This window comes from Protopterus annectens, chromosome 3.part0 (genome assembly GCF_019279795.1).
Source record: "Protopterus annectens isolate FY-2018-M chromosome 3.part0, PAN1.0, whole genome shotgun sequence".
Classification (NCBI taxonomy): Eukaryota; Metazoa; Chordata; order Ceratodontiformes; family Protopteridae; genus Protopterus; species Protopterus annectens.
Window position 1 is genome coordinate 1,811,311,098 of NC_056731.1, and position 72,089 is coordinate 1,811,383,186.

Sequence of the window (72,089 nt, forward strand, 5' to 3'; positions counted from 1 at the left end):
ACTCTTGTATTGCACCGACAAGGCTGGCCACCTGTGAGGGTGGCAGACATCCTATCAGCATGATGTTTCAGGCAGGTATGATACCTCATGCTGCCATATGTGTCAGTGCATTCATTGCGGCCTATTTGGCTATAATATCACATACATGGGCATTGTTAAGGCACATAGACCACTTCCGACCATGTATAGATTTCAGGCATATGGATATTCCAGACCCATCTGTACAGAGGACTGTACAATGGTTTAACCTACTGCATGTGAGGCAGATACTGTTACCACACTATATAAAGTAATGGCAGCAAGAGGTGGTCACCAGCCGTGTATGGTATACCCATCAAAATGGTATAAGCCACACAAGATATGATCCTCAAACACATACAAACAGTTGCCAGCATTAGAAGTCCTGCATATCTAGGAATTCCTACTATAGGGCTACACAGTTATCAGACACACCACAGAGCTTATACATTTCCACCTCTTCCAAAGGTACTTCTAAGGTGGATGACATCAACAAGTCTATGAAATTGGAGTGAAGGGAAGTGTAAAGGGTAGTACACAGGTCAGAAATGGTATGAGCTAGACAGTATATGATTCATACACACATACACACTTGTCAGTATTGGGATTAGAACTCCTGCCTATCTAGGTATTCCTACTCAAGTGCTATGCAATTATCTGACGTGCTACAGAACGTATACATGTGCACCTCTTCCAAAGGTACTTCTAAGGTGGATGACATCAACAAGTCTATGAAATTGGAGTGCATGGAAGTGTATAGGGTAGTACACAGGTCAAACACTGTATGAGCCAGACAGCACATGAGTCACACACACACACACACACACACACACACACACACACACACACACACACACACACACACACACACACTCACACTTACCAGTGTTGGAATTAGAACTCCTGCCTATCTAGGTATTTCTACTATAGTGCTACGCCATTAGGGGACGGGGCACAGAGCTTATAAATTTCCACCTCTTCCAAAGGTACTTCTAAGGTGGATGACATCAACAGGTCTATGAAATTGGAGTGAAGGGAAGTGTAAAGGGTAGTATGCAGGTCAAAATGACAGTACATGAGTCACACACACACACATACACACACTTGCCAGCATTGGGATTAGAACTCCTGCCTATCTAGGTATTCCTGTTATAGTGCTATGCAGTTATCAGATGCGTCACAGAGCTTATACATTTCCACCTCTTCCAAAGGTACTTCTAAGGTGGGTGACATCAACAGTTCTACTAAACTGGAGTGAAGGGAAGTGTAACGGGGAGTAGACTGGTCAAAAATGGTATGAGCCAGACAGTACATGATTCACATGCATGCACACATGCACACACTTACACACACACACACACACACACACACACACACACACACACACACACACACACACACACACACACACACACACACACTTGCTAGTATTGGGATGAGAACTCCTGCTGATCTAGGTATGTCTACTATAGTGTTACGCAGTTACCGCATGTGTTACAGAGCTTACTGACCTGTCACATGGCCAAAGCTGCTGATAATTGCACAGCTGTGGTAAAGTATTACAGGTGGCACCTGTACATCATGCTAGTTCATTTTGTTGTGCAGTTCAACTAGCATTATGGCTTGGCACTTCACCAGGTTATTGTATCAAGAAGTGTGGCACACCTGTGAGTCATTAGCAGTGCTCGTTCATCACAGATGTAGCCCCAATACTTACTAATTATGTCCACCCCTCCTGGTATGTTTGAAGTGAGGTTATCTGTACTTTCAACCATTAACCTGGTGCATGTGTCCATTATGGGGCACTGTTGCAACTGCCTCATGTACACAAACAACTCTCCGCTCTACACTGCAAACACTCAGTTCTGTAAGGGTTACCCATATATTACCCAATGTGGAAATATGCACTCTCCAGCAAAGACTGGACTAGCAGATCAGAAGGATAAGATCAACACCTGCACCATACCATGTGGAACATGTAGCTCACCATGATGCCCACTTTGACAGCCATGACATACAGTGAAAAGCCATACACCCACCTTCCCAGAGGCACTCAATGGACATTTACCCAAACAGCACAGACTAGCAAGGCAGCCACCCACTCAGGCACCATGACAGAACACATATTTAACCTACACAGTGTGCTTCCAACCTAAGCTCCCAAGGTTAAACACCTTGCACAATACCATGATCATGGGTAACTCAATACTGAGGCACACACATCCCACTCACTAAGTTGACTATGGAGCAGGTAACAGCCAAATAACTATCACATGCCAGCATCTAACACATGACACAGCCAGTCATGTCACTCCACAACAACTAGGAGTATCACTCCGTATCCATGTGGGTGTGAATGACTTGGGACACACATCCCTGGACTACATGACAGAAGACATGGTTGAACTCTCTGATTATGCGGTCCAGGCAGGTGTGACAGTAGCCCTGGGCAGTGCACCACTGTCACCCAGGATGTTGCTGTGGTACTATAAACAGATGATTTACTGCAACATTGGCTTAAGTGTTATGTGTCATTCTCAGGGGATCCAGAACCTCTTTGCTTGAGATGACGTGATTGACAGAACCAAATGACTTGCCATGGATGTCCTACATCTGTCACCACTGGGTTGCCAGGTACTGGCTATGTGTCTTGACACACCTATGGTGCCTTATTAGGCAGTGTTCCTAATGTTATTACCACCATAACAGCTACACATGTATGCAATCTGAGGGTAATGCTGCTCAACAGTGGACATCTAACTGTCAGGATGCAGTCACTCATAGCAGTCGTTGGAGAGGAGGATGCATGTCTGCTGTAATGGATAGGTGGTTCACAGCAGTGGACAGCAGACCTGCAGTATCAGGTTATAATGCATTCCGCAGCTGTCAGCCTCCAAACATGGACCACACCACACCTCCACAGGTGGTGTTATCTTCATATTCATTATGGGTAGGAACAACTCCAGATGAGTATCCCATCATAATGCATTGAAGATACTTCCAATACAACTGCCTTGGGGTAATAGTGCAATCCAGACCATAGCCTGCTATGGGTCCACATCTATGTCCCTAGACTGACAATGCACATTCCTCAACAACCTGCCATCTATGATGTCCAATGCAACCCTGACATAGTACGAGTCATCAACCACCCCTCCATCACCCGTTGAATGTAGTCAAGTGCCAGTACAGTGGCCCAACACTTCTGGGATTCATCATTTCCATTGCACTAGACCAGCTCATACTGACCCCTGGTAGAGGATGCAACAGCCTTGATCTGTGTTGACCACTTAAACATGGGACTGTTGTTCATCCACATATGTCAATCTCTTCATGGTGAGATTCACACAGGCTGTAATCAACATGGAACTCAACATGTCATCCATACCCCCCACAAAGATAACCACCTAGCAGAACCTCTCCAAAGCTGACTTTGCAGCCATGAAAACAGGGGTGGATGTCTTCACTGTACCCATGGCAATGGGAAATAGCTGCATGACTGTGGAATCATAAACATAGGCACTGTACAAACAGGTAGATGAATGCATGGTACTAGCCAGAGCCATCAGAACCCAGGCACTGTCCTCCAAACACTGGGAGACAATGTGATGATCCCCTGCAATTACTAAAGTGTACATCAGAAAGAGGACACTGTTGCAGGGAAAGGTGGTGTCCCATGACTATTGAACTCCCTTATTAGCCTCAAACACAACTTTGGATCCCTCATGGAATCCCCAACAGGCATCTATGGCAGCAGAGATGCAGCAGACTGTGACGACAATCACAACAGCCTTTGATAGTTACATCAACAACCTCCACAGCATGAAACACAAGTGCTGTGAGTTACTGCACAATGCTAATACATATCCTGAGACAACAGATACTGGCCACAGTCTTGGCAACACATCCAGTGCCAGCTTAACCCATCTCTCCCTCCACTAGTGAAGTGTTGAGTGAATGTGTTCTCACATGCTGTATCCCATTTCCATTCTAGACATATGTGTGCCACCAGGATGTGGCCCGGCAGCAAGGCCATGGGATATGGCAGTGTAGTAACACATCCACTATGTCATAGACAGGTTACAGTATGTGCACGGTAATCCCCGGTTTGTAACACAGTGATTGCATATGCCTCATAGATTATAGGGCTGAGGTTTGTACATAGGTATATGTTGATTTGCAACATGTGTTGTAGAATGGAGAATCGTACATGTTCTGGTTGGACACACCTCCGATTGCTAATAATCATAGCCACAGGGGATATTCATCAACTAAACACACTGGGATTACTATTCCCACAAACAAACACACACACACACACACACACACACACACACACACACACACACACACACACACACACACACACACACACTTGCCAGTGCTGAGATCCATAGGTTCATTATTTCATAGGTGTGTAGTAGGTGAATGGGCCTGAAGGATCTACAAGACTAGGCCACGGGAATACCCTGACATCAGGCCACATGAAAATAGTCCACAGTGTGGCTCAGGAGTATAGTCACTGGAATGGTCCCAAGGGGTGGGCATTGTATTCCCCATCCACTTATCCAGAATTATCTTGTGGGTGGCCAGTGATGTGCACTGCTTCCCATGTATGTGATTTATATTCCATAACATGGACAGTGTCTGGGCTGTGCACATGTCCCACATGCATGTTCTTTGAAATGTGGCAGTGTACTTGAGGTCTCTGGGGCATGTTGTGTGGACAGTTTGGTATACTCTGATGTAGCACACCTGACCTCATTTGGTGAGACCTGGCTATGTAACTGAGGTAGTGATTGCACCTACATTGAGTATGATATAGGTATTCATTGGAGTTATTGGCATCTGTCCATACAGGTCATGTGTATAAGTCATGGTATTCCCTTTGTGGGGTACATTTGCAGACTCTACAGTTATTGCAGGTGTCCAGTGGGGAACATGGCAAACGGGCCACTGTACACATTGATTGGGCTATTGAGGGGATGGAACATGGTGCCATGTCCTTTTACTTGCTGGATAACATACACTCAGTCAGGTGATGTAACACATCAAAGTACATTCTGATGACACTGTTATGGTCAACAGGCATGTAGTCCACTGCAATCACACTGTGGGTACTATCTGTGAGTCAATATGCAGGGGAACTACAGATATAGTGGTTGTTGCCTTTCCAAGTGTATTTGTGTATTATTCGTGGGTGGAGAGTTGTCTCTGAGTATTAGAAGGGTTGCCTATATTGTTCACTAATCCATACTGTCAACTAGTCATTGCACATGGTACTAGACATTTAGGGCTGTGGATTGTCTACACCTCCCTCTACAGTGTTTGACAACTGTTGGCCTTGTAATGTGGACATTGTGACATATACTAACATAATAATTTAGCAAAACCAACCTCCCAATGGATCCTGTTATTACACAAACACACCCACCCCCACACAGGGCACTAATGACAGACACACACTTGTCAGTACTAAGTTTTGAACCCATACCTAGTTATGTATTGCTACTACAGTATAACATATGTATCACACATGTCATGGAGATTATAGGAGGGGTGCTGTCCCAAGGTACTTCTAAGGTGAGGAACATCACCAGCTCTTGCAAATACTGGGATTGGGTGATGTAGTGGGTGAGAGATTCCAAAAAATATTTTACCCTACACATACATTTACCAGGAGTGAAGTTCAAACCTCTATCTATCTTTTCAGACCATTATGGCTGCACATTTACCACATGTACCACTGACCTTACATGGCTTAGGGTTGCCAAAAAGTAATTCTAAGGTGAATGATATCTGCAGGACTGCTAAAGGCATGCACTGAGATGTGTACTGGGTGTAAATGGGGCCAAAACCTTTGAGGTACAGACATATGTACACACACACACACACACACACACACACACACACACACACACACACACACACACACTTGCCAGGAATGAGATTCAAACCCCTGCCTTTGTTGTTACTGCTACAACATTGTTCCACATTTATCACATGTACCACAGAGCTTACATGCTGAAGAGCTGTGCAATGGTATCTTTGAAGGTGAGTGACATCAGCAGCAGTGCTAAAGGGGAGGGGGGGTAAGGGAAGTGTTTTAAGTGTGAATGACCAGAAAATCAGGTCTCTACAAGGATACACACACTCACTCAGACAAACACTCACATTTACACAGCTGCAGGATCAGAATTGGAACTCCTTCCTAACTACACTATAGTATCACACAGTTATCACAAGAGCCACAGAGCTTATATGTTGGAGAGCTGTTCAAAGGTGTCTTTGAAGGTGAGTGACATCAGCAGCAGTGCTGAAGGAGAGGTAAGGGAAGTTTAGGGCGTGTGAATACCCTCAACCACATTCATCTAGAAACACACACACACACACACACACACACACACACACACACACACACACACACACACACACACACACACACACACACACTCACACACAACTTAACATTTGACAGGACTAAGATTACAACTGCTACATTGATACCTATTTGTACTGTAGTGTTACACAGTTATCACAAGCACCACTGAGACTATAGGGCTGAGGGCTAACCAAAGGCATTTCTACAGTGAATGACCTCAGCACATCATGTGCTATAGGCCAATGGGGTATGTAGTGGATGGCAGAGGCCTCATAATGGGATTCTCTCTGTTGCTGTCTGTCTTTCTCTTCCCCATGTCTGTGTGTGTGTATGTTTGACATATATTATATTGGCCTTAGATATGTGTGAGTATTCCTATCCAATGTGTGTGTGAAGTATCAATGGTGCACAATTTGGTGTGTGTGCACAGACATCTGCGAATAACCAATATGTGTAGTCCACTGTGTTGGGAGACAATGGGCTTCATTTGGAGCATGCCCAGAATTACCTTCTATATTGAGTGTGTGCATCCATTCCAGGGAGGGTTAGACTCCAGTTCAGGGTTTTGTGTGCTACAGCTACACCTAGCAAACTGTTTCTGCAGGATATCTGTAGATATGTTGTCAATACGGAGACACAATGGGCTTAACATATGGGGAATACTGCAACTATTGCTGTCTCTGCTGCTTGTGTGACATGTTTGGTTGTAGCATAGATTTTCTGGCATATATACTGTTTTACACTGTGATGTATCATGTCATCAGCTACTGACAGTTATCATTCTTTGCTCACAGTTATTTACCAGGAAATACAAGATGAATGAAGCTGAGACCAATATTCTGAGGCATATAGATTACACATTCTGCCACACACCTGCCATTGTGGAGGGGTAGCTACAGATAGACCGATGGTTCTGTGTAAATGGTCCAGTACCTTGTTAGTATGCTGGCTGGGGATCCCCTCCTTGTGCTTTTCTCAACTTCAAGGAATGGCTATATGCTGCTAGGGCCATACCTCTAAGCTGTACAGATACATCCAGGTTATCCTGAGGCAGGACTCATATATCTGGTCAGTATGCCTTCATATTGTGGTTTACAAATGGCTTTGTGGCTATTCATTCATGCGTTTGCAGTTGGGAGTAGTATGGGTGGACATTAGAGTTTCAGATTTCACACACACCATGACATCCATGCGTCTAACCCCCCCCCACGTTATTCTTTCCTCCACCTAAAATTATGTAAGCAATATCTCAGAGGTATCCCTATTGTTGGCCCTTTATCTCAGTAGTATTTATGGCCTGATCCACAGTTCCTGCAGTAGGACATGGGGAGGCATGCTACTGGCATTTGTCAACTTGGCCTTGCATTTGTTTTCTGTTTACTGTGTTAGGTTGTTAGTTGGGACCCCCAGACATTCCGTACATTGACACTATGGGTGAGACATGGGTCTTTGCCAGAGGACTTTAGGCCATTTGAGAGTGCTGCAGGCCATCTGTTACTGCATTTCTACATGGGATTGGGGGGTGCACACCGGCAGACTTTTACATTTGAAATGACTGTACTGTTTTTTCATTTACTCTGTTGGCTTCTATTTCATATTGTATTGTGACCTATCATGCAGACAGGAGGCATATCAGTAGAGTACACATGTTAGATCTTAATGGGATATATTTCAGTTTCAGACTTCTTACCCTTCAGAACTAGAATGCAACTGCCAGACCTGTTGTAGTATGTCTGTGTAGGTCTGGTGGGGGGCTGTTCACCATTGCCATCATGTGGGGGCCTTAGCCTGGCCTTTCTTCATGGTCATCTACAGCTGTCCTGCTAGGTGAGGCTGGTGGTGGGCATGTGACCCTCATTGACATCCATGTTGGTGACCTAATGACACCCATAGTTATTTGGGCCATCACATGTACTGTGGTGGGGGATGTCACCTTGTGTAGTGCTGCCTAGTATGTTGACACCAGTATTTGTTATGAATTTCCTGCTGTCCCATATAGTTGTCTGCTGCTATCCCATTCAGCCACCCAATTACCTTGCATGCGTCCATCCATATCATACATACAAGTATGAGAACATACTGAATTGATCAGAGAAGTCCAAGACAAGAGAGCTGGAGGTTTCTATAAACCAATTTTGTGCATTAAGGTTACAATGGTAGGTGATATTGAATGGGATGGAAATATGGAACCAAAGATGAGAGAGTATAGTACCACAACACTCATTACCAGATATAGTATAAATGCTCCAGCTTTGTATTCCCTCATCAATAAAAAATAGTTATTGATAATGAATGGCAGTGCACTTAGGCAAAAATTTTAGGAAACACTAAAAATAGTTTTTCAACGTGGACAGAATTTGAAAAACATATTACAACATAAAGTAAAAGGTCCCTGCATACGAACAGGTATGTTCAAATGCAGTATGTGTAATTACTGTAAACACATGGGTGTAGGCCAATGCTTCACTTTGAGGAGGCAAAAATATGTGACCCAATTTAAGTTCAACTGTCAGAGTAAAGCAGTAGTATATATGGCACAGTGTCAGCAATGCCCAGCTTTCTATATTGGGAAAACGGACCGAAAGCTAAGAGAAAGAGTATATGAACATTTGTATTATATTAGTAAATCAAAAAAAGAAATTGCCTTAGCTAGACATGCGGAGACATACCCCAATCACATTTTTAAATTGAGGGCCTTTGATTGTGTTAACTTGAATGGCAGGGGTGGCCCAGAATCATTATTATTAGAGAGACTTGAACTGAGGTGGCAATTGCATATGAACGCTTGCCACTTCCCAGGAATGAATGAAGTTTTTTCCATTTTGTGCATTTTAAAATTGAAAAATTTAGAAAGCTAGGAATAGGGGTGATTTAAGCTAGTTAACAGCCTCACACACTGGGTACCAACATGTTTATTAAATAGAATAAGCCAAAACAATTTAAATAAAAGCTAGGAAGCAAGTAATAATAAAAAAATGTATATAATTGTAAAGGAGCTTGTTGAACTGTTTAGTGTTCGGTTTTATTTTATTTTTGGTAATCATCAATTTTGAATTATTGCTCTGGTTTAGTAGTTAAAATCACATTTTAGTGCAATAATTTTTTATGGATTTATAATTAATAATTTAGTTATTGTTTGATGTTACTTGATTTAAAAAAAAACATAGTGAATTCATGTGTGTTAACATTTTATGTGAAAGGGATGTTTTAAATGGAGGTGGGTTTTTGTATCACCTGACTGATGACATATTTATATAAACTGTGTATTAATTTATTTTTATCTGAGGAAGTCTCCCTATTTGGAGAGACGAAAAGCGCTTAATAAAACAGTTTTTGATTGAGAGCAAAGTGGTTTCCCAGCATATTTACTTAGTTTACAAGTATGAGAACATACTACTCCATTCAATAATTGATAGGAAGAGTGACTTACCTTGTTGCTATTTTGATAAGGTTCATTATTTGCAATGATGATGCAGAGGTGCATACCTACCAACCAGGAAAACACCAACTGATGCACACAATATCAGAATGACTCTAGGCACAAATCACTGTAACCAGAAACATTCTTGACCTAGACAAAATACTGCAGGAATGGACAAAGGGCTACAGAAAGGGCACATGTAAAGAGAAAAAGCAGAGTCAGGACTGCTACTCCACTAATGCACCCAAGATAAGCAGGACAAACATGGAGATTCAGTGGGACTGGCAGCATGCACCTAGTGACAAAGGATGGAAAACAGCCATGACCAAGTAGAACCACTATAGTAAGGAAAACTATTAAATTTTATGAAAACCTCATTCCTATTTACAACTCAGTAAAAAACCTGTAATTGTATGCTGTATTCATATGTACAGATATGTCTAGATATTACATGTTATGACTCAGGTTATGAAATTTATGATAATTTTCATATTTTGGTGAATTAGTCTGCTAGGGAACTTGTCAATGTGCTGAGTAAAACCTCATTATAAAATGGTAAAAACAGTGTATCTGTATGCTCTACACATGTACAGAAGTCACAGTTTGTTTATGACTTGGGTTAAGAAAATTATGATTTTTTTCATATGCTGGTAAATAACTTTGCAAGGGAACATGTCAACATGCTAAGTAAGACCTTATTTTCAAGACAGTATAAGTACTTACAAGATGGTTTAAGAAATGTAGCTGCATGCTGTACACATGTACAGATATCACAGTTTGTTTTTTTAAAGTGGACCGGTGTGTTGAGAGACAGCCTTACAAGACTATCTGCAAATATATAGAGCTGAGTATATTTTTCTGTATTATTCTGTATTATAGAGCTAAATTGTTGTTTAGATATCTGTTGTCTTAGTGTTCTGCAAATATACAGAGATCAGTATACATTTTTTTGGTTTTATAATTTGCAGTCTGATTCCTCACATCTCTGTTGAAACTTTTTCCCACTCCCCCCTCCCTGTCCTAGGTTGTAGTTTAAATTTGGTGGCTTTTGCAGTGCCCGCCCCACTGTAGATTTGATCTAGGACACTCCCCCAGTCCCATCTCTTTACCGCATTCTACCTAATAAACCCTTTCTGCACTTGCTTTTAGTCCTTTTTAATTTAATTACATATTTTCAAAATGTGTGTGGACTAATACTGCTACACACTCAAGTGTGCCAGCTTGCACTGCATGTGAATTGGTTTTACTCGTTTTTGCTACTTTTCTGAAAAAAAAAATTGTAATCCTGTTTCCTACCTTTCCTGTAATTAGTGTTCCATATACAGATTTGCTGTATCCAGGACTATTTGTAAGCTTCTGAGCCCCCAAGCCTTTCTGTGTTGGAGGGAAGCCTTCTAGCTTATCAGTGGGAGTGGTAAGCACTAGGTAACCTGTCTACCATATAAGGAGTGGTTCTGGCCCAGAATTTGTAGTTATTGGCCATTTGGGCTGTCTTCCACATCTCTCAACTTTCTGATTTGAAGGCCTACATTTGCACTTGTTTCTGTCCAGTAACTCCTGGGCCCATCTCATTTGCTCACTCAAAAAAAAAATCTGCTTTTACTGTATTTGTGTTTCTTCCTACTTTATTTTGCTTTTGCGTCATCTTAAAAGTACTCAATTGTATTTATTACTGCTTGGTGTAACTCATTCTAAGCCTTTTAGTTTAAGCACTTGGGCTTCAGACCAGTTGTTTTACATTACGAAGGTTTGTGGTCTGCACTATAGTGGCAGGACAGGTAGCTTACATCCTTCTAAGTTGGGAACTGCTGATTGAGGGCTCAGTGTCTGTTATTCTAAAAGTGTATTAATTCTGTTTTAAGCACTTGGGCTTCAGGCCAGTTATTTTACATTAAAAGGGTTCGTGGTCTGCACTCTTGTAAGAGGAGAGGCTGGACTCTGCCCTTCTAGCTGGGAATTTCTGGTTAAAGGCTTATATTGCCTGCATATTTAAACTGCTTCTTACTGAAATTGGTACACCTTGTTTACTATAGCATAGACTAGATCCAGGCCTGCTGAATCTTGCTTTGTTTGTATAACTTGAGCACTTATCCAGGCATTCTTTAAAGTATTCAATTGTATTTATTACTGCTTGGTAGTAACTTGATTAAAGTGTAGCTATCATTCTAAGTCTTTTGGATTAAGCACTTGGGCTTCAGACCAGTTGTTTTACATTAGGAAGGTTTGTTGTCTGCGCTGTGTTGGCAGGACAGGTAGCTTACATCCTTCTAAGTTGGGAACTGCTGACTGAGGGCTCAGTGTCTGTTATTCTAAAAGTGTATTAATTCTGGATTAAGCACTTGGGCTTCAGGCCATTTGTTTTACATTAAGAAGGTTTGTGGTCTGCACTGTAGTGGCAGAACAGGTAGCTTACATCCTTCTAAGTTGGGAACTGCTGATTGAGGGCTCAGTGTCTGTTATTCTAAAAGTGTATTAATTCTGGTTTAAGCACTTGGGCTTCAGGCCAGTTATTTTACATTAAAAGCGTTCGTGATCTGCACTCTTGTGGGAGGAGAGTCTGGACTCTGCCCTTTTGAGCTGGGAATTTCTGGTATAAGGCTTATAGTGCCTGCATATTTGAAATGCTTCTTACTGAAATTGGTACACCTTGTTTGCTGTAGCATAGACTAGATCCAGGCCTGCTGAATTTAGCTTTGTTTGTATAACTTGAGCACTAATCCAGGCATTCTTTAAAGTATTCAATTGTATCTGTTACTGCTTGGTAGTAACTTGATTAAAGTGTAGCTATCTTTCTAAGTCTTTTGGATTAAGCACTTGGGCTTCAGACCAGTTGTTTTACATTAGGAAGGTTTGTGGCCTGCACTGTGGTGGCAGGACAGGTAGCTTACATCCTTCTAAGTTGTGAACTGCTGATTGAGGGCTCAGTGTCTGTTATTCTAAAAGTGTATTAGTTCTGGTTTAAGCACTTGGGCTTCAGGCCAGTTATTTTACATTAAGAAGGTTTGTGGTCTGCACTCTTGTGGGAGGAGAGGCTGGACTCTGCCCTTCTCAGCTGGGAATTTCTGGTTAAAGGCTTATAGTGCCTGCATATTTGAACTGTTTCTTACTGAAATTGGTACACCTTGTTTGCTGTAGCATAGACTAGATCCAGGCCTGCTGAATCTAGCTTTATTTGTATGTTTGTTGTTTGTTTGCTTGTTATTTCCCTGAAATGCTAATTCCACCTAAAACACGGCTTTTCAGTGCTTCTGTGGATCCCTAGTGATATCTGCATTGCTTACTGTACTTATTTCCTTGTTTCACTTGAAAGAAAGTTACTGTTTGTCGTTTTTGCATTTAAATTACCTGTAACACATTGCATTTAAGTTACCTGGCACTTGCTCACTAAAGCAATTACATAAGTCAGCACTAAAAAATTAAAAGCACTACACCCTCACAAACTCCTCTTGAGTACCTTGTTCCCCATTAGCCCTTTTTTCAATTATAAAGGAATTCCCAATACTATTCTAGCATGTCCAAAGGTCAGTTGTCAATCTCCTCTCCGGTCCAGCTGGTGAATCTGGGAATCTTGAGGCAATGTTACAACTGCCTCATGTACACAGACAACCCTCTCCTCCTCCCAACAAATTCCAACACATGTGAGAGATGCAACCGTATAGCCATACTGGAGGCTAAGCTCTCTCAACTCAGTACTGGGAAAACCAGTCAGGAGGAGAAGGAAACCACACTCACTACAATTGCAGTCTCACATAGACCTACCACGACAGCAAACCAAACACATAAACACACAAAAACACACTCAGAGGCTCTAAATAAAAATCTGCCTAAGCAGCAGAGACCTCCAAAGCAGACACCCAAGCAACCGCTACCCCAAAACAAAACACGTGCAACACATAGCTCACAAAGCCAGTGTGCCGAACAGTCACAGCCCTTAAGGCTAAGCAACACACCTGATACACTTGTAATAGGTGACTCTATCATCAGGAACACTGACGTCCCGCTCACCAGGTTGAACAAGGAGAAGGTCACGGTGAGCTGCCTGTTGGGTGCTGGGATCCGCCACATAACACAAGCACTCAGGTCACAACAAGGCAAGTACAAATATGACTCAGTCATTGTCCATGCTGGTGTGAATGACCTGAGACGTACCTCCCTGGACTACATGAAAAGAGACATAGAGGAGCTCTCTGAGCATATAGCCCAGGCCGGTATGACCCTGACCTTGAGTAGCATCTTACCCTCACCAAGAATGATGCCACAATATAAAGACAAGATGATCAGTTTCAACAATTGGCTTAAGTATTGGTGTCATTCAAAGGGGATCCGATGCCTGTCTGCCTGGGATGACATGCTCGACAAGCCACGATGCTTCACTAGGGATGGCTTGCACCTGTCACCCCTGGGCTTTTGGATATTGGCAAAGGCTCTTGCTACCCCCATAGTGCCTTTTTTAGGCAAGGCTCAAAAGACAAACCCATCTTCATAGGTATCACAAGGGATAAGAAAGTAAGAGTAATGCTACTCAACGTCAGAAGTCTAAACCTCAAGATGCATGCACTCGAAACTCTCCTTAGCATGGAGAACATCGATATCTGTGCAGTAACAGAAACCTGGTTCAAGGCTCCCAAGAGCACCCTAGCACTACCAGGTTATACCTCATACCATGCTTTTCGGCCCCAAAACTTGGACTGAACCACAAAAGGAGGGGGAGTATCAATATTCATCAAAGATACCCACACCTCCAGGTTGGTGGCACAGCACGAAGCATCAGAGACTATCCATGTGCAACTAACAGTGGGAAAAAACTGCCTTCCAGTCTATAGCCTGCTACAGACCACCCTCCCGAACCCAGGAACCCCACTCAGCCTTCCTGAGAACACTGGAAAATATGAAGGTCTCTCCAAACACCATTATACTGGGTGACTTCAACTACCCAAACATAGACTGGGAGCATTACTCTAGCTCCAACACCCTAGCCCAAAGGTTCCTAGAATTTATAAACTCAAATGCTATGGAACAACTTGTTACCACTCCCACAAGAGGGGAAAACATACTGAACCTGATCATCACCAACATGGGGATTCTATGCTCCAGACCAGAAGTGTATCCCTCTTTGGTAAGATCAGACCATAAACTAATCTCACTGGATATTCACATCCCGACTCCACCCCCTGCCCTGAAAACCACAGTGAAAAACTTCTCTAAAGCAAATTTTACACTTCTCAAAACTGAGGTGGAATCCTTCAAAGCCCCTGGGCCTGTGGAAAATACAGCCCAGACCACAGAATCCTTTATAAACGCATTCTATGAACACCTTCAGGAATGCATGGATCATGCAATCCCAAATAAAACCAAGACCCAATCCTCCAAAGGCAGACGTCCTGTCTGGTGGACCCCAGCCATAAACAAACTATACAATAGAAGGAGAAAGCTACTACATGATAGAGCAAAATCCCAAAAAGGGAAGGCATCTCTGATCAGTATTAGCAAAAAACTACAGGCACTCATAAAATCGTCTAAGGCCAGCTTTGAGAGAAAAATTGCACAGGACACTAAGGACAATCACAAGGCTTTCTTTAGTTATGTTAGGAATCTGGGTGGGAATTCCCAGATATGCTCAGAATTAGTCCAAAATGACAAAAAATACACCAAACCCACAGACATTGCCAACATCCTAGCTGACAGGTTCACCGCAACCCCCCCCCATCAAAAGGGCAAATATCTATCCCAGCAGAGTGCTACCCCCCTGAAATCTCAGATGCTCAGGTAAGAGCTGCCCTCTCCAAAGCAAAAAACACAGCATCAATGGGACCAGACGGTGTCCCGGGCTGCATCCTACGTGTACTCCAAGAAGACCTAAACCCAAACATAAAACTACTGTTCAATCTCAGCCTTACTACAGGATATGTACCCAAAGAGTGGCGTACAGCAACAGTGGTCCCTCTCCACAAAAGTGGTGCCTCAACGGATCCTGGAAACTATCGCCCCATAAGCCTGACTAGCTTGGTCTGCAAAGCTATCGAAAGGATCATCATGGACCTCATAAATAAAGATATTGGGGACCTACAGACACTGGATCCTACCCAGTTTGGCTTTGTTAAGGGCAGATCCTGCCTCTTAAAACTGGTTGATTTCTTTGAAACAGTCACCAAGGCCATTGACGAGGGGAAGGTGGTCCACACAGCCTACCTGGACCTCACAAAAGCCTTCGATACAATACCCCACTCGGGCATTATAGATAAGCTCACCAGCTTAAATATAAACCCCTATGTCACTAGATGGCTTGCAAACTGGCTCAAGGACAGAACCCACATAGTTAGAATTGCTGGAGCTAAACCAGTTACAAGTGGCGTCCCACAAGGCTCAGTCCTGAGACCTCTCTTGTTCGGTATATATTTCTCAGAGGTACAGGCCAACACGGAAGGACTGTGGCTGACCAAGTTTGCAGATGACTGCAAACTGGATGCCATAATCGACTCTCCAGCCAACACAAGCATCCTCCAAAAGGGCCTCATAGAAACAGACAACTGGTGCCAGAACCATGGCCTCAAGCTAAACACCAAAAAGTGTATAGTCATCCCCTTTGGCAAAAACAAAGTGCCCACAAATTACCACATAGGTGGTAATCCATTAAGTACAGAAGAAGTAATTAGGGACCTGGGGAGCCAAGTTGATAGCAATCTCTCATTTGACAACCACGTGGCCAAAGTGGTTAGAAAAACATTTTCTATATCCCACCTAGTCATGAAGGAATTCACATCTAGATCAGGGGAGGTCATCGTGCCTCTTTACTCATCCCTCACCAGGCCCATAATTGAGTACAATGCCCCTTTTGGGATGTACCTTACCAGACACCTGCAGCAACTGGAAAGACCCTAAAAGTACCTCATCAAGAGGATCAAAGGGCTCAAACAGATGCCATATGCTGCCCGGTTAAAGAAACTCCAGCTCTACTCAGTGGCATACCACCTGCTCAGAGGCGATCTGTACCTGACGTACAAAGCCATGTCCAACCTGGAATTAATGGACATGCTGCACCTCAGAAAATCCAAATCCCATCGAGCTACGCGCTCGAGATACTTGAACCTCAGTACTGAAATAAATAGGACATGCTGGAGGGACAGATTCATAATCTAGAGGCTCCCTTCACTCTGGAATAAAATCACAGTCCAGGTTAGGCAGAGTCCCTCATTGACTCTCTTCAAGAGGAATCTTGATAAGCAGATGGGAGATCGTAGGTTTACCCCGGGTATCACTTCTGTGTCACTGTTAGACAGAGGCACAGTATACTAACCTCGAAAAAGGGCATAGCAAAATTAATTTAAAATGGGTGGCGAAAGCCAAACACACTCTGACTAGGCTTATAAATGCCCTAGGGCAGATAGCCTAGTATGAACCTATGAACCTATGAACCTATGAACTTAGGTTATGAAAATTATGATTTTTTGATAGTTTGGTAAATAACTCTGATGGTAAGATGGCAATGTGATGAGTGAGGTATCCTTTTGAAGCCACTATCAAAATATACAACTTCATGTAATAATTTGAATTTGTAGTATCATACATGGACGTATATCACAGTCTATTTGCTTGTAGGACTATGCAAATTAATATTATTGCCATATTTCTGTGAATATCTGTGCAAGGAAGTATGGTAAGGTGAGGGGTGAAGTGTGATATTAACAACAGAACAAACATCAGTTTCTGCAAAAACTTACTGCTCATCTATGACAAGACCATGAATCAAATGCTCGACTTATTTGTAGCATTATAGAAGTTAGGATTTTTCTCATAATTATGCCCACATCTTTGTGAGGGAGCATGGTAATGACACACGTGATGGATCATTTTGAAAATGACACTGAGCCATACAATTTGTATGTTGATATGTATTCTCTGTCTGTTACAGGTGATGAGATATTATGCTTTGTTTAATTGTCAGATTATGAGAAATATAATATTAATCATATTTCTGTAAATATCTCAGTAAAGAAGCATCACACATTAATGGCTAAGGTATCACTTTAAAGCTGACATTCAATTAATTACAAGTTTTATGGCTATACATGGTACGTTCAGCAAGACATTGTGATTTGTTTTACCAAAAATGTAAAAATATGCATAACATCATCCTTCCTCAGCAAATATTTAATAATGACTTAGAAACACACTATCATAATTTACACCATTGAAAGATCAGTGTCTACTGAACAACTTTTGCATTTACATTTTTAATCTAACTCTTATGGTTAAAGAGTTATGAACATTTGTTTTCTGTATGGTATTACAAATGGATTTTCTGAAAATGAGCTCAGGCTGCACTGCTATTCCAATGGTGGAAATAAGCAGGCAGCATTGTCTGAGCTGCTCCTGAATGAATGAGTTAATGACATGGCTTTTAACCCTTGCAGTTTGTAAGGAGAAAGATAAATTGTAACATATTATGATTTGGGGCTAACACAATATTAAAATATTATTATAATAGCTGGGCATTGATTCCATGGCATAAAGCAAGCAAAAATTGAAACTCAGCTTATTAAGTCATATTGCCACAGGAGAACTACCTTTTCAGCAAGGAAAAAAGACGTATACTAATTTCTGAATGATGTAGACACACTTCACACAGGTCAGTATGTGTGTGTGGTTTTAATTACTTCTGGGAATGCATTCTTATGTAAAAGTCAATATTTCTCTTGGTAAATATATTTCAGATGGATGCAGGTGAATGTGCTGATTAATAGAGGCCGGTTTATGTTACATATATACTTCACAAGACATAACTAAACACATTGTTGGGTTATGTGATGAGAAATGATGATTATAACAAACTGATAGTGTCCATCATACAATTGCAAGTGAATTTTATATTAAATATCATCATTGTCATGAATAGGAAATTGGACACACTCTAGATTGAGGTTATATGTGAAACATTAATGATGTATGCTAAATAGAAAAGTTTAATTATGCAAGGATTACTGATAAATTGCTGGAAGGAAACAGATGTATCATCATTATTCATCCTTATAAAAGTATCTTGTAGATGGATTTAAATCCTTAATCAACTGTGTTCTTTATCTAAAGTCATTGCACTTACGCCTTGTGCCACTGCGATAGGTATATGGCAGGTTGACTTTCAGTTCTATCCAGACAGGCGAAGAAAGTGTACCATTGCCAGGCATGTTTGTACTATCTAAGGCAGCCTTTTCACTTTTTTCTTTAGGTAGTGAACCATGTTTGCATGCTGCCAAGTGGAGGGCAAATGTAAATTAAAATGACAAAAGAGAGAAAGAGAGGTATGTATTTTGCAGAACTGCAACATGATCGCTAACAGGATTTGAATAATGCTTCATGTGCCTTATTTCTCTCAATTCACATCAGATACACCTTTTACCACAGAGATAGGTATGTGACAGGTGGAATTTCTATACTCAGTACTGTCTAGAGTATTGGGAAATGCACGCCATTGCCAAGCATGTTTGCTCTACATGAGGCAGCCTATACTAAATTTGTCACTTTTTCCTTAGGCAGTGAATCATGTTTTCATGCTGTTAAGCAAAAAGCAAATGGAAAAGGCTTTAAAAATATATATGAAAAGAAAAAAGCTGACAGTAAATTAAATGCAATCAATGGGTATATGTAGCAATGAGCAGAACTAGAACTGCATTCAAGTGACACATTCATCCTTCTCACTTGTCATTGCAACATCAGAAATGTACTTTTTGGAAGATATTATCAGACTTGTAGTTAATAAATAATGTGAAAGTGGACAGACAAAAGCTCACATGTTGGCCGTTTGACAGCAGTTGCTTTTCAAACAGCAATAGAATGGTAGCACAACATGTGATTAAATATGCATTCAGACCACCCTTTGTAAAATTTTCACTTAAGTTAATTTGAGCCATGCCTCAGATGTCCTTTCTTTTTAAGTACACTGCACTTACATCTCGTGCCACAGAGAAAGTTACCTGGCAAGTGTATTTTCCTCACTGAGTACTATTCAGAGTGTTGACAGATGCACAATACTGCCAGGCTGGTTTGCACTATATAAGGCAGCCTAAACAATTTTTTTTTTTTTTTCCTTAAGACATGAAAGTTAATTTCCCACTGCAAAGCGGTGCTTAAATGCAGAAGGCAATATTTATCTGAAGCACTCAAACAACTTTATTGGGAATATCAAACTGAAGGCACATGAAATGAATCACAGTGCACATGTAGGAATGTGCAGAGCTAATACTGCATCACACTGATACCTTCAGGGGTCTCACATCTCCTTGCCACATCAGTACTATCATGTATGTGTCACAATATCAGAACTTTAGTTAATGTCATGGGAATGGAGAAGGGCACTGAGAACAGCAGAAATGCTTTCATTGTTCACGCAGCACATACAGTTAATACATCACTTCAAATGACTTATCTGTCTGTCACATTTAGTCAGCACTGACCTTTCTTGAGTTTCCCACATCAGCACATTCATACAACAGAATGAATGCCGATATTTATTAAGAATTCTATCAGTAAATTGATATTGATATGGGAACAGGTTTTGATCTCTTGCATCATCTGTATTTTTTCTCTGAAACTCAATACCTTTGCACTGTATGTCACAGAGACAGGAGTGTGACAACATAGGTTCATATGTTCATAGGTTTATACTAGGCTATCTGCCCTAAGGCATTTATAAGCCTAGCCCAGAGTTTTGTGGCTTACGCCACCCCTTATGTTAAAAAATACTGTGCCCATTAGTTTGTTGTGCCTCTGTCCAGCAGTGACACAGAGATGATTCCCAGGGTAAACCTACGACCTCCCATCCACCAGTCAAGACTTCTCTTGAGCAGAGCCAGCGAGGTGCTCTGCCTCACATGGACCGGGATTTTATTCCACAACATAGGGAGTCTCTGGGTGACAAATCTATCCCTCCAGCATGTCCTATTTATATCCGTGCTAAGGTTTAAGTCGCTTGCTCTAGTGGATCTGGTAGATTTGGATTTTTTGAGGTGGAGCATGTCCATTAATTCCGGGTTGGACATGGCCTTGTATGTCAGGCACAGGTCACCTCTGAGCAGACAGTATGCGACTGAATAGAGCTGGAGTTTCTTCAGTCTGGCAGCATATGACAGATTTTGGAGTCCCTTTATCCTTTTGGTGAGGAACTTTTGGGGTCTCTCCAATTGCTGCAGATGTCAGGTGAGATACATCCCGAATGGGGCATTGTACTCGATCATTGGTCTGATAAGTGAAGAGTACAGGGGAACAATGACCTCACTTGATCTGGATGTGAATCCCTTCATGATCAGGTGGGCAATGTAGAAGGTTTTGCTAACCACTTTGGCAATGTGTGTGTCAAAAGAAAGGCCACTGTCAACCTGGGTCCCCAGGTCCCTGATAACCTCTTCTGTGCTTAGTGGATTGCCACCTATATGGTAGCTTGGGGTTACCTTGTTTTTCCCGAAGGGTATGACTATACATTTTTTGGCATTTAACTTCAGGCCATGGCTCTGGCACCAGCTATCAGTTTCCGTGAGACCCCTCTGAAGGATATCTGTGTATGATGTACTTTCCACTATGGCTCCCAGTTTGCAGTCATCTGCAAACTTTGTCAGCCATAGTCCTCCTATGTTTGCCTGTACTACTGAGAAGTAGATGCCGAACAACAGGGGGCCAAGGACTGAGCCCTGTGGGACACCACTTGTGACTGGCTTGGAATCGGACATGGTGCCAGCTACTCTAACCCTGTGGGTTCTGTCCTTTAGCCAGTTTGCAACCCATCTTGTGACATGTGGGTTTACATTTAAGCTGGTAAGTTTCTCTATAATACCCGAGTGGGGTATTGTGTCGAAAGCTTTTGCAAGGTCAAGGTAGGCTGTATGGACTGCCTTTCCCTCATCAATGGCCTTGGTGACTGTTTTGAAGAAGTCGACCAAGTTCAAAAGGCATGATCTGCCCTTGACAAAGCCAAACTGGGTCGGGTCCAATGTCTGCAAGTCCCCTATGTCTTTGTTTATGAGTTCCATTATGATCCTCTCCATAGCTTTGCAGACCAGGCTTGTTAAGCTTACGGGGCAGTAATTACCAGGGTCCGTAGTGGCACCGCCTTTGTGGAGTGAGACCACAGTTGCTGTATGCCACTCCTTGGGCATGTATCCTGTGGTAAGGCTAAGATTAAATAGCTGCCTTATGTGCGGGTTTAGTTCCTCATTGAGTTTGTGTAGCACACAGCTGGGGACACCATCCGGTCCCATTGATGCTGTGTTTTTAGCTTTAGAGAGAGCAGCTTTCACTTGCGCATTGGAGATATCTGGGAGGCTGCAATCCACTGGGATAGTTATCTCTCCTTTTCGGGGGTGAGGGGGGTGAAGTTTGCACTGAACCTGTCTGCCAGTATGTTGGCAATGTCTGTGGGTTCAGTGATTTTTGTATCATTTTGGACTAATTCTGAGCATATCTGGGAGTTTCCACCCAGGTTTCTAACATAGCTGAAGAAGGCCTTATGATTGTCTTTTGAGTCTATGGCAATTTTTCTCTCAAAGTTGGCCTTGGATGATTTTATGAGTGCTCGTATTTTTTTACTAATAATGATCAAAGGTGTCTTCTCTTTTATGGATTTTGCTCTATCATGTAACAGCTTTCTCCTCTTATTGTAAAGTTTGTTTATGGCTGGGGTCCACCAGACTGGACGTTTGCCCTTGGTGGAAAGAGTCTTGGTTTTATTAGGGATTGCCTGATCCATGCAGTCCTGGAGGTGTTCATAGAAGGCATTTGTAAGGGCTTCCGCAGCTTGGGTTGTGGTTTCCACTGGCTCGGGGGCCTTGAAGGATACCACACTAGTCTTGAGTAGTGTGAAGTTTGCTTTAGAGAAGTTCATCACTGTGATCTTTTTTGTTTGGGGTGGGGGCGGGATGTGGATATCCAGTGAGATTAGTTTATGATCTGATCTCACCAATGAGGGATATTCTTCCGGTGTGGAGCACTTTGTCCCCATGTTTGTGATGATGAGATCTAGTATATTTTCTCCTCTTGTGGGAACGGTGACTAGTTGTTCCATGGCATTTGAATTTATGAACTCCAGGAACCTTTGGGCTAGAAGGTTTGGGCTTGAGTAATGTTCCCAGTCTATATTTGGGTAGTTGAAGTCACCCAATATAATGGTATTTGGAGATACATTTATACCCTCCAGTGTCTTCAGGAAGGCTGTGTGGGGTTCCTGAGTTTGAGAGGGTGGCCTGTAGCATGCTACAAATTGTAGAGCAGTTGTGCCTATGGTTAATTGCACCTGGATGGTTTCTGATGCTTCGTGCATTGCCACCAACCTGGAAGTGTGGGTATTCTTGATGAATATGGATACACCCCCTCCTTTTGTGGTGTGATCCGGGTTTTGGGGCCAGAACGCATGATATGAGGTAAAACCTGATAGTGCCGGGGTGCTCTCAGGAGCCTTGAACCAGGTTTCAGTCACAGCACAGACATCAATGTTCTCCATACTGAGAAGGGCCTCGAGTGCGTGCATTTTGAGATTTGGACTTCTGGCATTGAGCAGCATTACCCTTAGTTTCTTCCCATTTTTGTTTTCTAGGGTGGTAGGTTTAGAATTCGAGCCTTGCCTAAAAAAGGCACTATGGGGGTGGCAAGAGCCTTAGCCAATATCCGGAATCCCAGGGGTGACAGGTGCAAGCTGTCCCTTGGCAGCGTGGCTTGTCAAGCATGTCATCCCAGGCAAACAGACACTGGATCCCCTTTGAATGACACCAGAAATTAAGCCAATTGTTAAAGCTGATCCATCTTGTCTCTATGTTGTGGCATCATTCTTGGTGAAGGAAGGATGCTGCTCAGGGTCAGGGTCATACCTGCCTGGGCTACATAATCAGAGAGCTCCTCTATGTCTCTTTTCATGTAGTCCAGGGAGGTACATCTCAGGTCGTTCACACCAGCATGGACAATGACTGTGTCATATTTGTACTTGCTGTGGAGTGACCCGAGTGCTTGTGTTATGTGGCGGATTCTAGCGCCTGATAGGCAGCTTACTGTGACCCTCTCCTTGTTCAGCCTGGTGAGTGGGACGTCAGTGTGTCTGACTATGGAGTCACCTATGACAAGTATGTTTGGTGTTGTATTTGGCCTTAAGGGCTGTGACTGCTTTGCACACTGATTTTGTGGTTTATGTGTTGCCTGTGGTGTGTCATGAGGTGGCGGTTGCTTGGGTGTCTGCTTTTCAGGCCTCTGCTGTTTAGGTAAATTTTTGCTCAGAGCCTCCGAGTATGTCTTTGTGTGTTTATGTGTTTGATTCATTGTTGTGATAGCTTTATGTGAGACTGGTTTTGTGGTGTGTGTAGTTGCCTTCTCCTCCTGTCTGGTCTTGCCAGTCCTGAGTTGAGAGAGCTCAGCCTCCAGTTTGGCTAAATAGCTGCATCTCTCGCAAGTATTTGTGTTATGTGGGAGGAGGAGAGGGTTGTCTGTGTACATGAGGCAATTGTAACATTGCCTCAATATTCCCAGATTCACCAACTGGACAGGAGAGGACGCCAGCATCTGGCCCTTCGACATGCTAGAAAATTAAGAAGTTAGGGGTGTAACTGAATAAGAGAGGCCTTAGTAAGGAAGTGGGTACTCCTGGGGGTGGGTTTCGCTAGTGAGGGACTTTGTATAATACAGAAGTGCTAAGCCTGAAAAGAAGATGCTTTTAAGACAAGTGCTGAGCTTTTTTTTTTTTTTTGGAGGAAAAAAAAAAAAAAGCTTTTTAGGAACAAGTGCTGCGCTTTTTAGTTAAGGGATATACTGTTTAGATTACTAGTAGAGCAGTTCTAAGAGAAAAAAATGAAGAACAGACTTTATGGAGCCAGAAAAAGTTTAACCATGTTAAACCGGCGCTGCCCGATGCTGCTCTAGTGGCAACTCCGCTCTAAATCGCGCTAAAGCATGCTAAAGCGTGCTTGATAGCAGGGGCTGGAAAGAGCCAGGAATTGACCCAATACGGCCAATAAAACTACAGTTTCAAGTCAGTAACCACTCCAACGGGGGGCAGGGAAGCTGCTCAATGTTTTTCACTGCCACTGATCAACAAAGAGACTTTCCTTTAGCCCAAGCAAAAATGGCCTCACAGAAACTTACAAACAGTTCGAGAACAGCAAGCCTGTAACTGAACTTTTTTAAATCTCAGAAAAGTGGGAAAAAAGCAAGATTTTTTTTTGTTTTTGTTTTTTCAGAGATAGCAGAGGTTCACAAGTAATATCAAATTATAACAGTGCAGTAAATGACCCCACACAAGAGTGCTAGGTCAAAGACAGAAAATATGCAAGTTTTGAGAAAAAACGATTTTAAAATTAAGTGCAAACAGGAAATTCAGCAAACAGCTTTTGGTTGTGCTCTAAATACAGCTACTAATGCAGAAATCAAGGTTAGCAAGCCAGAAAATGCTCAAACTAGGCAACTATGCAGAAAAACTTAGCAAATAAACAGAGAAAAAATACTTAAAATCTCAAAAGTGGCTCCCTTCTTCTCTCAGCGTTTTCTCCTCTTGGTGGGTGCTTCACCAACAGCCAACAAGCCTGAAAAGATGCCAAACCCATGAGGCAACTAGGTTTTAAGAGAGGAAGAGGAAGGAGTTTTGGAAATGACCCCTACTGGTCAATAAACCTACAGTTTCAAGACAGTAACCACTCCCACGGGGGGGGGGGGCAGGGAAGCTGCTCAATGTTTTTTACTGCTACTGATCAACAGAGAGACTTTCCTTTAGCCCAAGCAAAAATGGCCTCACAGAAACTTACAAACAGTTCAAGAACAGCAAGCCTGTAACTGAACTTTTTTAAATCTCAGAAAAGTGGGAAAAAAGCAAGATTTTTTTTTTTTTTGTTTTGTTTTTTCAGAGATAGCAGAGGTTCACAAGTAATATCAAGTTATAACAGTGCAGTAAATGACCCCACACAAGAGTGCTAGGTCAAAGACAGAAAATATGCAAGTTTTGAGAAAAAACGATTTTAAAATTAAGTGCAAACAGGAAATTCAGTAAACAGCTTTTGGTTGTGCTCTAAATACAGCTACTAATGCAGAAATCAAGTTTAACAAGCCAGAAAATGCTCAAACTAGGCAACTATGCAGAAAAACTTAGCAAATAAACAGAGAAAAATACTTAAAATCTCAAAAGTGACTCCCTTCTTCTCTCAGCATTTTCTCCTCTTGGTGGGTGCTTCACCAACAGCCAACAAGCCTGAAAAGATGCCAAACCCACGATGCAACTAGGTTTTAAGAGAGGAAGATGAAGGAGTTTTGGAAATGACCCCTACTGGTCAATAAAACTACAGTTTCAAGTCAGTAACCACTCCCACAGGGGGCAGGGAAGCTGCTCAATGTTTTTCACTGCCACTGATCAACAGAGAGACTTTCCTTTAGCCCAAGCAAAAATGGCCTCACAGAAACTTACAAACAGTTCAAGAACAGCAAGCCTGTAACTGAACTTTTTTAAATCTCAGAAAAGTGGGAAAAAAGCAAGATTTTTTTTGTTTTTGTTTTTTCAGAGATAGCAGAGGTTCACAAGTAATATCAAGTTATAACAGTGCAGTAAATGACCCCACACAAGAGTGCTTGGTCAAAGACAGAAAATATGCAAGTTTTGAGAAAAACAATTTTAAAATTAAGTGCAAACAGGAAATTCAGTAAACAGCTTTTGGTTGTGCTCTAAATACAGCTACTAATGCAGAAATCAAGTTTAACAAGCCAGAAAATGCTCAAACTAGGCAACTATGCAGAAAAACTTAGCAAATAAACAGAGAAAAAATACTTAAAATCTCAAAAGTGGCTCCCTTCTTCTCTCAGCGTTTTCTCCTCTTGGGGGGTGCTTCACCAACAGCCAACAAGCCTTTAACCAGTACTGTTCAGACTGCTGAGGAATGCACAATAATGCCAGTCTTTATTGTGCTGTTGATGGTAGTCCAAATAAAAATTGTCAGTTTTCACCTTGGCCAGTGAAATTCTGTCCACTGGTATTGACCACTGACAGTCAATGGAGTGCAATTCCAAATGGCGCACAAATGACACAAGGAGAAAATGTTGATGAAATACTTTAAATGTACATTTCACATGTTTAAACAAATTTCTTATCTTGCAATAGGGACCTAAATGGATTTGAATGCTCAAACAAAGGTACATAGAAGAATTATTTAAGAGTATTTCCCATAGTTGCCATGGATGAAGACATATATTAGCAAGTAGAAACAGTGTTTAAATGTAACAGTAATGTGACATTGTACACGTTCTATTGAAAATACAACAAAAACAAGTTATGAAAGTTGTTCTTCCTCATTTGACAGTAAATGTCTGGATGATTGGGATACTGCAAACAGAATACTCATGTACTCACATAATATTAAACAAAGACTGCAAACACTGTAGGTGTATTCCTTTCTTTCTGTATGGTGCCTCATTCCCTTATTTGTGTTTTCTTAGCAATTATATCTCTGTTTTATTGCTTATGTTATCTTTATCAAAGCTTAGAATACTCCCTTGAATATAAACAATATTTCTTACTAAGGGAGAATTATCTATTTTCTACACAGCTGTATTTACAGGGTGTGTTGTTATTTCTTACACAATGTTTTTAGTTTAACATTAAAAGGTCATCTGCACTGACCAACTGAAAAACATTTTTTTCTTGACTGTTTCTTCTTTATCCCTTTCTTTTGGTATAGCCATGTCTGCATTAGAAAATATATGCTACAGAATGCTGCAAGACCTATTTTTTAGTTAGTATTTAATTTGATGTTGGCACAGTTTATGTAGATGACTGTACTGTAACTTTGAGGAAGGTCTGGCATTTGTTTCTGTGTTATTAGAAAAAGAAATGTGATCTGTTTGCAGATTTCTATCAGACTGTCCTCCACAGTAGTGAATATGGCAGTTATAGAATTTTTGTCTTACTTTTCTTAGGCAATTAAACCCATGTTATCTGTATTACAGAACGGTTATAGATCATTGTTGATATTTGGATTTTGAAAAAAAGGGGAGGGGTTTGTCTTAATCTGTGTGTAGTCAAAAAGAGCGTTACAATGTAAATTACTGTGTCCATGTTGCATATATGCAGTCATGCATAACGTAGCTCACAACGATCTTCTCAGCGTATTATATATGTAATTATATGTGTTTGTTTTCTGTTTCATGTCATACAAGACTGTGGCACCCAAGAAGAAATCTGTACCTTGCAAACCACCATACACTGATGCAGAAAATTAGTTCATTACCTAGGGCTTATGTTGCCATGGAGCTTTTCTGTTAGGAAGAGGTAGATGTGACCAATCTGCCTGAGACAAGATATGGCAGCAGATTATAAATGATAGTAATGCTGTTGGAATGCGTGGGAGAACTTATTCCCAGCGCACCAGGCAAGTGATATGATAACCTCTACCCACCATAGAGTATCTGCAATTGCCCAGGTACAGGGTGCTACGGGGGAGGAATGGTCCTGCTACTGACCACTACTAAGTGAAATCAAGTAGCTGCTGTCTACTGTCAGAGATCTAGGCAGTTTATCAGAGGGTTCCCACAGAATCCTTGACATTGGTGCAGATGTGGTTGACAGACCCAGAGTATCACAAGGAGACATACTCGGTATACAAAATAAAAGTTCATTGTCATATCTTTATATGCCTATATATTAGATAGCTAGTACACACACACACATATATATATATATATATATATATATATATATATATATATATATCTACAGAGAGAGAGAGAGAATTAGACAGCAATAACTGTGAATCAGACTACAGTCATATAGAAATAGTGGACCATGTTTTGGGTTAGGGAATCCAACTGCTCACTACATTTTTTTGTATGAGAACATTTTTAATCAGCACTTGTGAAGGCAGTTGTTCTCTTTTATTTGTTTCATTTGCATTGTGATACTTATTAGACTTCCCTCCTTTCCATTCCTCACATACAGGAACTTCTGGATTGTAAGCTGCCAGCCCACCTGCACATAGTAAACACACATTTGGTTATTGTCACTACTTTATATAAGGTAGATTCAGGTGTATATGAGAGTAAAGTTTGTACTGCTTTAACATCTATTAATCTTAGAATACCTTTCATATAAGGCAAAAATGTGGATCAATTTTATTCTCTTTTTTTCTGTTTATTGTGTTTATTGATTGTTATCATAGGTGATTCTGAGAGTGGCACTGTGGAACTCCTACCACCTGGTAGAGTATCAGTAGCATCTGATAATGATCTTGGCAAAGAAGAGGCAAAGTCTGGGGTGCAGAGAGTCAGTCTGACACTGAGGCTGTGGCTCCACCATCACCTGCTCATATGATGGACAGAATCAGTATGCCTATGCATACCCATGAGACAGAGACCTCTGATGTAGGACAGCTTAGGTGTGACACAGTTGATTAGGCTAGTTGGTTGGTTGCAGATCCAGTTGTCTCTCCTGGTAGCCATCGTGAGGGTGTGGTGTCACACAAGAGAGTTGGTAGGGGTGTCCAGAGGAGGCCTGCTGTCCACTCTCCACCTGATGCTGGTGTGTGCCATTAGGTGCCACCAGACATGTGTAGGACCATAGTGCTGGCACAAGTACATTACACCAGGGTGTCAGAAGACATACAACTAAACTTCATGCATTCCGATGTGAGTGACTCACTGAACCATGTGGACAACTCCTTGAACAAGATGAATGCCAAACACTTTAACTTATGTATAACTGCATCTCTGTATACTTCACACTGGATCAGGCAATATCTGTGATGGAGCTTCTGTTGGGGGATGGTGGGCATCCATGTGACTGGAGAGTTGCTTCATCTTCTAGTGTTAGCAGACATGGCCATGCAAGATCCAGCTTCCATAGTCACACTACATCCACTGGTCTATCAGTGATTGTGGTGTTCACACCCATACATAATAGGCTATGGGCTTGAGGTCCTGGATGTAGTCATAAGGAGAGCTCATCCAGCAGACATTGCTCACATTCTGGTAGTACCATGACTTCTAGTCAGAGCCATGAAACTACCAGTGCAACTCCTGGCAGAGGTGGTTCTTATGGTCAGAGGTGATGACGCTGAACTGACTACTCTACCATGCATGGCTCACACCTGCCTGAGATGGCAGGACATAGTGCTAGCACAGTGTTTTATTGTGTTCATGCAGAAACATACACACACACACACACACACACACACACAGACACACCCACACACACAGACACACACACACACATATATATATGCATTGAAAAAAAACATCATTGCCCATGCAAACTGTCTAAACACTACTACTAACTGCTCTATACTTGTTGTTACTGACTCTGAGCACTGTATACTCTGACAGATAGATGTGATTCTTACTGTCACACACTCATTTCTTTGGTGTCAGCTCTGCCCTCCTACCACCCCCACCAATACTACCCTGTGCAAATAATGCTGACTGTGCCCTGCCCTTTGCACATGTCTTTGTGACTTACGGTTGCATATATGTCTGATGCACACATTGGATAGTTGATGCTTGCTTATTCATGATCTTGCATTTATCAATATGCATTGCAAAAGAAAAATTGTCGATTTGCTTGTTCCTACACACTTGTGAATGATTGCTTCTATAATTGTTGAACATCAGTGTATTTCAGTTAGTATTGTCATTACAGCATTGGAAGCATTAGGTAATTTTGTCTTGCTTCTTGGTATAGTTGTACAAGTGAGGGTACACTTAACCTGTCCCGTATTTTATAAATGGCAGTCAATTTATATACTTGATGGACAGTATTATTGATAATACATAAGTGAATATAGCACAACGCCTACATAGGAGATACAGTATTACTGACATAACTGCACACCTCAGACAAAATGCTCTGTTTGGGGGATATACATATTTCCATATGGCAGTAATCAGTTGTTTGACTTAAGTTTTTTCTTTACATGTTCCACATTTACCTTGTTATTAGTGCAGGAGGAAATAATGCTCTTGGGGGCCATCCCTGTCTGATACAAACAGAACAAAGCCATTACATGCTTAATCAAAGATCGTGTTGTTTGAAAGGCATCAGTTTTCCTATTTGTATGTGGGGGGATCTCAGGCTTTGAGCTAGGTAGTGAGTTTTTATGCTGTCCTTTGCTTTTTAGTGAGATCCAGGGCATACTGTACAGTTGTCCATCTGACAGCAGCATCTGCAGCTGCTGGTTCTCCCTCATTACATGGACTTGCTGCTGCTGACCCTGCCTGTGATCTTGAAACTGGGGGCATCCTATTGCTGTCCTTGTTAAGCTGTTGCCTGAATATTATATTGTGTAACATGGCACAGACTGTAAGTATTTTGGCGGTACCATGGTCGTACTGCAGTGCATCTCCTGATGTGTCTAGACAATAGAATCTTGATGTCAGCATTCCAAAGACATGTTCTATAATATTCCTAGTTTGAGCATCCGCGTTGTTGTATCCTTGCTCATTGGGGTTGTGTGGGTTTCTCATGGGAGTTGTGAGCCAGGGCTTCAGTGCATAACCTGCATCCCTCACTAAATGACCTTGAGGAATGTCTCTCCCTAGCAAACGTGGTGTATAATACACAAGTGTGCAATATGTGTCAGTCATGGAAACTGCCTGAGTTACCTACACAGATATTGTAGATGATCCCTTGGGCATTACAGACAACCTGACAGTTTATAGTATGGAAACATTTTCTGTTGATGTAACCCTTCACTGCTCACAAGGTGGGGCTTTTATTTCTATGGGTGTGCAATCTGCAGCCCTCAACACTTCATGGAAGTGTTCTACTGCATAGAATTCCTGCATGGTTCTTGTTCTCTCTTGTGGTGTTTGTGGGAAAAAATATGCACCCTTGCATGTAGTAGCATTGCATTTAGAAACTGATATAATATTCTAGAGGCTGATGCCTGTGACACTTCTAGTATACTCTCTGTGGGTCTCTGGAATGTACCAGTAGCTAGTATACATAATGCAACACATACCTTTGTTTCCACTGGGGTGGGTTCTCCACTTTTTCCCTGGGTTTCAGGTGGAGGCAACAGAGGTTACATACTTCCTTCAGTGTTTCCTTGTCCACCCTGTATCTTGCCACAGTTTCTGTGTCATGCAGTCCAGGATAAGTCACATGGGGTCTAAATGCCCTTCTTCTTCTTTTTCGTGCCCGAGGTCTGGCAGTAGCAGCAGCAACCTGAATTAAAGTCTATTGCACAGACAGCATAATAATCACAGAAACAACCCACAACATGCTTTTTTAGGTGTAACTGTACTGTATTTCAAACAATTTTGGTGCACTAGGCAAAAGCCTACATTGAGTGTACATGGATGCTTTATAGCTTCCTGAATAGATCTGCCATGTTGGATTGATTAATTAGCATGTACTTCAGCTCTTTGTAATTTCATTGGCATATTCTGCCATTTCCCTTTGTTGTGCAGTCCTACACATCATGTAAAGCTGTTAAATGAACACAAAATAGCAAGTCTTCTTGAAGGTGTTAATGAATTCATCCATGTGTGTTGTATGTGCTGAGACTTCCTGCTCTGCGCATGCATAGTAGTGTGTCAGCATTTGCAAAGTTGACCTTTTGTGGTCAACTTTATGAACACTGAATCTGATTCATTTACTGTTTATCAGTAGGCGTATATACATTTTTCAATAACATGCCTCCTCACCACTAGCTCTGAAAAGACCCCTCAGATGTCATACATGGATAAATCTGTAAAAAAATATATAACATATTTCACTCTATTGCTGTCAGATATATATAAGCAGAATGTTTATTTTTTTCCTCAATCCCAAAATATAACTACCTGCATATGCACCTGATATTTGATTGTGAGTAAAGTATAAAAAACAATGAACACAGTAATATGTACTACTTGTCTCCTAGGCAGTACACTGTTCCTTATACAAGATATAGTGGCCTCCTGAGTACATTCTTGAGGTTTGTGAGGGAATTTAAAGACAAAATGACCAGGCTATCCATAACCCAACACAAGATGCAGTGACCTATACACACCTCTGAATTTTGCAAGGAAAAATTAAAGAAATAATGAGACTATCCCAAATCCATTGCCCCCACCACCACACAAGCTACAGTGACCTTCTGTGCACAACTCTGATAGGATTGGCTTTAGATTAGGTAGGGTTCCAGACAGATGCCCGTGCGTCTTTATGACAATGTAGTTATACAGTCTAGGGGTGTGGGGACCATCAGGCCCACAAAAGATATGAAGGTCTAGATGTTCTCTGACATATTGCTTGTTTTATTTCTTGAGAGATGACTGTTTCAACTGTGCAGTTGACAATGTGGTTGGCTATTTTTTGCAGACAACCCCCACTAAGCAGTCATTTCATTTATTTATTTATCATTTTTGATCAGGTTAATCCCAACAGGCTAGTAGCATCTTTTCAGGGAAGACTTGAGGTGTTATTTATATTCTATTCTACTACAAGGGATAATTTGACAAGGGAATTAGGGACTTTCCGTACTCTTTTCCATAAGTGCCATGGGATCTTTTACATCGACATGAGCTACCACCAACAGAAGCAAATGGGACCATAGTTTAATGTCTCACCCATGCTGTGTGCAATTCAGATGTCTGATTAAGATAAGAGAAGTTGGCCATATAATGTATTATACTTTTGCTCCACAGAAACAGTTGCCACACATTAAAGTACACCAAGTTGTTTGACACAAATCACATTAGTGCTGCAGAGCCAGAATAATGAGCAAACAACAGCAGACAGATAGTCGCTTCCTCTACAGACAGCCCCAGCAATTATACATACTTTTTCAGTGCACGTCAGATGTCAAGTTAAGTAGTCCATCTTACTTCACAGAAATACACATTAGACCTGCAAAGCTAAGATACTGACCGTTTAAACTGAGACAGTGACAAGAATACCAGTTATTTTCATGTCAACAACTGCCCACCCCCACTCACACAAAAAAGTTAAAGCCACTTCTGCATACACCTCAAACATCTGATTGTGATAAAACAGGATGACCATTTAATGTATTTTACCTCCACTTCACACAAATATTAGACACACAGTAAAGTATTCCAAGCTGTTTCATACAAATCAGAGAGCAAGAATAGTGAGCAAACAACTGTGGTTAATCATTTCCTCCACAGACAAACCTAGCAAATTATAAATACTTTGTGCATATCTCAGATAATTAGCCAGAATAATCAGCAAACAACAGCAGTTAGTCATCTTCCTCTCACAGAGAGCCCCAGCAACCTTATCTACTTTAAAAATATCTCAACTGTCCAATATGTACAGCTGTATGCTACAGAATCCTGAAAGCCCCAAATCCTGAAGAACAAAATCTTGAGACCAAAATCTCGAAAGTTCAAAATACTGAAACTCAAAATACTGGAAACTCACAGGATACCAACAATTACTATATTCCAGCACAAGTACATACAGAAACAAATAAAACACAAACAACATTACTGTTCTCCAAGTATAAGCAGGGTGGCAAGCCTCCCTGCACCCTATACACCCCCTGCTACATAAATATATCAACTCCAATATTGCATTTTGTGCAGTGAAGTGCAATCTTGAAGTTGATATATTTAAGTAGTAGGGGGTGTGGGGCCCTGCATATAGTTGAAGGGTAATATGTTTCTGTATGTACCTGTGTTGGAATATAGTAAGTGTTGGTATCCTGTGCGTTTTCAGTATTTCGAGTTTTCAATATTTTGAAATTTCAGGATTTTGGTCTCAGGATTTTGGTCTTCAGGATTTTGGGCTTTCAGGATTCTGTAGCACTCCTATATATATATATATATATATATATAGAGAGAGAGAGAGAGAGAGAGAGAGAGAGAGAGAAAGCTTGATATAGATATAATCTCTCTCTCTCTCTCTATATATATATATATATGTATATATATATATATATATATATATATGTGTATATATATATATATATATATATATATATATATATATATATATATATGTGTGTGTGTGTGTGTGTGTGTATGTATATAAAGCTGTCCATCATATCTCTTATCGCCTTTTGTTTTTTTTGTTTTGCCTTGACCATTATAAAATTTTTAAATCACTGAATATTACAGACAGTCAGTAATTTAAGGCATTAGAGCTTCTTATTACTTATTGTTCTGAAAATGCACACAGATTTACAAAACCTGTTGTTTTATTAACTTTTAAGTTAAATTATATTAATATTGAACATTTGTCTCATAACTTTTGGGCCTTTGCTCTCCCACCTAATTAGTTTTTGCTGTGTTCTTATCCTTATACAATAAAGCTGATCGCTATGCTACCTAAAATATCTGATTGATCACTGCCAGAATCAAAAATGAATAAATACATAATAATAATAATAAAGTTCCTTTTCATTGAAAAGGAACTTATAGTTTTTCTGGAGGTTACAGAGAGGTATTTGCATCGCTGGGAACATTGTTACTACTGGTTGCATAATAATAATAATACTTACCTCACACTGCCACCAACAGAAACCTCATCTTCCCTCTTCACTGTACATCTGCTCCAAGCTTCATTCACATTGCACTAGAATGACATGTTTTTTTCTGCAACGGTCAAGTATAACTTAATTTGAAGAGTTGCTTCAACTGTAGCACATGCCCCTAGGATGACCTCCATGTTGTGGGAGTGTGAAACATGTTTTTTCATCACTCTAAAACAAATAAAAAAAGAATATGAGAACATGGCAATGGAAGCATGGCACCCAGGGAGGCTGTGCATTTGGCTTATGTGCAAGGCTAGCTCTGGCTGTACATTGTTATGCCCTTTCCCCACATAATTACCACTTGTCAACTACTTCAAATCTTCTTTCCTTAAATTCCTCAATAGCTTATTTCTAATGAGTTCAGATTTATCTCGTCTCTGTCATGTCTTCTGATTTCTATGAAAATAGAGCATTGTGTGTGGCCTAATCTACGTCCAAGAAGAATTTACAGGAAGCATTACCCTGCAGCAGCTGTCCATGGCTGCCACCTTAAAAGGAACAACATGCAGTGACATTAGACATGCAATAAGCAGGCATCTGCACATAATGCACTGAATGTTTTGTCGTGCCTTATACTTAAACTACTCTTGTACCTTGTGGAACATCTATCTCCCAGAAGGGATCACGTAAGCAGCAGACAGGCGTATACTGTCTCCATGTGGTTTGAGATCTAGCTAATGGCTGCTCCTTATCCCTTGGCTGGCCATTACAGTGACTTAGTGTTTCATTTCCAAATCTTGCTTATCTATTGTACAGGCAGATGTTTTGTGTCTACTTCAGAGGGTGGATGTTGTTGATGGTTCTTCATGGAAAAGAAAAAGAAAAAAAAAACAATAATTTCTCCAAGACAGCAATAGGTAAAGTGGTGCTGCAGTAGCATTGTCGCCTCACAGTAAGATGTCGTCCTGTTCGATTCTCAGCTAGAGCGTCTTCTGTGTGGAGACATGCGTGAATGGGCGTACCTTCGTTGAAGGTTGTGCGTCAGAGCTGGCAACTCGGCATGTAAAAATCTACTGCCAATCATTAGCGGACTGGAGTTCCACTGTGGTGACCCCTAACCGGGAAAAGCCGAAAGACACAACAACAAAACTCGTTGCTTATTCTTACAGTGATAATGATAACAGATATTTAAACAGATTGTGGTAACTCAGCTTCTAAATTCAAGGGAAAATGGCCATATAGCAAGGCACATGGAAGGTGATAAGGAGATTTTGTTTAAAAGCTTAGCAAATATAAAGTGGGGAGCCACAAGGCTCTGACCAAGGCCTGTGACTTTTCTTATCTCTTATTTTGACATGAAACTAACTTGCACAGAAATGTTGCCAAGGGAAGACTAGAACACTTAGTGCTGAATGGTAATGCTGGAACATAACTGCAAGTAGTATTCATTGCAATGATAGGAAAAACTCATGAGAAGTAATTCAAGATTGGCAACAGAGGTAAAAAATGAGTGAACAGAAGTACATAGAGATGCAGGTATACATAAGGTAAAGTGTTTGGCATAATGTGAAGAAGCAAATAAACTGTAAATGATGATAACACTGCCAGAAAATAAATTTGAGGAATATGGAAGCTGTCTTTATTAGTTTGGCTCTCCACTGTGGCTTAGCTCTCAGTACAGAGCCCTGCTAAGGGCAACTGCACGTCAAGCCATCAGACAAATGGATGGTTTTCAGAGGAGTCACAAAGGTTATGAAAGGGATTGAAAATTTATCTTATGAGTGCAGTCTGGTATTACCGGATATACTTGCAGTGAATAAAAGGAGAGATTAAAGAAAATTTTAGATACAGACAAGATCATTAGAGAAATAAATGAGCCAGAAAAAGTGAAAAATAAAAGAAACAAACAGAGGGCACAACTCAGGACACTTAAGGCAGACTGAGAAAAAAAACCTACCCAAAAAGACTCATTTTTTCTGGTGAATATATCATTGTCATAGAGGGTGTTACTTGACTAGGAGGTAAAATACTAAATTTTTACCACTGACAGAATCAAGACCCCCTACCCCATATCATGCCGGTCATTGAAAGGCAGGGAAGGTCAGGTTAATGGACTCTTATTCCACTCTCTTTAAGACTAAATTATTCTACTATTTCTTACCTAATGTTTCTTTCTGAAAGTTCACTTGGAGAAATTGTAGGTCACGTTCCTTGGTTTCGCAGAGACAAGGTGTCACTAATACTGTGTTCAAATGGATGTCTTCAAGGAGATCATGATTACATTTCTTCTACTTCTATACAGATAATACAGTAAAAATTGATAGTTGGGGGCAAATCATGACTCAGGGATTTTGGTTTCCATCTTCACGACTGGTTTCTGAGATACCACCTCCTTCTCTTAGTTGGTGCCCTCAAAAGAAGTGAAAGATATTCTGTTAGCTGTTAGAAAACCCCACAACATGATCCTCTAAGCCACTAAATGAAGAAACATACATTCTCCTGGGTAACCATTTCATATTCTGAGATTTGTTGGTGCAAGTCACAGAACAGTGAGACTCAATATGCATAAATGTGGACTCCTATATACAAGATTGTTATTTCTCTAAGTATTCCTTTTTATCCAAGGCATAGTGATCTTTAAGTTGGCTCCTATATGTTTGTGGGTGTGGGGGGTTGACCTCATGTTGAGAAGTGCTGGGGAGTCCTGCCCCCATGCAAAATAAATCCTTTAAACGAGTATAGCAAAGTTCAACATCCACTGCTGTGTGTTTTCCTTGTCATTTTTTCATAATTCAGTGATTTGCACTGAACATCTTAGAATTACAATAGGGTGACATTTTTCTGAGTTGGCATATATCTAACTCTAGTCTGAGCACAACTTTAGATAAGATATTATGTCAGCCACCTTTACTTAAAAGCCTTTGCATAAATGATGCACCAGAGTTATTCACTTTCTTGTTAGACACTATGTTCTTTCACAAAATTTGATTTTTGTATTGGGGAATTTGCAGCTCGTCCACTGGCATCTGGAGCAATGCTCCTTTTGGCCGACAACCTCATTTGCTTTCCCTCTTTCATTCTGTGGAAAACTTGGCATATACCATTGCTGGCTGAGTCTTCTTCCTCTATGCAGGAAAGCATTTGGTAACTTGGGGTATCAACACTTCTCACACAGGGATGCAAAGCTCAATAATAAGGTGGGTGAGATGCTGTTTTTATGACATTTATTATTTATTTATTTATAGTTTGTTAATTGGGAGAGTCCATTGGGCCATAGTGAGCCCTTTTTCAATGGAGGCCCGGGTTGAAAAGCTCCAAGTACATACATAAAAAAAAAATAAATAAATATATATATATATATATATATATATATATATATATATATATATTTGTGGTAAGAAACGTTAATACAAGAAATTGTTGTGATTACGTTCACTGGGATTCTACACATTTTTACACAGAATAACATAGCTATTATGCAATTTAAAACAATATAAAGATATCAAGACTGAGGGGTTAATTACATTCTTGAGGAGATGAGAGGTAGAGAGTTATAAAGAGAGTTTAGAGGAGACAAAGTGGGAGAAGTACAGTAGGGGGAAAGCTAGTGCTTTTAAGTAGTGATGTTTGATTGCAAGATGGATGTAGAGCAGGTTTAGGAGGGGTAGGAGCAGGAGTATTCCCAGGTTGAGGAGAGATAAGAGTGGAGTAGGATCTTGATTTTGGGTAGTCCAAATATGGGGGGAAGAGAGTTCCATTTTCATGCAAGAGAGAAGGTTAAAAGAGATTGGCCAGGAGTATGTAAATGTTTATGCAGTTCAAGCATGTTCTGATTATTGGATCTGAGAGAACGGGCAGGAAGGTGCATGGTAAGGATGGAGGAAAGGGAAGGGCAGAGGGATTGAAAATAAGTTTATGGGCAGTGGAAAGTTGAATAAAAGAGAGATGGTTGGAAAGCTGCAGCCAATTAGGAGAGTGTAAGGAGATGCAATGGTGAGAGGAAGATTTGGAGTTTGTAGCAACAGATTTTGTTGTAGCAGGATGCCAGTTTAGCTGTGAAAGTGGTTTGAAGGTTGGTGAGAATAGGTGCTCCGTACAGGAGAGAGGGGAGGAGGTAAGTGGCGGAGAGGGTAAGCCTAGTTGAGGAGGTTAGATAGCGATTATAGCAGTAGAGCATGCCGAGTTTCTGGTGGGTTTTCCCGATGTTGGTTTAAAGGTGAATGTTGAACTTTAGATCTTCATCAATAAAGACACCGAGAAGCTTCTTGTGGGGGACTATTTCAATAGGGGCCATGCTTTCACTTTTTATAGAGAAAGACTTTTTAGCTATTGTGAAGTTCTTAGATGGGGTAAAGACCATAAGTTTGTTTTTTATTGCATTAAGGGCTAGATTGTTATTTAGCATCCAGCTCTCAGTAATACTAAAGGCTGCCTGAGTTATTTGCATAAGTTTAGGGACAGATTTAGCAGAGCAGATGATAGTAGAGTCATTTGCGTATTGGATGAGTTTAGCATTAGGGATACACTGATGGAAGTTGTTAATGAAGTTATTGAATAGTGTAGGGCCTAGGATAGACCCTTGGAGTACTCCTGTGAGGGTGTCAAGGAAGGAAGAGGTACAGTTGTTCCATTTAAAAGCCTGTTGCCTATTTGAAAGGTAACTGGAGAACCAATTGATAGTTGGGGGAGAGAGGTTAAGGTGTGAGAGCTTTGACAATAGTAAGTTGTGGGAAATGGTATGGAAGGCTTTACATAAGTCTAGGAACAGAAAGGATACAACATTACTGGAGTCTCAGGCGTTGTTGATAATGTCCAGGAAATATAAGAGAACTGTTAAGGTACTGTGGTGGGGTCTGAAACCATGTTGTGTAGGGAGTCAGGAGGTTATTGTCTAGGAGGAAGGATAGAAGTTGTTGGTGGATACATTTTTCTAGTATTTTAGAGATGGGGGAGACTATGGCTATGGGGTGGAAGTTGGGGATGTTAGTATTGTTGCCTCCTTTGTGCAGGGTGATGATGAATGCTTTTTTCCAGAGGAAGAGTACATAAGATTCTTGGATGGAATGGGTAATGAGAATCCAGATGGGGAGGGGTATGCCATCAGCAGCTAATTTTAGAAAGTTTGATAGTAGGTTATCAGGGGTATTAGTGCAAGGTTTTAGTTTATTGAGAAGTTTTTTTAACAGTGTTGACAGGGACAGGTTTGAGGGAGAAGAGAGGATGGAATTGGTGGCAGAGGGAGAGGGGTTGAGGGAGAGAGGAGCAGAAAAAGTTATAGAATTCACAGTGAAAGATGTAAGTTTGGTTACAGAGTCAATGAAGAAGGAGTTACAGTTGATGGCTATGGCATGGTCAGGAGCACTAGGGCCAGGACAGGGGTTGTCTTTTCTGCCAGGTTTGAAGAGGGCAGTGATACTACTCCAGAATTTCTTGGAGTTAGTTTTTGTAATTGTTTTGGAGCTTTGAGTAGTAGAATTTACAATCAGAGCCAATATGTTTTTTACCATGTTGCGCAGTTGTTTATATTGATTCATAGACTGTGGTGTTTTAAGTTTGTGGTGGGTTTTCCAGAGTTTATCCCAGGTATGCAGAAGTGTTACGGTACCTTTGGAGAGCCAAGGGGCAGTTTTGGATTTCACTCTTTTAGTTCTAATAGGGGAAAAACTATTTAATGTATTGGTGAATAGAGAGTTAAGGTAATTGATAGCATCATCAAGGGGAAGAGTTTTCATAGGCCTCCAGTTCATTTGTTTTTAAGCAGTTAGAGAAGGCTTGAAGATTAAAATTAGTGAGGGTGCGGGTTGTGATATATTTGTGCTGTAAGTCTAGGGGAGATGGAGAGTGGATTGCAAATGCAGGTAGGTGGTCACTAAGAGAGTCAGGCATGATGCCACTTTCAGAGATGTTGTTGGGATGGGAGACTAATATCCAGTCCAGAATAGTGCCAGAGGAGTTGTCTTTAGTGGGTCGGGTAGGGGAGTTAATTGAGAGAAACCATATAGGTTTAAATTAAGAGTGTATAGAGTCCCGCAGTGGTGGTGCTGCGGTAGCGTTGTCGCCTCACAGTTAAATGTTGCCCGTTCGATTCTCAGTTAGAGCGTCTTCTGTGTGTTGACATGTGTGAATGGGCATTCCTTCATTGAAGGTTGTGCGTTAGGCCCAGCAAGCCAGCACGTGAAAATCTACTGCCAATCATTAGCGGACCGGAGTTCCGCTGTGGCGACCCTTAACTGGGAAAAGCCGAAAGACACAAAAGTGATAGAGTGTATAGAAGACCAGTTGATGTTAACATCCCCTAGAATAATTGTTTCATTAGAAATGGATGAGAACCAGGAAAGTATGTCTTCTAAAATGGGGATATTGTTTCCAGGTGGTATGTAAAGTGCAGCTATGACTATAATTTTATGATTATTAATTTTTAGTAGTGCAATAGTTATCTCAACTGTGGAGAATTGAGGTATAGGGTTACTGTTAGAGAGGAGGCAAATAGAATAGCTACTCCACCACCTTTCTTCTTGGTTCTGTCCATAGACCATTCATCCCAACACACCTGAATGACCTAGTGGATTGTAGGTAACTAGTCAATCCTAGGACAATGGCAGCATAGGTAGTTACTCTTTGCATGCATATGCAGGCTGGCTTGGAATATGAATGGTATTATGCAGAACCTACTTTTGTGACTATTTGAACTAACTACCTACTTGATTTCCTCTACATCATCATAAATTTGGCAAATGCCTCATATGTGCTCTTCAGAGTCATTTGACTAGTTGTGGAATTATGTTCTGGCAGTTGAATGAGCAGAAGGGAAACAAATTAGCTGAACTGCCATCACATGGCTTTTTGACTCTTGTTTAGAAATCTCATTCAAAGATAGAGTAGACTTTGATGAGAAATCCTGCAAGGACTGTGAGAATAGTGTCTCTCAGGGATCATGATGGTTTCACACTCTGGAAAACCAGTCTTGTATGTGATGATCTGCAGCAAAATCCTGAATGAAGCACAGATATACAGTATAGGTGTTTTCACTCACAACAGGTCTTCAGAAAAAAATCCTTTTACCAGTTTATACTAGTCACGTGTGTGCTTCCAATAGCAGATATTCAGAAAGATTGTCTGGACAAGTCACAATACCATCACATATATACCTACAATAAAAGCAGAGGCAGAAAGAAAAGAAAAGAAAAAAGATTCCTTTACCAGGTAAATTGCAGTCACATTTTTCTTTCTTTTTTAGGATAGGTGAATAGAAAAATGACAAGGATTTACAAATCTTTCCGTCTTTTTCCTCTACTTCATTCATGCGGCTCCCTGATATGAGAGCACAGATGTGTGCCTAGATGTCCATCCTGAAAGCTACTTTAGAAAATATTTCTTTGTGATATGACAGATCAGCAAGCATTCAGAAGCAGAACTATAGCGGCATAACAGGAATGATTGTTTAGAACAGAAATATTAACTAACTATATATATATAATCTCTCCAGGGCACAGCACTGTTCATTCATAGGTTCATAGGTTGGTACTAGGCTATTGTCCCTAGGGCCTATATAAGCCTAGCCATAACAATTTCCTGGCTATTTCTTCCCACAATATTTACTTCCCTGGACCCCTGTCTAGCAGGGCAACTGATATGATCCCTGGGGTGAATTTCCTATCTCCCATCCAATTGTAAAGGTTCCTTTTGAAGAGGGCCAGAAAGGCGCTCTGCTTGACGTGTATGAGCAGTCTATTCCAGAGTCTAGGGAGTCTCTGGGTCAGGAACCTATCCCTCCAGCATGTTTTGTTTATTGTGGTGACAAGGTTTAGATCCCTGGAGCGTGTGACTCGGAGGGATTGGGATTTCTTTAAGTGTAGCATGTCCAACAGCTCTGGGTTTGACATGGCCTTGTATGTTAAGCAGAGATCACCTCTGAGTAGACGATATACAACACAGTATAGCTGGACTTTTTTAGGCGGTCAGCATAGGGCATCTGCTTTATGTCTGTGATTCTTTTAGTGAGGTATTTCTGTGGATAAAAGGATTTCCTGACTGTTGAGGCGATGTGGTTATCAAAGGTGAGACGACTGTCCACCTGTGTCCCTAAGTCTCTTATCACACTTTCGGTGTTTAGTGTACTGCTATCTATGTGGTAATTCACGAGTGCATGTTTTTTCCCAAAGGGGATAACTATACATTTCTTGGCATTGAGCTTGAGCTTGTTATAGGGTTCATCTGTTCAAATATGTACTTTCAAAAAGTTTTTATAGCATAACAAGTCACAAATCAGTAAGAAAAAAGAAAGTTAAATGTATGAGTTCTTGATAAGTATAATAAAACTGTATTTCTAAATGTTTGCTTTCTTTCAGAGGCTATATTCCTACTTGCTGTCTCTATGTCTGTGACGAAACATAATATTACAGAACATATAAGAAATAATACATGCAAATAATCTGCCTGCATTATGTACTTCTTGTTTTCCTGAATTTACTTGCAATTGCTACAGTGAGTAGCATGATATGATGAAAGGGATCATAATGATTCAGTGAAACTTGTCTCAGCGGTCATTAACATTTTAATGAATTTTAGCAGGAATGCTTCAATTACAGCATGCAGTGATTAAGTGAACAGCATCACAACAGATAATGTTCATTTGGATAAACAGCATATATTATAAGATACTCTTCAGGAATAAGTGCATTTTGCAACTGACTGTGCTGTTGTTTAATTGTTATTGGACTCAATAAAATAGTCTGCTGTTTAAAAGCCTAGCAGACAGCTTCAGGCAAAGAATGTAATTATTAAAACATAGGTGCAACACTCTGTGCTGCAATACAATAAAAGTTAAATGTTCTCTAGCATTGCTTTCTTGTAATATTGAATAAATGTGCATGTAGAGCAACATAACACTCTCTGGACAGAAATACCATATTTACTAATCTTTGCAAGAAAGTGAAACTTCTCTATTGTTTCTTACTCTTTACAACCAGTACTTCTAATTCTAATGTAAATGGATTGTGTATGTATTGTAGGTTAAGTGCATTTATTGAACACCACGTTTATTTATCCATTTATCTGATAATCCAGAGTTTGCTTACTTATTTATACTTTTTTGCATCAGTTAGCCAACTGGTCAGAGTCAATTTTCAGAGCAGATGAGAGGTGACAAACACCAGAATATAAAGATAAGCACTAAGCAGTAACATGTTCAAAGTACTACATCAGTACAATACTCTTAAGATAAAACTATACATGTGAAACTTAAATATATGTTAACATATTTTGCATATAAACAGGGCAGGTATACATTTAAGATGTATGGACATGAACATAATTGCAATGGCCTATAAATAATTAGATTTTAATTACCTGTATCATAAGTCCTTGATTATTTACCTGACATTCGCAAACTAGAAAGAATAATTAGAGTTTGTCAAGGAATTAAAGCTGTGAGACAATGAGTGTTTGGGTTCCTTAAACATGAAAACAGTGGTAACTAGTAAATACTAGAGTAAAAGTACAAGTATGTCAATTCTGATGCATATGTGTGCCGGAATCACTAATAGTTGTCAAGGGTAAAGTTGCTTAGGTAATTGCATTGTTTAGATACAAAGGTAACCTAATTTAAAAGTCTTTATCAGCATTCTCACATAACAGTCTTCAGGTGGTCTTCCTAATATGAAATTGCAAGCTGTTCTAGGGGGGGGAAGAAATACATCACTGGGAGGCTTGGATCTTCAACATGCTAGTTGCTCGCAGAACACATGCTCACTATCACCTGTTTGAAAAAGCAAGTGATTCCCATTAGCCTGAGCTCCTGTTTCTACAACGGCCTCCAAATGCCTGATCCTATAAACTACATAGCCCTGCCAGACCCTAAACCAAAAAAAACTAAAAGTCTCTCCCAGTTCCCAACCCAACTCCTAGGTCCTTTACCCTAAACCTCCATGCCTCCTCCCTAAACCTAAGTTCCCCGATCAGTCCCTAACCCTAAAACTCTTTTCTCAGTCTATAAACCTAAAACTCCAACCCCTTCTCTAAACCTAAATCCTCAATCACTCGCTAAACCTAAAACTCCCTTCCCACTCCCTAACCCTAGAATCCTCCTCCCATTCCCAAATTTGACCCCCATTCTCTTCCCACCACTACTTGCCCAAACTCATATTCAAGCTAGAGCAAGAGCCGTAGCATAGCCAAGCTATAAGGTGTTGACGTACCTGGCTTCGAGGCTGTAGTTTTCAAGTGCTTGGGATTCAACTGTCTGTTGTGAATCCACTAGACTTGTTTCCTGCATTAGGAGGTGTTTTATGTATCCTTAGCAGTGTTTTGTGACAGGCCAGAGGAACCCTTCTGGTGAACTCTACTATAATAAGTTAAAAAGTCCTAGAAAAGTTTTTTTTATTTACTAGACTCTGAGTAAAAACAATATGCTGAGAGGCAATCATGTTTTTCATGTTCACACAACTTAATGCAAGACAGTGGTAAAAGAAACATTACTAGATCAGCAGTAAAATGAGTTATTCTGTCATATGCTTCTTCACTTGTAAACAACATGTTTTGCAAATCTCCCATTACTGGGAAGCAATAAAAAAGTTAAGACAACAGCATTCAGCTAACTTTTTTTATTTTATGTAAGGCTTCTACTTTTTCAGTTACAGCATTAGCTGGTATGTCCACATGTTTACAGAAGCTAAGGTTGCATTTCTGCATATCATTTCTTGATATTTTCAACTACTCACTCTCTGAAGACACCCTGAAGATTCAATAATGTTACTCTGTGAAGGAGATGTCACTGGTATTAAGGATCTGCTTGCAGGTAAAGCATGACATTTGTCTAAAGCAATAGTAAAGTGCAAAAATAAAAGACCTTCTATCACTTGAGGCAAACCACTTAAGTGGAATCATCAGTAGAGTGTATCAGTGTACAGTACCACCATAGGTAAACAAGGAGAATAACAGTGAACTCAGTGTAAATCCTTGTGGTCCCCATTTTTTACATAGTATGGTGCTGAGACAGCAGTCTGACAGCCAATGATTTTAGTATAGATTGATAAGACACAATATTACTGTCCTAGTGACACGACTTGCACTACCAAGTATGTCTAATAACATATGTAGATCAAGCTTGTCAAATGCCTCTAAGAAATACAGAAAAAGATGGCAGAATTGTGGCATTTGTCTCTACAGGTTGAGATATAGCTCAGATATGATTGCCTTGGTGCTGTGAAATACTCTAAAGCCATGCTAAGTGTGAGACAACATAGCACATTCCTTAAGATGATACTTAATGTGTAGCTGAAGAATCTTTTCCTTATACATTTGCCAATGAGCTGAGATTACTAATCAGCATAGCTGGCCTTAGGCATAAGCCAATTAGGCGGCCGCCTAGGGTGCCGGTCTAGCAGAAGTGCTTTTCCAGTATTATTTTTTTTTTTTTGCAGTAAAGAAATGGTTTCTTTAAAATATGTTGAATGAATACAGGAAAAACTGAAGAGTAAGACAAACTGTGAGAAAAAGGAAGAAAAACATAATCTGAATGGTGTAGGAAAACCAGGATGGGGGCACAGGTGGTGGTGGCGCACTGTGGAGGCCTTTTTCCCAGGGCACCAGTTGACCAAAGGCTGGTCCTGCTAAGCAGTCTGCAGTTATGCACCTTGTATATGTTATTTCCTTTCAGTAAGAGAATGAATTTGCTTTTCTTTGATATTTTTTACACTGTGCCTGTAATGTGCCTTCCTTTAAACTTCTGTTAATAAGAATTACTGAATGGAGGAGAGATCCCAGGTAGCAATGGTATAGTGTGGAGACATTTTGCCTGCACTGCTTTAGTATGCAGTTTTTGAGCCATCAGCTAAGTTAAATGCTAAATAATCAATACTTAGGCAAACAGCAAGCAGTTAATAAATCATTCAGGCACCTATATTTAACTTATAATAAGTTATTTTGTAACCCACATTAACTCATTAACTATTTCAAGCCTTGTGTAACCAAGACAACATGTTTTATGTTCTGTGTAGAATACCTGAATACTGGCATTGTTTATTTGTTCAGAAAATTAGCAATCACAAGTAAACATTCTTGGAGCACTGTAACATGAGGCGGTCATTTCCTTTTCACTGCTGTGAATCAACAAGGCCAAGGGAAAGAAAATTAATAACATGGTGGAATCTACCAAGGCCAAGCAAAGCGACCAGCTACGTTCTCTGCAATGTTCAAATGAAAATAAAATAAACAAGAAGAAAACTCTGAAATATAATCAGCTTTGAAAAAAATGTTTGAAGCGGATGCTGAAGCATTTAATACTTCTAGTAACTATTGCAACTTGTTAGGTCATTCTGTTGTGACACACAAAACAAAGATGCATGAATATCTCACAACTTGAATTTCATAATCACTGTTGCCACCAGTAGCAGAATCTATTAATAAAAGAAATAAACTCAGTTGCATCTGCTCTTCAGTCATTGTAATCAGACATCGACAATAAAATGTATACTGCTTCTTTTACCAAGAGGCATGCTGAAATGTTTGTGCTAAAAACTATGACAAAAAAATCAACCTCTCATTTATGGTCGCTAGAAAAAAAAATCTGAACATTTCTTAAAAATGTCTGATTTGCAAAAGTGTTCCAGATGTGCTAAGATTATAAGAGGCATGAGTGAAGATGTTACATCTCCTAATTGGCTGCAACAATTCCAAATATTATGCAGCCATTAGGTTTTGCTTTCCCCAGAGAGGTTGTGTAAAGCCTTTCAATACTTGACATCTGAGCAAACCACACTGAAATATTTAGTTGTTAATTGCTGACAATAGAATTTCATGCCACGAAAAGCACATTTGGAGCGCAAGAAATCGATATGCGCATACGGTATGATAAACCATTTCCATAACCCAGCTATAGGAAGAGAAAACCAGACATTTGTGCAACAGAGAAATTGCTTCTGCACAACCAGAACAAATGACTGAGACCGCAAACTCTTTGGAAACAGCATGAGAAAGGGGGCCAGTAACCTACAAAGAATATCTTTATTTCTTTATTTATACTATGTTGGCTGGGTTAGTAACTCTAAGCCAAAAGCCTGTTTTCAGGGGAGACACCAGGTGCTATTCTTAATAAATGGGATAAATTTGATCAGGGTGCCATGGAACGTCTCCTACTCTTTTCAAGCACTTTCTGACTGCGGCACGAATGCTACTGGGAAGGCAATCTCTGTGAAGATGCTGATGACCTCTTTAACTTTTAGCAACAAAGAATTGGTGAATTTATTTATCATTTGTTTACTGGGAAAGTTCAACTTGCAATGAAGCCAGTTTTCATCAGAGGCCTGTGGAGAAATGCACTAGATGCATGTCTTTGTAATGTGAGAGGAAACCGGAGCACTCAGAGGAAACCCACACAAATGCAGAGATGACATGCAGACTCTTCATAGAAGGCCCCCAGCCGAGAATCAAACAAGAGAACCCCCTGCTGTGAAGTGCCAATTCTACCGCTGCACCACTGCACCATCTTTTGTTGCAAAATAAGCAAAATGAATGCTCAGAAAGTATTTTATGTGAGATGGAGAGATTGGAGAAGCTGGTACTGACTGAAGGTGAACTGCGAACTGTTTTCTATTGTGCAGCTAGCAGATAGTTGTGACAGCAAAATCCAAATTACTGAACTCCAGTCTGGAGGACTAAATAATGAATGCCTAGCAGGTTTACTTCAAAAAAACTGATCAAGGAGAGAAAACTATGTTTTCATGGGTAAAGCAGAAGAGGGGCTATTCATAGGGAAGGAATGTCAGGAAGACATGGTTGGGAATTAACAAACAAACAAGAGAATTTACAGACTACATTTTATATAAAGGCATATGTGAAAAATTCAGAAAGAAAACTAAGAAAATGAACAGAGAGTTTCCAAAAGACTTCCATAAAATATAGTAGCAATATCAAGTAAAAAAACCCATTAAAGTGACAGATATTTTATTTTAGGATAAATGATTATACTGTACACATGGGGTTTAAAATGATAGATATCAGGCAAATTATTTGTCTGGGGAAACAATAATTTTTGTGATGTGGCATTTAGGTCTTCGTTTTCTTTTTTGAAATATAGGAAACAAAGAAAAAATATTTTCCTTGGAATGATTTTCATCGATCCCCTTCAGATGGTCGAATTTTTAAAAGCATGACTTTCATATGGCCGAGACCAATTTGATCAAACTTTTAAAAGTTTGAACGATCTGAATGGGGATCTCCATAGAGTGCATAGAGGGGGAGTGTGGGAGGCACCACATGGGGGGTGCAGGGGGGGGGGGATGCCCTCCTGCTAGCAGTGTTTTTTTTTTGTTGTTTATTTCTTTTTTTTTCACATATTCAAACATTCAAATGTTCGATCATATGTTCTTCGTCATATGAAATTCGAACATTTGGGTCCATATATAGATAGATAGATAGATAGATAGATAGATAGATAGATGGACAGATAGATATAGATATGTATATATATATATATATATATATATATATATATATATAGATATATAGTCAAATGTGTAAAGAAGTGAAAAGTATTGAAAAAAAACAAGAGATGATAAACATGTATGGAATTGTAGATGAGAAATGGAAGCTGTTTTGAAAATGGGAAACAGCAATGTATTACGTTTACCTAGTACTACTTTTATTGCAAGATGTAGAGGTGTTTTAAGATGTTGGGATGACTTTCATCATGTTATTTTTGTGGGGATACTACACACTTGATTAATAACTACAAGAAAGTATGTGCCAGCAGTGTTGGGAAAGAGGGCACACAATGCAAAATTATAAAACTGCATGTTGAAATTGTAAATAGACTGGGCTTTTTTGATTTCATGGTGAAACAGTTCAAGGTAGTGAAAATATGCAAAAAAATGTGGTGATGAGGAAGGTGGAAAAAGTGATGAAGGTTTAAGAACAGCCCACATTGAAAATGGGGAGGAGGAAGCAAGTATTGAGGATGAAGGAGATGTAGTAAAGCAAAGGATATGTGACATTCAGATAGTAGTCCATGAAGAGGAAGTTATAACTGAAAGTAAATTTGAGTTACTGGTTGATAAAGGAAAACTGGAAGGGAAAACTTAGAAAAGAAAGAAGTAAAGGACAGTATAAGAATAATTTTATTAGAAAAAAAGGTAAAAGAAAAAAAATCTCACCAAAAGTTTAAAAGGAAAAAGACAAATGTCAGGATTTTAGTTAATGTAAATAGTGTCAAAATAATGTAAGAAGGCTTTCCCTGGGATTCAATAAATCCTGTGCAGCCTCCACGCGAAGCCTACATGGAGTATACATGTTTGTGTGGTGAGTGGAAGCATGCAATGTAGCCTGTCTAAGGTAAGTTTTGTTACTAGCAACAGTATTTCTGCCAGGAAACCATATAAGTAAATGAGGATATCAATTCTGTGCAAAGCAGAGCAGCTGTGGTATGTGGATTTGAGTGGAATACCACAACGATCACTAGGAATTCACAGATACTGTCAATTTCTTAGTGCAACAAATATGAACAAAGGCCAAAATAATGACGGGCCAAATAACCAGAAATAGGGACATATTTGATATAGACATTGCATAGAAATGTGTTAGAATGAAACTCTCTCAACCTCTTAGAGCAAGAAATCTGGACAAAGCCATAAATAATGGTGGTTGGGGGGGGGGGCAAAGGCCCAAAACTAAAGACAGATTTTAATATTGGTCTTTCAAAGTTAGAAAGCTGAAGGACTAATAGGTTGTACAGTACCATGAACTTTCTGAACAGCATGACGTTTGAAACACAAATGTCTGTCATCAGTTTCTGACTTCAATCAGCAATGGCATGCCAAGGATTTGCCAGAAAACTGATATGTTATGAGGAAAAGATAAAAAATATGAGATAAAAAGTGGACATTCTGCACAGATCAGGACAGCTGAAAGGTGTGACCTCAAAAATATGTAATATTGCATCATATCAGTGCTGAGATCATCCCAGTGATAAGACAGAAAGCCACAGATTTGAAAAGGAAAATATCTGAACATCCTGTGAATATCTGAACAGTTGAGAGTTATAAATATGAAGTGTATCATACAAACACAGATCAGGACAGTATACCTACAGTGCAGAGTATTATGATATCCTGTTCCTGGCATTGTGTACTGAAGCTGTGTAAATGATCTGTAACGGGACATGGACTGCCTTGTAAAATGAACACTCAGGAGAAGTGTATATATTGAATAGGGATACACACATGAATTGTAGAAATGAACACAGGGAAAGATGACAGGTGAAACTACGTAATGTACAGCACAGGAGGGCAAGTCAATGGAAGATGGTTGTAGCAGTAACACCAACCACATATCTGTATGGTACAGTAGGGACTGTACAATGAAAATGTGTTTTATGTGACTGTCAAACAAGGTGTCATAACAATGGGGAGGATGTCTGTGTGAGATAAGAATCCTTACATGAATAATGCAGAGGATGTTTATCAGGGTTCTGACATACAATTGTGGTAGGGTGAATATTGTGATGCTGTACAAACTAATATGCCTGAATATGAGTGCACTCCCAGTAGAGGTCTCCAATAAGATGGGCACATGTAAAGCCTCATGGAAAGCATTACAAGACCCTGCCATAATCATGAACAATATCAGAATAATACTGCCAGTAATCCCATGCCTCTGCCATAACATATGTGATTTACAGTGGTAAGTGATGAGTCCACACACAACTTGAACAACAAATATGATACATCCACATTCTATGAGGGTAACCATGTACACTGTCCTGGCACTGTAACATCTGCTGGAGGTGTTAGAGGGATATTGCTATACCTGTATGCAACAGGATGTGCAATAGAGGCTAGTTACCTTGTGTGTATGGCATATATTTATGGCAACATTCACCCTGTCATGAACGATATACATGCCATTAATATTGTCAGACAACTATATATATAGTGTGTGCATAAGCAGAACAGGTAGCATGCCTGCATCTGGTGTAACAACTTGATTGGTGTTCCACACCATCAGACAGTCATGTATATTCTACAGAAAAATACATATGTATGGCCAATAAGCTGTGTGACAGAGCACTGTGACAAAGGTGGTACACTTCAGTTACACATCACTGGAAGATGTTTTGGGAGGTACATGAAGAAGGGTGCATTGTACAGTTATTGGGGTGATGAAGGCCTCAAGGACTCAAACAAGGTGACATAACAATGGGGAGAATGTCTGTGTGAGATAAGAATCCTTACATGAATAATGCAGAGGATGTTTATCAGGGTTCTGACATACAATTGTGGTAGGGTGAATATTGTGATGCTGTGCAAACTAATATGCCTGAATATGAGTGCACTCCCAGTAGAGTTCTCCAACAAGATGGGCACAGGTAAAGGCTTATGGAAAGCATTACAAGACTCTGCCATAATCATAAACAATATCAGAATAACACTGCCAGTAATCCCATGCCTCTGCCATAACATATGTGATTTACAGTGGTAAGAGATGAGACTGCACACACACTTGAACAACAAATATGATACATCCACATTCTATGAGGGTAACCATGTACACTGTCCTGGCACTGTAACATCTGCTGGAGGTGTTAGAGGGATATTGCTATACCTGTATGCAACAGGATGTGCAATAGAGGCTAGTTGCCTTGTGTGTATGGCATATATTTATGGCAACATTCACCCTGTCATGAATGATATACATCACAAACACAATACCCCTCATGTAGGACCGAGGCCAAAGCACCTAGTACAAGGTTAGGTATATAAAATATTTAAACCGTAGTTACCAATCAACTAAATACCAGTACCTCAAATCTACAGAACCATATATAATACCATATACTCAACAGAGTTTATAACTGCCTATAGTTATAAAAAATCTGTGAGAACCAAAAAATCCAAAACAAAATAGATAGGTTATGGAGATGAAGTGGTAAGAGGGACAATATAAATATACCCAATATAGTTTGTTGAAAATAACGACAACTAATAAACATATAATGTCCCTATGGATGTTTCGTACACAAGTATAGAAATAGTATGTATTGATATTTATAATATCAAAGTAGAATACACACTATATTACTATCCACCATGCAGCCTACAACAATAATACTGTTGTTATAAATGTACCTATACCAAAAAGTGGAGATGTAAGTAGGAACATTTTATGTTAATGAGAACTATAACAACTGATCTTATTGGTGGACCTATCATGTACCATCACATATAAATAGTCTTTCATGCAAGGTTGGCACAGCTATTTAAACATTTGTCTCACTGAGGAAGGCTTTGAGCCGAAACCGGTTTGAATTTATTGTTGATTTGGACATTCTTATGTCCATTCCTTGATTTACCAATAAAGCGTTGGAACTATTTTGCTGGCCGTTTGTGTTCTTCATGAATGATATACATGCCATTAATATTGTCAGACTATATATGTAGTGTGTGCATAAACAGAACAGGTAGCACACATGCATCTGTTGTAACAACTTGATTGGTGTTCCACACCATCAGACAGTCATGTATATTCTACAGAAAAATACCTATGTGTGGCCAATAAGCTGTGTGACAGCTCACAGTAACAAAGGTGGTTCACTTCAATTAATCATCACTGGAAGATGTTTTGGGAGGTACATGAAGAAGGGTGCAATGTACAGTTATTGGTGTGAAGAAGGCTGAGAACCATGACAGTATGATGGCCTTCACATACCCAGTACTTGTGTTACATTCAAGGAAGTTGTTATCACTGGGATCACATGCTGGTGAATGCACCAACCACTTACCATCTACCCCAGAAGAGGTCACATACCTATTGGCCTGATTATGCAGTATGATGCCCACAGTATACTTGGGTGGTGTGTTTGTTTCCTGAATTAACAAATCCCCCCATGTGTCTTGTCGATGTAGGTGTTGTCATGCCTGTAGTACCAGTGGTTATTATGTGCTTCCACTGTCTGTATTATAGTAATATCACAGGTGGAATCATGTCATTGACAACAGTCCTGCTATGTTGACATGCAGTGATGCCACCATTGGGAACACATGTAGATAGCAGTCTGAACTTTGACCACCAAGTATCCACACTGGTATTAAAAGCCTATGTTGTGCATATCATACATCACATCATCATATGCAGATCTTAGGATTGTATGACAGCACTGTAGTCACACCTCATCGGAACAGTAATAGAGTATAATGCTCTCTTTGGTATGTACCTTACCAGATACATGCAGCAGCTGGACAGACCACAAGGTTTTCTCAGCAAGATAACACAGGGCCTACAAACCATGCCATGATGTATGTGGATATAGTTAAAGCCATGTCACTGTAATCTGTCTGGTATAGGAAGATGTGACATCTGCCTGGCCTCCAGGACATTGTATGACCCTGCCCTGGTGGGAGTACTGCATATCCAAAAATCTGATACAGCTGATGACATCAGCAGTGTTTGTTGAGGAGAACATAACAGTGTCCCACATGCTGGTGTAAAATGATCTCTGTAGTGTCAAACAAGAGCTCACGTACTCATGCACCCAGTTGCCTGCAGTGAGAACAGAACCCCCTACCTATTGAACTACACAGACTACAGAACACAGTACTTTATGCAAGTGCCACAGCACTAGTCTGACTTTTACATGACAGCAAGTGAACTTATAGTAGATGACAATAGCAGGCCAAGTGGGGGACAAGATGTTGGGTGGGCTGCATGAAATGGATTTGTAAGCATCTGCAAGAATCAATATACTGTCAGTCCATGGTATTGGAATAATAACTGTGGGATATACACTCCTGCTCTTCTGTCTAGACATACACACACACACACACACACACGCCCCATTGACAGCAGTGAGAACCGAGCCCCTACCAAAGTACACAGACTACAGAATACAGTACTTTACACAAGCCACAGCACAAGTCTGACTTTTACAAGAGTGAAGGTGAACTTAGAGTGTGTATACATACATATATATATATATATATATATATATATATATATATGTGTGTGTGTGTGTGTGTGTGTGTGTGTGTGTGTGTATATTTATATATATTTATATAGATAAACTCAGTAAACTAGGTATAAATCCCTGTGTTGCAAGATGGTTTGCCAACTGGCTTACTGACAGAATCCACACTGTGAAAGTAGCAGACTCCAAATCAGACTTCAGACCAGTGACAAGTGGAGTACCACATGGTTCATTCCTGGGTCCTCTCCTGTTTGGTATCTACTTCTCTGAAGTACAGGCTAACACAGAAGGTCTTTGGCTAACTAAATTCGCAGATGACTGAAAACTAGGAACCATAAACGAAACTCCTAACAATGTGGACATCCTACAAAAGAGCCACACTGAGACAGATGCCTGGTGTCAAAGCCATGGTCTCAAGCTCAATGCCAAAAAGTGCATTGTCATCCCCTTTGGTAAAAACTCTGTACCAATGAACTACCACATAGGCGGTAGTCTACTTAACACTGAAAGTGTGATAAGAGACCTTGGGACACAGGTGGACAATAGTCTCTCCTTTGATAATCACATCACCACAGTGGTCAGAAAATCCTTCTATGTGGCACACCTCATCACAAAAGGTTTCTCATCCAGAAAAAAAGAGGTCATTGTTCCCCTCTACTCCTCACTCATTAAACCCATTATAGAGTACAACGCCCCATTTTGGTATGTACCTCACAAGACATCTACAACAACTGGAAGGCTGCAGAAATACCTCACAAAGAGGATTACTGGCCTCAAACAGATGCCCTATTCAAACTGACTCAAAAAACACCAGCTTTACTCCATCGCATATCACCTACTCAGCGGCAGTCTCTGCCTAACATACAAAGCTATGTCAAACCCAGAGCTGTTGAACATGCTCAACTTAAAGAAATCCCAATCCCTCTGAGCTACACGCTCTAGGGACCTAAACCTTGTCACCACAATAAATATAACATGCTAGAGGGATAGATTCCTGTCCCAGAGACTTCCCATACTCTGGAACGGACTACCTATCTATGTCAAATAGAGCTCCTCATTAGCCCTCTTCAAGCAAAATCTTGATGATTGGATGGGTAATAATTAACCCTGGGGATCACTTCTGTGGTTCTGCTTGACAGGGGCACAGGAAAATAATTTTCTTGGGTGGGAAAGCCAAGGTACCTTTTTGGCTAGGCTTGTATAGACCCTAGGGCCAATAGCCTAGTACCTACCTATGAACCTATGAACTTATAGTACATGACATCAGCAGGCTATGTTGGATAGGCTGCATAAAATAGATTTTTAGGTATCTGCAAGAATCAAAATACTGCCAATTCATGGTATAGGGGCAGTAACTGTGAGATACACACTTCTGCTCTTCTGTCTAGAGACACACACATGCCCAGTTGACTGCAGTGAGAACAGAACCCATACTCATCCAAGTACACAGACAAAGGAATACAGTACTTTACACAAGAACCACATCACAAGTCTGACTTTTTTAAGTGTGCAGGTGAACGTATAGTATATCACATCAGCAAACCATGTGGGAGACAAAATGTTGGGAGGCCTGCATAGGCGCATAGCTGCATATGTTCATAGGAGGCTACTGGCTTAATGGCTAGTGTTTAGAGGCCTAGCTGTATAAAAATACAAGTACTCTTATTGAGCATACTTGGATGGTCATTGCTAGCAGATTGATTTTGTGAACAGCACCAAATGGACCTGTCCATGAGGGACATAGGTATCAGCCCAGAGGTGACTTTACAATCTCTGAACCAGTAGTCAAGATTGCTGTTGAGCAGGGTCATTGAGGAGCACTGCTTCACATGTAGTAGGAGCCTATTACAGAGGAGTTTGAGTTATTTGGGGATATATCTGTCTCCCCAACATGTTCTGTTTATATCCAGGCGAGGCTGAGAACCCTGGGCCAAGTTATTCTTATCCCATTTGATTTGCAGATGTCCAACATTTCTAATAGGGCAGAGTATGAGACCACTCTGTAGGGCAGGAATAGGTCACCTCTCAGTAGCCTGCATGATACTGAGTACAGCGACAAGTCTTTCAGACTTTCCGTGTATGTCAGATTTGGAGGCCCTGAAGTCTCCCAGGCACAACCCTGTGTTTTTTCCAATTGCTGCAGGTGTCTGGAGAGGCACAGACATAAGGGAGAATTGTATTCAATTAGTGGTCTGATTAGGGTAGAGTATAGCACAGGTATGACCACCCTGGTCTTGGATGTTATGTCCATATGTATGATGTTCGCATTGCAAAATGTGTGTGTCATCACTATGAACACATAGTGATGAAGGTGTAGATTGCTATCAACATATATTCCCAAGTCTCACAACACTGTGTTTGAGCTTAGAGGGGTGCTATGTATATCATAATTAGCAGGGGTACTTAATTACCAAAAGGGGGCAATGAGGCATTGTATGCTTTAAGGTCCAGTCCTTGAGTTTGGCACCAATCATTTGTCTGTGGCAGTCCATTCCATAATACATTACCATCACTGGGGGACTCTATCAGTGTGTCCAGTTACCAGTCATCTGCAAACTTGGTAAACTACAGGCCATCTATCAATGCCTGTGCTTCAGGGAAGTAGTTTGCAAACAGTTGAGGGCCCAGCACAGATCCTTGTAGCATTCTGATGGTAAGTAGCTAGTGGTGGAGGTGCAGTCCCCAACTTTCAAAGTGTGTGTTATGTCAGTGAGCCACTTGCCTATCCCTTTACTATTGCATGGCTTAATTCCCACATAGAAGATCATCACTATGGCACATGAATGGAGGATAACGTCAAAGGCCTTGGATAACACAACATAGGCTATATGTCCTGCTATCCCTCATCCAGGTCTTTGAGGTCGGTATCTAAGAAGTCCACTAGTTTCAATAAGCAAGATCTACCCTTGTCAAAAACAAAATGGTTCAGGTCAAGTGTGTTGAAGGTCACCTATGTCCCTGTGGATATGTTCCATGCTGATTCCTTCTCTAGCTTTGCAGATAAGGCATTTTAGACGTATGGATCAATATTTGCAGTTCTGCATTTTACCAGTTTGATGAGCATTGCATAGCACATGACATTTGACACTACATTTTGTAGTGTGGTTGACATATGTGTGGAAAAAGTACTGAGACTCCAGGGTTGCAGTGCCTGGTGGGCTGCAACACATGGATGCATTGTAAATATGTGACATATTGTTAGAGAGGGGCCTCAGTTTGTCATGTTTCCACATGTAATTTTATGCCATACTCATACACATAAAATAGACATTAAATAGCAGTAATAAAACTTAACGTGTATTTCCATAGCATGGCGAGTTGTGGGTTTTTGTGAGAGTTAGCAAAGTGCATACACTATGAGATACACATGTTTGAGCATAGCTAAGCTGTGTACATACTCAAGCCATATTGTTAAATCTGACAGTGAGTACTGATTCTATGAAATACACCTGCTATTTAACTGACTCTGTGGAGAAATATGTTAATGCATTGATGCATTCTTTTTACTGTCTGTTGGCATAGTGCAGCAGTGTTAAGTGGCATTGTGCAGGGGTAATTGCATCTGTTTGCAGTCACTCACCATTGCTGCATGATGCGCAACTCTGCAGAAACATGGAGCACCAAAAGTGATGGGATCCATTGCTTCTCCAGCAACTTATGTGTGTGATTCTGTTTTTTTTTTGTTTTTGTTTTTCTTTTACAAGATTGAAGGTATTAAAATGGGGTTGATAGGAAAGTGGTGAAATGGGGAACAAATAGGGGGAAGAACAAAGGGGAAGGAAGACAGGAATGTGCAGGAGGGAGGTAGGAAAGAACCATAGCTATCCATTTCTTTAACAGTGTATACTGAGCATATGTGCAAAATATTAGCTGAATTTGGACTGTCACCTTCAGAGAGAGAGAGGGGGGTGACCACAACACAGTCACGTTGTATAGCCAATTGGACCGAATCAAGTGTGTCAAGAAGATACATGTGTGAAATGGATGGCTATGTATGGGACAATTTTTTGTGTGTGTGTGTGACAGATGCCCATTTATTTTTTTTATTTGAGAGAGAGAGAGAGAGGAATGTTGGGGAAGGGATGTAGGTATGACTGGGTCAGGTAAGTTGAATAGTTGAGGAAGCAATTGCAGACAGACAAAATAAACAACACAAGAGACAGGGATGGTAACAAAAGGTTGAGGGACAACATGATTGTGGTGAGTGTCATCTCAAGCCCACAGTCATCAAGCTGGGTGACAATAAGAATCAAGTCCTCACTCACTGGACTGTCATCACTGTCACATCACTCTGCCATTGGTTGGAGTGCTTGACATCTCCTTATCTTCCTCCTAATACTATGCAAATTGAAGCAGGGCAGCCTCTCCAGCTGGTATAGGCATGCACCAGTGGTGTCGGGCACAACCCTATACACCAGCCCTGGCAACTCGGTGCAGGTGATAAAATCACCATCTCTGCCACTGCTCCCAGAGGGTACCACTGGACCACCCTCAGGGTAAGGACTACTGAAGGTGCAGGTAGTGCAGGGGCAGCAAAGGCATGCTGCCAGTTTGGCTCCCAGACATGCTGGGAATCAGTGCTGGAGTTGGTGGAAGAGGGGCAGGCAGATTCTATAGGGCAGGCTTACCTCGGTGTGCGGTGGAGTATTTAGTGATGTGGTACACATAGATGACATAGACATGCATTTTGATGACACAGAATAAAATTAAAAATAAAATAAAATGACATAAACTAAACTAAAACTAAAATAAAATAATATATTAATAAAAGAAAATTAAATAAAATAAAAAAAATGACACAACAATATTTTTATAAATAGTTTAGGGAGTATTTTATAAATAGTTTAGTTTAGGGAGAGTGGCCTAATGGTTAAGGTGTTTGCCTTATAAACACAAGGTACAGGGTTTGAGTCTCACAAGGGATAATTGGCTAGGCTTAAAAAAATGGCTCGCAAGGGCAGTTAGCCTAGTACTAACCTATGAACCTATAAATAATATGAAATAAAAATAAATTAAAAAAGAGAGATAAGGGTTGGGGTGAGAGAAAATAGAGATAAGATTAGTACCTTCATATGTGATATACAATACATTAATGCAATTATTTGACTCTATTATGTTAAATTTTACATTTAAGATTACCATCTCCTAACAGATGCACATTATAATACAGACTGCAGCAAGTAATCCTTTACATGTGCATATATTGCACAATAACATGTTCCAGTTATACAGATTACAGTTTACAGCAGGGCATTTGTGCCAGTGGTGTATAGGTTTTAATGTAATTTAAATATTATTGTAGAATGAGCAGTATTGTATAGTTGGGAAGTGTGCGATTTGATCCCACAACCTCTGACTAAAGTGTAAAATTGTACTCTTGGTTTGTGCTACAGACTAATGTATACATACCTGCTTTAACAGTTGAGATATGCATGCTGAATTTGATACAACTCTGTAAAATATCAAAAAGCTATCTTTAACTTTTAAAGCTACAATAAAAGCCCTCTTCTGCTGTATACATACCACATGCTTCCCTCATCCTCAACAAACTAGCCCCGTGAGTTCAGACATTGCACTCATGATCACTGGCAGTTGTGGAAAAACAGAACAGAACATCATTATGAATACCAGTCTTGCCTATATTCAGCATTCTAAGTTTTACAAGTACTCTCTGTAGATGATACTTACACAAATGTGGGATATCCTCAGTCGTAAACTCCTCATTCCAACAGTCAAGTGCATCTCTCTTCCTTCTTCATAGATCATTATAATGATGCCTACATTGCTCTCCAATGTGCAGGATACCAGTGGCACTGAATAGAGCCTGGGCTAAACTATCCCAAGCTTCAGACTTATACTGGGAGACAGAATTGTGTCCCTGAAGAAGCCTTTGGCTGTGGCTCTTAACTAGGAGTCCAATAAAAATCCTGGGCACTCCACCTTTGTGCTTTAAACTTGGCACCTTGCCCATAAATAGCTGCCATGTCTGCCACAGATCTAGAGCAATGAAGACTGATGCTTTCCCACCAATTCCAGTTATCACATTTACTGGAGAGAGCACCCTGTTTGAAACTGTTGCACTCCACTTACCATCACTCAAACATGTTGCTTGGCAGTGCACACCCCCAAGCAACGCAGCGAGGCATTACACAATTGCAATTAAAATTTCAAGGTTATTGGATGTACTGGCAGTTGTGTGTGTGTGTTAGGCAGATGTGAAGCCACGCCTGTCCAGACAGCAGAAATATACTTACAGGAATATAGTACACAGTATACCCACAGTTATTCATCTGATAATAAATGTGAGAATACATACATAAATACATAAATAACTAACACAATAGTACTGCCTCAGCCCACAAAAATATAATTAATATCAACTCCACTATCTCAAGTATCATTAGTGAGAGTGACTATAATGGGAAGTGGAACAACAGTAACATAGTATGTAATATCCTGTATTTGAATGTAGGAACATGTGGATGGCAGTCCTACACTTACACCTGCTGCCAAAAGAAGATTGAAATAACACATCTATCTTTCAGTTCATTGCTATACACTGCAATGTCACAACAGTGAAAAAAAGGATTGCACACCCTGTACTAGAAACCAGAACCATATATACTCCAGCCCTACACTTACACCTGCTGCCACAGGACTAGTTACATTATATTCCTTAATCTACTAAACATCTTAAGGTCTTGCTGTTAACCATCATGCAACACTGCTTAGTGAGTTTGTGTGATGCCCAGTAGCATTAAATGAATGTATCTACTTTCTATTTGTGGCTGCCTGAGTCCTGTCTGCTTCCTGGGGTTCCAATTGTCCAGTTTGCACACTGCCATGCTTTGCACAAACAAGATAAGCACAGCCAAATCTGCATTCATTTCCTCCAGTCCCATGATATTGCTAAGATCTGCATTGTGGAAACACTACCCCCAAACAAAATTTGGATAAACAAAGACAGAAAAGGAGAAAAAGAAAAAGGGGCAAGTAGTTGAAATGAGGAAAATCAATGTATGACATACACACAAGAAAATGATGGCTCATATCAGACATGTCAGCATAGATCTAGATCTGAACTCTCACTCCAATGCACCTTCAGAACAAAGGATTGGTGCCTTTGCAGAAAAAAACTGAATTTGATTTGCATACAACCAACTGCAACAGCATCTACAGTGATATCAAACCACACAAGTGTTATTTGTACATTTATTTTTTTTGGATGTAGTGCACCTAGTGATCACACAACCTGTCATGATTATTGCTTGCAATCATAAAGTCCTGTCTTACATTTTTGTGTTTGTTGGCCATTCTTCATTTATCTGACCAGTAATCTGAGACATGCAGTGTGTAAGCTATTCTATATCATTGGCCTTAAAATTCATGAGGATATTAAATGGAAATAATGTCATATGCAGTTGCCAACAAATTAAGGCCAGGTTGAATGTTAAGGAATACACCCTGTGAATTGTTTGCTGCTTATTTACATTTCCAGCTTTACATCTAACACTTTGTAGATCCAACCTGACACACCCAGTGGAAGTAAAACAGCCTGCAGTGTTGTTCTATTTTCCTTCTCCCAAGCACTAATCATTCAAAGCTACAATCCATTAAAACCAAACATTGACGGAGTGCCTGCACTATGTTTACATCTCCTACATGGATCTAAGTATTTGGGATTCAATTATTCTAATGACTTCACACCTCATTTGCATTTTCACCATGCTAGCAACCCTGAATCTACACCATATAAAAAGACAACTGTGTAGTTAGGCAAACTGATAGTGAGAAGACTTGTTTATGTTGGGAAGACTGCACATACACTATTTCTTCTGGGTATATCTGTACAGAGGTGTACTGAACATTAAAAGGTATGCTTCCATTTTGTCAGCTTCATACTGAAAATGTTGGAATGTATTTAAGAAAAATCTGAAGCAAAGGCTTTTACACTTTTATCTATATGCTTTAGTTAGAAGTACACAGATGGCATTGGCATGTTTGTCAAGCCATTTCAGAGGTGCACATGATTGCCAATACATGAAAATGGAATGTTGTGTGATACATATGTACAAATGTCTCAGGAACAGTTCCTTCAATAGCACTTTTAGCAAAGTGTGTCATTTTCCTGCTCTTTTGGGGGAAGCAGAGGTGAGTTACTGTTACGACGCAAAAAGGATATACTGTTCTTTTGTGGGAGGGAGCAAAGGTGAGTTATTGTTATGGCACAGTCCAGGATATGTTGCTCTTGTTACTATTCTTGTTTTGCATCCTGCCTATTGTGTTTCACATCCATAGACTGCTGTATGTTTTTCCAAGGGGTAATACTGAGTTGCTACCGTTTCTGTTTTATCTGGAAACAATTATTTTGTAGGTATGGGATACTTATGTGTATTATTCCTCTGTTGTCTTTAAGGACACCTAGGACTATGCCCCCCAGCTGTGTCAATCCTCAGAGACCCCCTTCATCAATGTTGAGAACCAGGTGATAATGGATGCCTTTGGGCAACATGGCACTTTTCTGCTGGAAAGAGGATGAGGAGATATGGCATGGAAGATTTAAATTTGGCAACAGGTAATTGATGTTCTGAATTCTGTGGGTGGCCACAGCAGGACATACGAGGAGTTGTACCACAAGGCCACTAACATGATCACAGCTCCATGGAGGAGAGCAGCTTCAGTGGGCTGTGACCAGGGGTCACTAGGTGAGGGCCTGCTAGGGAACTACCACTAACACCAAATGAAGAGTTCCTGGCCAATATCAGGGGTACAGACAGCTCCCAGGAGAGTGCAGTACAGCATGTCCTGGATGTCATAACAATGGCTTCAGAGACAGCAAGCACATCCCAGGAGGAACTTCCAGGTAGGCTTTGGTATCTCAACAATTGAATACTGTTGTATAGTTATACAACTGAAATCAGTAAGTTACATCTGTGTCACATGTATTTTTGAGTGGACTGAAGATTGCTAGAGTTATTAGCTTAGACTGGATTTAACAGCTGCATTCTTGTGAAAGTATAGTTAATGGACATATAAAGAGATAAAAGTATTACCCCCTGTGTTACTATTAATTGTGATGATGTCGCCCTTACCTCTTGCTTAACTTTTTCCAGGACCATCTGAATTGCAGAGGAGAATCTCTTCTGCAGATGGTAAGTTAGACATGTTTATGTCATACTGCTGAACAATTTAAAGAGATATTTAGTGTATGCTGTTGATGTCAGGCCTGTTGTGTGTATTGATGTACTGTGTAATAGTGGCAGCACTGTTACTGTGTTTGCATATATTGCACTTTAGTAGTGTAGGTATTAATTTTTTTCCTGTGTTTGTTGCTTTTTATCACAAGTGATCATGACAGTTGGAGTGTGAGCCCTCTGCCACCTGATGTCAGTGCATCAGCAGACTATGATGATGATGATGATGGTGGCCAAAGTGAAGCACAGTCACGGAGTACAGAGTTTGAATCCGACACTGAGGCTGAAATACAGCCATCCCTGGCAAATACAATGGACACAGCCAGTAGGCCTATGCCTACCCATTTCAGGGAGCCCATTGATCAGGGAAGTGTGGCTACTGTGGTTTCAGTGGCTGTTGACTCTGGCTGTAGCCAAAGTGTGGGTGGGGTGCCATGCAGAAGGGCTGATAGGAGTGCTCAAAAGGGGCCTGCTGTCCCTCCTCCACCTGGTACAAGTGTCTCTTTCCTTGACACTCAGTTTGAGATCCCCACCCTCACCCAAATCATGGAGTCCCCCAATCTTTTCTGTCCATCACCATCCATGTCTCTTGTCTTGTTTGTCTTGTCTGTCTGCAATTGTTTCCTCACCTGCTCAACTTACCTAACCCAGACATACTTATGTCCCCTGCTCAACATTCTTCTAGATCTCTCTCAAAAGAAAAAAAAATGTGCAGCTGTCCCACAAAAACAAATAAATAAATAAATAAAAATCATCCCATACATAGCTCTCAATTTCTCACACATGTCTTCTTGACATGCTTGATATGGTCCAATTGGCTATACAACTTGATTGTGTTGCGTTCACCACTTTCTCTGGAGGTGACAGTCCACGTTCAGCTAATATTTTCCACATATGTTCACTTTACACTGTTAAAGAAATGGATAGCTATGGTTCTTTCTTATCTTCCTCCTTCACATTCCAGTCCTGCTTTCCCTTTGTTCTTCCCCCTGCTTGCTTCCCATTCTACCACTGTGCTATCTACCCCATTTCACCTCTTTAATCCATTTTTGCGTGACGGTAAAAAGTATTATGCAAACCTGTATTTGAACCCAGTACCATCTGACCCCAGCAATGAGTGCATCAATGCATTAACACATGCTGCCACAGAGTCAGTTAAGCAGCTGGAGTATTTCATAGACTCAACATTAACTGTCAGACTTTAGCAATGCGACTCATGTTTGGGCACTTTTTAGCTATGCGCAAACATGTGCATCATGCATCCGTATGCACTTTGATAACTGTCAGGCAAGCCCACTACTCGCAGTGCTATGGAAATATACATATTATGCTGAATTACTGCTGTTTACTGTCTATTCCCTGCGTATAACATGAAATTACATGTTTATTTATTTATTTGTTTGTTTATTTATTTAAGTTTGATGACCGGGGAAGTCCACTGGGCCAAGAAGAGCCCGTTTTAGTGGAGGGTCTATATTATATCATCGAACGCCTAAAAAAGCAAACACTGATTGATCGACCTAATTTAAGTGAAAGCTTACAATCTCGAACTGTCAGATCAGCGATTTTTTTCCCAGGGAAAAAAATTGCTGATCCAAAACACATACATACAACACAAGCACACCAAACAAACAGAAATCTACACACATACACCTAAAATCTGATACCTAACCCTACACTAAACTATGCACACACCACTACCTTCCCACTTACCTTAACCCAAACCCCAACCCTAAGGTCCGTCACTATCGCACACTCACCTCACTCGTTCCCTAACCCTAACTCACTTAAATCTGCCCTAACCCTCATGTCCACTCAATCACACACACACACACACCTAACCTGAGCCCTAACCCTAACTCACCTAAATCACCCTAACATTCACATCCACACAATCGCACACTTACCTGAATCCGACCGGTAACTTTCCACCATAACACTGAAAACACCGAAGCAACAGAAACGGACAACCACATTTTTTCCCTAGGAAAAAATTTGAGTTTCTGCTGCTTCGATATTTTGCAGTTTCATCAAAATAAGTTCGATCAATCAGCGTTCGCTTTTTTAAGCGTTCGAGGATATAATATAGACCCTTAGTGGAGGCCTGGGGAGAAAAGCTCCACAATAATTGCAAGTTACTTTTCACATGTTACAAAAGGACATGGTTCATACAGTTAATTAAACATTTTCAGATAAGCTCCATGATATTTGGAATTGGTTTGTCACAATGTTACAAAAATGAAAAAAGACATAATGTAATACAGAAATTTCAACATTTACATAAAGTGAATATTTTTTTATAAACTCAATTGTTGGTTTAACATTTCAAAATATATAGCTACTAGCCATTAGTACGTTAGGAAAATATGCATGGAGAGGGTAATACTATATTTGAGAATGGAGAGTATAGTACAATAGATATTAGAGAGAAAATTAGTTTTTAGTAGGGGGGGGGATTGTTTTGGGTGAGATGAAGTAATAGTAGAGGTAGTTGAAATAGTAGAGAAATTACAAACTGAAGGCCCTATCTAATAATATATCACATATTTACAATGCATCCATGTGCTACCCTCCCCCCAAGCACTGCAACTCTGGCATTTCAGTACTTTTTCCACACATATATCAACCACAGTACAAAATGTAATATCAAATGTTGTGTGCTATGCAATGTACATCAATCTGGTAACATACAGAACTACAACTTTTGACACATATGCCTACAAATCCTTATCTGCAAGGCTAGGGAAGGAATCAGAATGGACAATATCCACAGGGACATAGGTGACCTTCAACACACTTGACCCAAACTAATTTGTTTTAGTCAGGGATATATCTTGCTTATTGAGCCTTGTAGATGTCTTAGATACTGACCCCAAAGACCTGGATGAGGGATAACAAGACATACCACTTATGTTGAGTTATCCAAGGTCTTTGACACTATCCCCCATTCAAGTCTCATACTGAAGATACCCCATGTGGGAATTAAGCCATACAGTAGTAGAGGGATAGGCAACTGGCTCACTGACAGAATATGTACTCTGAAAGTTGAGGACTGCACCTCCACCACAAGCCACTTGCCATTAGAATACCACAAGGATCTGTGCTGGGCCCTCAACTGTTTGAAAACGACATCCCTGAAGTGCAGGCAATGGTAGATAGCCTGTGGTTTACCAAGTTTGCAGATGACTGGTAACTGGACACTCTAATATAGAGTTTCCCAATGATGGTAACATATTACAGATGGTGCTGCCACACACAAATGATTGATGACAGATTTACAGACTGAACCTTAAAGCAAACAATGCCTCATTGTCCCCTTTGACAATGAAGTACCCCTGTTAATTATGATATACATAGCACCCCTCTAAGTTCAAACCAAGCATTGTAAGACTTAGGACAACACATTGATAGTGATCTATATTTTCATTGCTATGCATCCATAGTGGTGACAGATTCTGCATTGTGCTCATCATACATATGGACATCACATCCAAGACTAGAGTGGTCATACCTCTGCTGTACTCTAGCCTTATCAGACCACTAATTGAGTACTATGGTCACTTCCATCTGTACCTCACCAGACACCTGCAGCAATTGGAGAAAACACAGGGTTGTGCCTGGGAGACTCCAAGGCCTTCAAACATGGCATATGTGGCTAGAGTGAAATACTTGTCACTGTACTTGGTGTCATGCAGGCTGCTGAGAGGTGACTTATGCCTGCCCTATAGTGCAGTCTCAGACCCTGACCAACTGAAAATGCTGGACATCTGCAAATCATATGGGACAAGAATAACTTGGCCCAGAGCTCTCAACCTAGCCTGTGACATAAACAAATCATGCTGGGGAGACAGATGCAGCCCCCAGTGCTTCACATCCATCTGTAATAGGCTTTTACTGTGTGCTAACCAGTATTCCTCAATGACCCATTTCAAATGTGAATTTGATTACAGGTTGGGTGATTGCAAAGTCACCTCTGCAATGGCACCTATGTCCTTCATGGACATGTTATGTCAGAGGCATGGCATTACTAATTGCATTATTCTGATATTGTCCATGAGTCTGTCTGGTTCTTGTAATGTTTTCTTTTAGCCTTTACCTGTGCCCACCTTGTTGGAGACCTCTGCTGACATTGCACTTAAATCAGGCATATCAGTTTATATAGCTTGGCATATTTACCCTACCCCAATTGTATGTTAAATCCCTGATAAATGTCCTCTGCATTATTCATGTAAGGATGCTTACCTCACACAGACATCCTCCCCATTATTCCAACTTGTACAAAAGTCACACAATACACATTTTCACTGTACAGTCTCTAATGTACCATATAGATATGTGATTGGTGGTGTTGCTTCTACAACCATATTCCATTGACATGCCCTCCTCTGCTTTACATTAGATAGTTCACCTGTCTTCTTTCCCTGTGTTCCTTCCTACAATTTATGTGTGTGTCCCTATTCAATAAACACGCTTCCCCTGAGTGTTCATTTTACATGGCAGTCCATGTCCTGTTATAGATCATTTACACAAGTTCAGTAATGCGATACCACAATATTCTGCACTGTTGGTACACTGTCCTGTACTGTGTTTGGACCATATACTTCATATTCATACCTCTCAACTGTCCAGATATTAACAGGATGACCAGATGTTTTCCTTATCAAATTTGTGGCTTTCTGCCATATCACTGGGATGATCTCAGGACTGATGTGAGTCAATATTACATACATTTAAGGTTGCACATATCAAATGTCCAGATTTGTGCAGAATGTCCAGTTTTTATCTCATATTTCTGATCTTTTCCTCATAACATATTTGTTTTCTGACAAACCACTGACATGTCATTGCAGATTGAAGTCAGAAACTGATGACAGACATTTGAGTTTCAAATTTCATGCTCTTCAGATAGTTCACGACACTGTACAACCTATCATTCCTTCAACTTTCTCAGTTTGCAAGACCGATATTAAAAATCTGTCCCTAGTTTTGGGCCTTTGTCCCCAATTATTTAAGGCTTTGTCCAGATTTTTTGCTCTAATATGTTGAGAGAGTTTCATTCGAACACATTTATATGTGACATCTATGTCAAATATGTCCCTATTTCTGGTTATTTGTTCCCTTATTATGTTGGCCTCTGTGCAGATGTGTCGCACTAACAGATTGACAGCTATATGTGAAGTTCTGGTGATCACTGTGGCATTCTGTACAAATACGTAGACTGTCACTTCTCTGCTTCACAGAAAATTGATACCCACATTCACTTACACCATTTCCTGGCTGACAACACTGTTGCCAGCCATGAAACCTGGCTTAGACGGCCCACATGTAGTTAATATGCATTGCGTGCTACCACTCACCGTGCACAGTTCCACAAACATTTAAACTTCATGCAGGCTTTGTGAGAAGCCTACACCGAGTTTATTAAATCCCAGGGATAGCTTATAAATCTTTATCAGAAAAGATGTTGTGTCGTGATTGTAAAAATTTAGAAATGTGAAATGGTTAAAAATGTGTGGGAATAGATTTTTAAAATAAATGTAAATTAAGTAAATATGGAAATGACTTTACATGATTATTATAAGAATATGACTGATAAAGATGCAAAACAGAATTATATGAATATTTTATGGGAAATTTAGAAAGCAAGAGTAAAATAAATTGTATTTAATAGAAAGTGGGATTTAACAACCATTGTCAATAAAACTGGTTTTGAAGAAAAGAATAAGAGGTTAAAGAAGAAAGAATGGGAGGTAAATGAGATATGGGTGACATCTGTCTTACATTAAGGAATGAATAATGAACATGTAAAGATATATAAATAATCAGTGTGATTGTAAATATGTAAATATGTGCATATGAATAAAGAATCACTACTGTTTTTGATAAGTGATGTGGGATATCATACATCCAGCTGAGCTACCACCAACTCAGGCAGATGGGTTCTTAGTTTAACATAGGATCATAGGATGATCGGAGTATGGCTGTGTCTATACTACATGCAGTCTTCACTGCTTTCAATCGAATAGTGCTGTAGAAAGTAGTAAGGACAGTTAAGAAGATTCTAAAACCGCCAGATCTGCATGTTGCTTTAATATCTTACACAGCAATTGCTCTCAGTGCAATTGGTGTGAGTCCCACGCGACTAATACTTACCAGACAAATCCAAGCAAATGCTGCCATGTTAGAATCCAAACTAAAGCCAAATGTTATTAAAAAATGACAAAGAGTGAAATCCATATACAAGTTCTTCTATGACAACAAAACATTCTACTCATCCTGTACTTGTTTTGGAACCAGGCCAAGCAGTTCACCTCATGTTGTAGGCAAAAGAAAATGAGACAAGACAGATGTGACAGAAGCAAAGTCCACTGAATAAAGTTAATATGTGATCCAAAAAAGAGAAGGAGCTGAAAAGGAGAAATGGGTGGCATATATAGGTTGCACCTTAGTTGCAAAGGGACAAATTCATGACTGAGAGGACAGATGTCTGAGCCAAGGAGATTAATTTCCCTGCTGAGGAGACAATGAGATATTATAAATCTAAGGTGATGAAACTGAGATCTAAGATTAGTTACAATGTATGAATGTATAAAAGAGACAATGACAAATAAAATCAGACTAGCAGGAAGTTCTATGGCAATCATCTAGATTTGACTTCAGTCATTGAATAGATCCACATCAAAATAGATGACCTGTACAAGGAGGTTGAACTCTCAAGTCCACAATCCTACCAATTTTCTTCTGTAGATTTCTACCCTGTCCAAACAATTTCAGGTAGACATGATATAAAGTGTTCAAGCAATGTGCTGTGACCAGTGACCATTCCAGAGGCAGATAAGTAGCCAAATATCTGTCTTTTAAAAAACTGCTATTAGAGGCTCTAAAATCAAATGCGTTTATTAATGCTTGAGTAGTGTTTGTATCATCATAAGTATGCAGATGTGCTTAACATAAATGGTATGCATTTACATACACAAACAGATATTTCTATCAATATATATATATATATATATATATATATATATATATATATATATATATGGTTCCACTTCATATCGTCGAATTATCATTTCATCGAATTGCAAAACATCGAGACCAAATCGTCGAAAACTCAAATTGTCGAAAACTCATAACATTGAATCTCAAATCTTTGAAAAATATAAAGCAACTAGAATTAACATTCCAGACACTTACTACATTTATGCAGGGGGCAAGCCCCACTGCACCCCACACCCCCATAAATTAAATATACCAACTCCAAGGTCGCACTGCAGTGGGGTTAGGAACTGCAAGTATTTCTGCTTCTTGAACTGTTTTAAACTGTTTAAAGTTGTTTTTGCATCTGCACTTTTAAAGTTTGCCCTGTTTGTTGCATTTACCTGTTGAGGCTACACACTCAAGTGCGCTAGCTTGTGTTACATATTTATTGCACTTTCCTGCTGTTTGTTGCAAAAAAGAAAAAAAAAATATCCTTGTTTCCCATCTTTCCTGACCTAGAGTAGTCCAAATACAGGCTTTTTTGTATTCTAGACTTTTGGAAAGTTCCTGTGTTGCCCATTTCCTTTCTTGGATAAAGGGAGGCTTCTTTGTTCACCAGTGGCAGTGGGGAGCTTGGAGCAGCCTATCTATCCCTGGAGGAGTGTTCCCAGCACAAGAATCTGGTAGTCTATTGACCGTTTTGGGCCAATTTCTAGCTCTTTCA